Here is a 72089-nt window from a genome sequence, read left to right as displayed (position 1 = left end):
CCCAAAGTCCCTGGCATTCTGAAACACTGTACCTTAATAGGACACAATGGGAGTTTTTTCCCAAGGTAATGAGTTGCCATGGAGAGTACCCAAGCTCTGCACCCCAGCTGGAGCTGCGTGACTTCTGTGAGTCTTTGTCTCTCTAGCTGTCAGTACTGGTGTGAGGACTGGAGGCAATATAACTAAAACAATAAGTAGGGCATGATGGGCACCACGTAGTAGGTGGCGATGATGGCTATTACCTCCTCTCTGCCTCTCTGCCTTTTGGTATTTCCCTTCCAGAGAAATGCTTATGCTGGGACTTTTTTTTTTTTTTTTTTTTTTTTTTATGTCATTGCTCAATGAACTAGAAAAGGCAGCCCTGCTGATTAGGATGCTGGTTTGCAGGAAACAGAGTAGCGGTGTTGACATTTGCAGAAAGCTCTCTAGCTAAACTTTAAACACTGCAGATCTAATCCTGCTGGCATCGCCTGTTAGTGATATTTCTATGGCTATAATGGACAAGCCAGTTCAATCAAATCCCCAGGGAAAGGGCAGGATAATTGGTTTCCTTTAGGGTTCCAGCAAACTTTGGTGGACACCAAATCTCTTTTAGCATGGAGGAAACTAACACGTACTGAGCGTTACCTGTCTCCTGTACCTAGGAGGAGCTCAGTAAGTGCTGACAAACCGAACACTGTAGAAGAATGAATTCATTGCGTCGGCCAGGATGGACTCTGCATTTTTCTTCTGTACTAATTGTTTTGCTGTGGATAATTGGCTAATTTCAAATATCAATGTCTTTATTGAGCACAGTGGTATGTCAGGTCCCATGCTGGGTTCTGGGGACATAACTGTAAGCAAAACAGACAAGGTCTTTCTGCCTTCTGAGACCTCAGTGCAGAGAGCTAGACAGAGAGGAAACAGGGATATATCCTCCAGTGGGATGAGTCCCGTGGCAGTGAAAGCATGGAGGCCTCAGTAGCCTGCGGGGCCACAGGAATGGAGAAGCAGGAGAGGTGCTGTGGGAGCAGCAAGGCAGGTTGGCTCTAGAAGGTTAGCAGCAAGGCGGGTGGGAGAGCTGCCAGCTCTCAGAGGAACTGGAAACAGGTTAGCAGACCTGGTGCTAGGAAAGGAGAGGGGCACAGGAGAAGGGGGAGACCCCCACTGGCTTTGCCAACCTTGCCTCGTGATGTACAGGCAGGCTAGTGTACCCCAAGGCGAGAGCAAAACTCTTGCTGTTGTTAAAATGCTTAGCGGGGAACCACTACTGCTTTAATTTTAAATTATACCCATGCAGACGATGGAACTGTAAGTTCAGGGCTTTGTAAAGATCTCCTTAGAAACAACCAGAGCTACTGAAGCAAGCAGGTAGCAAACAAACAATCCAGCAGGCTTTCCCTGTCTCTGTCTCATCTGGCTCAAGGGGAAGCTGGTTCACTAAGTGCAAAGGCCAGCGGCTGTGGAGATGGACCTGCGGGGCAGCCTGTTCCCAGTTTTCCACCAGCCCCCGGAAGGACCGGTAAAGAGTTGGGTACTTGGTTCTCTCTGGGAGCCTGCTCCTGAGAGCCTGAGTCCAGGACCCTCCTCTCACTGGACTCTCCTCTAGGGAAGCCCAGGCAGGGCAGGGACAAGCACGGTGACCCTGAGGCCTGATCCCAAGGTAGCAGCCAGGACCTTGCAGGGGGGCACACTGGCCTGATCCTCTCCACTCTGTCCCCTCCAGTCTCATCTGTGCCAGGGCTGATTCTTCCATAGGCCTGTTGTGTAAAGCCTGCCTGGACTTGCAGAGCCTGGGGATTGCTGGGGCGGCACTGCTGTCCCTGCTGAGCTGGCAGTGCCTGTGCCCCACCCTCCTCCAGGCTCACCATTACACTTTCCCTTTACTCGCCTGGGAACCCCCAGCCCTCCACCACTCTGCACAGCACCCCCAGCCCTTAGGTTGTAGATACCCACTGGCTGGCACTCCCACGTGGAATCAGGCTTTCCCTATCCTCCTCAATAGACACCCTGAGCATCGCTGGTGGTCTATACCCAAGAGAGGTAGTAGCTCCTTCTTCAAGTGAGGTGCCTGCAGTCACCATGACTCAGTAAGTTGTACAACGCCTATCTTCTATCCTTCTTCCTTCCACATTCCCTGCCTGCCCCTCTTCTCTCTCATTTTTTTTCTTTTAATTTTTTCCTGGTTTATCACACAGAGAATATACAGATTCTTTTTCATTGTAAGAGGTTGAAATAATACATGAGATTGCAAAGCTAACTGTGAAAATTATATTACTACTCCTCACCCTCAATTCTACTTCCCTCTGCAGGGGTAAAACCACCTAGCAGTTGGGTTTAAATGTTCCTCACATTTGCACCAATGTGAATATACACATTTGGGTATACATAGTATGGGTGTATCACATATATGTATATATGGACATGTACATATAACTTTTTTGTATTTTCATTTAGTTGGGATGATACTACAAGTGTTTCTATTTTCATGTACTGACATGTCTTGGGGTGCTGTCAATAACATAGCATACACATCCTTTGCATTATAGCATATTCCAGACTGTGGATTTGTTGTGGTTTATAATGTCTGTTATTGACATTTCAGGTGTTTCTGATTTTTTTTTTTTTTTTTGCTATTAAAAGGAAGTGGTGACTATTGTATTAGTTATTTCTTGTTGCCCAACACATTACCCCCAAATCTAGAGGCTTAACACTATAATATTCATTATTGCTCACAATTATATTTTTTTCAGAAGTGGGGACTAAACCTAGGGCCTTGTGCATGCTAGACAAGTACTCTACCAGTCAGCTACATCCCCAGGCCTGATCACAAATTTTGCCAGCCAGGAATTTGAGATCTGTTGGCTGGGTGGTTTCTGGCTCAGCATTTTTCACTTGGTTGCAGTTGATGCTGATGGTCTATAGTCGCCGAGTTTGACAAGGGCAGAGGAGCCACTTCCTCACAGGGCTGGCCAGTGGGTGTTGGGTGTTTGCTGATGGTGGGAGGCCTCGTTTTCCCCCTGGGTCTTTCCATGAGGCTGATGGAGTGTCTCCACAACATGGTGGCTGGCTTCCCCCAGGGCAGTCATTCAAGAGAGCAAAGTAGAAACAGCAGTGCCTCTTATGACCCAGCCACAGAAGTCCATATTGTCACCTCTATCTCATCTATTCATTAGAAGCGAGTCCCTAAGTCCAGTCCTTTTGAGGGAGAAATGTCAAAGAGCTTTTGAACATGTCCAGTATAATCCTTCTACAGAATCTTTGTGTGCTTGTGTAAATATTTCCTCAGAATGAATTTCTAGAACTGTAATTGCTAGGTTAAGTGACATATATACTTTTAAGTTTTCATGGTTTTTGTTTATGTCAGAAATTATTCATTCCCCCTATCCCATATCCATTTACTCCCTTTTTAAAATAATGAATCTCCTGAGTTTTAGCTGGGCACAGGTTGAAAATGTGTCTTCCAACCTCCCTAACTGCTACATGGAGAATGAAAGGAAGTTTTAACCAATAGGAAGTAAAGTCGGTCCTCAGTATCCATGGAGTCTACATCCATGGATTCAACCAACAGCAGACAGAAAATATTCAGGGGAAAACTGCATCCATTCTAAGTATAGATTGTATTCCTTGTCATTATTTCCTAAACAATATAGTGTTACAACCACTTACTTAGTATTTATATTGTATCAGGTGTTATAAGCAATCTAGAGCAGATTTAAAATATATAGGAGGTTATATGCAAATATCATACCATTTCATATGAGGGACCTGCATATCCTCTGATTGGTATCTACAAGGGTCCGGAACCAGTCCTCTGCAGGTACTTGACTAGCTAGTGTGAAGCAGCCCTGAAGCCGTCTGCTCTCCTTCCTCTGTCCCTGTGGGGTAAGCTACTTGTGAACAGATGTGGTGGTGGGAGCCAGCTAATTCCAGGGGATGCTGGAAACACCCTTGATGATAGCGGAGCAGCAATTAGAAAAAAACTTTTATTCCTGGATAATTTTGTGGGACAGAACCATCCGTCTTTCTCGGACTTTCTCCCAGCTTAGACTTTTGTGTTAAAAATAAACAAAAATCTCCCCAAATCTATTTTGTTTAAGTCACTGTTATTTACTGATGACTTGCCTTCTAGAAAGACCTTACCAACAAAGTACAAATATCTATTTCCCCTCCTTGTCCACACTAGAGCTTATCAATCTTTACAAGTTTACTTATGACCCGCCCCCCCCCCCCCCCCCCCGCCCCCCCCGCTTTGGTACCAGGGATTGAACCCAGGGGCACTTAACCACTGAGCCACATCCACAGTTCCCCCATCCCTTTTAATTTCTTCTTTCTTTCTTTTATTGAGACAGGGTCTTAATGAGTTGCTGAGGCTGGCTGGTTTTGAACTTGTGATCCTCCTGCCTCAGCCTCCTGAGCTGCTGGGATTACAGGCATGCACCACTGTGCCTGGCCACTTATGAATTTATAATTTCCTTCATGTGCTATTCTACCCAACACTAGGGGCAGGCTAAAGGATAGTTTGATGAAATTTTTAAGAAAGAAAACCTATTATAATCTGTGTAAATAAAAAAATGCAGCAATCTATTCAGACTACTGCTTTGGGGAAATACACTGCCTTATCTGTGATCGTATACAAGCACCGAAAGGCTCCGCAGAGATGCGGGCTTGCACTCAAAGGCCTCCAGCCTCCCCAGTAGGCGGAAGGCCATAGTCGGTAAAGTAGTCGGCTGCCCAGTGGGTGGCGCTGACCCAGGGACCTGGAGAAGGCCGCTGGGGCGGAAGACAGGTTAGCCTCCCAAAGTCAGGGGTTCACAGATTTCTGAGGCTGTCCTGGTGAGAGGTAGGGAGAAGGGATGGCAAATGGCTGAGAGTGGGATGTCCCATGCCACCTCACTGTGCTGGTTTCTTCACCGAGTGTCCTCTGTGAGCCAGGCCACTGTGTAGGTCCCCAAGGACACCCACAGTCTGGGCCTCGGTTCCCTCGCCTGGAGTGTGACTCTATGGGCAGGAATGCAGTCCACTGTGAGCACAGAGGAAGCGGTGCCCGCCTGGCCTGGCTGGTGCCAGGTGCCCGGATCCAGCTGTGCTCGGTGAAGGCAGCTGTCATGATTCAAGAAAGCTTCCAAGGAGAGACCAACCCCCACGTTCTTTCTGGGCCTGCTGTCCCCTCAATGGAGACTCTCATAAACTTGTTCTAGTGCCATCCCACCCCTCGAAAGCATCCTGCTTTCATAAAGACCTTACCATTCCTTCTCACAGAGGTAGAGTGCAGATTATCATGCTGTGTTGGATGAAATGATAGGGACGAAAATCTAATTATGAAATTCCAGGCGTCCGCAGAGCCACGTGGAAAGCACGGAGGCCAGCTGGGGGTGCTTCGCCAGGCCATGGCGATCACAGTTCTGAGCGCGCAGCCCCAGCTCCTCCCGTCTCCCTCTTCCCTTTGCTCCTCTCTCTGCCCCTCTCCTTTCCCCTCTCCTGTTTCCTCTGTCTTTTCCTGGCCCAAACGGCCATCTGAGTCCCTGATGATTCAATTTGATTACGTTTCCATAGGCAGGTGTGTGTCTTGTTTAGTCACATTAAAAATAAATCACTTGGCCACACACAGTCGATACATCAATCTGTTACTTCCCTCTGCTTTCCAGGAACAGATTGCTCAAAACCCAAACGACTGCTGGATGAAATGCAAGCAGGGAGAGGAGCGAGATGGAGGGAGCCCTTCCAGCTCTCCCTGCAGGCTTCCATCCCTCATCAAGGGAGCCGGTCATGCGCACCGCATGCCAGTAGCAGAGGCCCGGCTGCATGCTTTGGACACAGGACGGTGAGCTGGGAGGAAGCTGGCTTGGAGGGGAGATGGGGCTTGTGTTCAGTTAACTCTTACTACACGCTGGGCCCTGTGCTTTCCTTTGCAACTTTCTTCTAAGGAGAACTTGAGATCCTGGCTGAGAAACTCTGGGCAATATCACCTTTCAGGATCTCAGTTTCTTTAGACTAAATAACATTAAATCAGTTCCTAATCACTCTTTTGGCACGTTGGAAAAGACTTGGGGTTAGACACATCTAGCTTCACCACTTTAGGCCAATTACTTGCCAGCCTGGGCAACTTAGACTGCAAAAAAAAAAAAAAAAAAAAAAATTAATTAATAATAGTAATAATAATAACAACAACAACAACATGGCAGTTAGAAAGGATGGCATTTAAGCCTCTTTCGTAACATACAAACACCTCCACTCTCTTAGGGGTTTTATACTTTTTGCAGGTGTGGTGCCAGCATTCTAGGAAGGGGTATGCGTGTCTTTTCCTCTTATTTTTGATGAAAAGTCTGAGGGAGAGGCAGTTTAAATTTTTTAGAAATCTCAGCATTAGGAAAAACCAGATTCCAACCTCCACGAACTTCTCCTGGGATTTAGTCAAGAGGTTACAAAGGTCCTAAGATGTCCATGGTAAACCAGACCTTGCTTTAACAGGTAAATGTGGCTAACACATTGGGACAGTTTTGGACTTAGACCTTAAGAAACCCTGACAACTTACACTTTTGTGTGTTTGGGATCCCTGAGCCAATATGTAAGAAGCTCGGGCCCTCTATACTGGAAAGACCCTGTAGAAAGGACGTGTGGAAGGGCAGACCTTGAGATCATTCAGATAGAGAGAGATGGAGACCCAGCCAGCCCAGCCTCCCAATTGAACCAGCCTTTCAGCCCCCACTAAGGCACCAGCCAGGTGAGTGGTCCATCCTGGATATCCCAGCCCAGCCCTGCCCCCACGTGACCTCAGTCCCAGCTGAACTCTCCCACAACAGAAATTTCTAGCAAGTCCCAATCCATCTGCACACTTGTATGAGATGATGCAACAGTTGTTTTAGCTCAGACTCCTGGTGAGTGCCTGTAGTCCCGGTTGCTTGGGAGGCTGAGGCCAGAGGATGACTCAAGTCTCATGAGTTGGAGGACAGCCTGGGCAATAGAAGGAGACCCCATGTCCAAACAAACAAAATAAAACAGAAAGGTTGCCTAAAGCCATTCTCATTTGGAGTTGTATATCATAGCAGTAGATCACTGGGCAGTCAGCTATCTGTTAAGCTTTCATCATGTACCAGATCATGAACTCTCACTAAGATGGACACAGGGGCCAGGCACAGTGGTGCATGCCTGGTATCCCAGAGGCTCAGGAGGCTGAGGCAGGAGGATTGCAAGTTCAAAGCCAGCCTTAGCAAAAGTGAGGCACTAAACAACTCAGTGAGACCCTATCTCTAAATAAAACTTGAAAAGGTCTGGGGAGGTGGCTCAGTGGTTAAGCACTCCTGGGTCCAGTCCCTGTTACCAATAAATAAATAAATAGGGACACAGGGGAACTACCCTCAGGAACTTAGTCCAGGCAGGGAGGTCAATCGAGGCAAGCATTAAGTTTCTAGACATTTATTAGATCACATAGCTGTGTGTGCTAGAAGCATGGTGCAGACTATTCTGGAGGTCATTGGCAGGAGGCAGGACACACTTCCCAGAGAAGAGTTTTGAGCTGGATTTTGAAGCAAAAGTTAGGTAGCATTTCAGAGACTGACTGTGCCGTGGGGAAGCATTGATAGCATCATAGCAAGAAAATGAGGAGCATGTGGAGAGGGAGCTGAGACACTTCGAGTATGATATTAGCTGGATGTAAAAACAGTGGGGCTCAAAGGGGAGCTTGCCATGCCAGGTTTTAGGTCTGCAGCCGAGACCTCAGGAAAGTCATTTCATTTCGAAGTTATTTCATAATCTTTACTTTCATTATCCCATCTGGTGGAAATATAACTTACTAACGGCAGACAACCCCTTCACAATCAAGTTCTAAATGTCCATGATTGTAGATCTTTGGGGGAACTCCTCTTTGGCGCCCACTGGCAGGCTCAGAAAGCTGCACACAACCTGTTTATAGAAAGCCCTTGTTTGTCTCCTCCAAGGACAGCTGGGGGATGAGGGGGGTGTCAGGGGCCCCTCCTTGTGGCTGATGAGGAGCAGAGACATAAAAGGCTGTGGAAGCAGCAGCCGAAATCAGAGCTAATTGGTTGGTAATTAGCAGGTTAATGGCTCACATCAGGGATAACACAAGGCTGCAGCCATATGGCAGCAAGTGACTTTCAAGTTTCCTCCTCTGTGCTTCTCTCCCCTCCTGGTATTTGGTGGGGCTTTGAAGCTCTCCTACTCGGGAAGACCAAGGCCAGAAGGTGATACTGAAACTAAGGAACATGAACTTGGAAAGAAAGGAGCATCTGGGCATTCCCTTGAGAAGCAGAGGTGAAGGGCAAGTTGAGTGGGCAGGGGCCAGGGGCCAGGGGCCCCAGCTCTAGCCAGAGAAAGTCTGAGGTCGGAGAGCCAGCTGGCTCATGACAGCATGGCTGCCACATTTTAGAGCAGGGCCTTAGTTTGTGGTTCTACTCAGCTTATTTCGCTTATAATCTCGGCAAACATCATTGAGTTTTTAGAGTTAGTGAGTTAGGAACATATTTAATTGTAACAGGACTCCCAACTAACAGGGACCGACGCAATGTAGACATTCCCTCTGTCCATAAAGAACTATTAAGTGGTGACCACGTGCCAGGGACTCTTTTAGGTGCTGTGGATACAACAGAGAGAAAAGCAAACTTCCTGCCCTCAGAGAGCAAGAAGACTGCACAGGTCTTCTGTGCCCTGGTCATAGGATGGCTCAGGATGGCTAGAGGTCTCAGTCAAGACAGGAAGGAGGTGGTCCCAGCCTCAACCGTTTCTTGCAGTAGGAGAGTCAGAGCCTTCCCAGGTGCCCCAGCACATCCTCCCTGACTTGCTGTTCCTGGGGAGAACTGGACACGTGGCTGCATTAGCATGTCTGTGATTAGTTGATCTGGTCACTGTTATCACCTGGGGCTACCCAGACCGAGTCAGAGTTCAGTTTGTAAGGGAGAAGGGGTGGAGATTGGGCAGGTGGTCAGCTGGACTTGCTGCCTCTGATTGTGGGGTGAGACACTTGCAAGAGGAAACGTTCCATGGGAAAATATGCCATTGGGAATATTAAATCAATAGTAAAACGATTTCTAAAAAGCGTTAGATACAGTCCCAGATGAGGCAAAAAGTACTTAGTGAAGCCAGGTGCAGTGGGGCACACCTGTGATCCCAGTGACTCGGGAGGCTGAGGCAGGAGGATCTCAAGTTGAAAGTCAGCCTTGGCAACTTAGAGAGGCCCTAAGCAACTTAGATCCTGTATCAAACTAGTAAAAAACAAAACAAAAAAAAAAGAAAGAAAAATGAAAACAGCTGGGGATGGTGAAGTGCCCCTGGGTTCAATCCCCAGTGGCCAAAAAATTCCTTAGTGAGTGCCTACTGTTTGCTAAGGTCTCTTCCGAGTGCTCTGTAAGGACCTATGAAGGGCATAGAAAGGATCCAGCCTCAGAGGATGCCTGGATGTGAATGTCTGAAGACTGACCAGAGAAAATGCATACCTGAGACACTCTGTGCCCAGGAGGCGGTGCAGAGGGATTTGGTGGAAACTGGTGTCAAATAAAGGCACCATCAAGGCAGTCAGTCATAGTGAGCACGTTCCCTGCCTTCCCTGCCCACAGCCCTCCTGGAGAACACGCTTAGCCCGTGGAGGTCAACTCTAGGCCCATCCCCCACTTGCCAGACATGCCCTTGCTCGAAAAGCTAAGTGGCTTCTCCACTGCTTCAGGTTGGAGTTAGAACTTCCCATGCCACATCTCCTTCCCAGCTGCCTCCTCACCTTGCCTCAGCACCTTGTACTTGCCGGGGCCTGTGCGGCTGACCTGGCCCTCCCCTGCTCTGCTTCCCAGTTGGAGAATCCCACTCCTCTAACCCCAAGGACATCTGGCCCTATCCTTGACTCCTGCTTCCTTCCCATGGGGCACTGCAAAGGCATCCACCTCGAGTATTAGCACCAGCATTGGCCCCGTTTTAGTTAGCATTTTTGCTGCTGTGACTAAAAGATCTGACCAGAATAATTTTAAAGGAAGAAAAGTTTATTTGAAGGCTCATGGTTTCAGAGGTCTTAGTCCACAGAAGGCTGACTCCACTCCTCAGGGCTCAAGGTGAGGCTGAACATCATGGCGGAAGAGTGTGGCGGAGGGAATCAGCTCACATGGTGATCAGAAAGCAGAGAGAGCCTCCACTTTACAGATACAGCTATGTACCCCACACCCATGCCTCCAATGAGCTACACCCCACCTGCCCACAGTTACCACTCAGTTAATCCCACCAGGAATTAATTCTCTGTTTAGGTTAAGGCTATAACCCAATCACTTCTCCTCCAAAACTTCTTGCATTGTCTTTTGGGGGGACACCTCACATCCAAACCATAACCAGTCCCTGTGTTTCTCTCTTGCTCTGGGGCAGATGCTGGGCTTCATTTGGAATCCTTGTCGCCTCCACCAATGTTTGTGGGGGCCTGGATGGGTGAGTGGCTCTCTAATGGCAAACCCGTGGCCGCAGCTGATTTGAGGGGGGATTGTGGGGGGAAAGGGGAGGGCAGTGTGGAGAGGGGCTTTCCTTCCTCCATGGGCCCTGGGGAGCAGGTGCTGTTAAGGCCCTCTGCTTCCTGCCCCTAAAGCCACCTCATCTCCTGCTCAAATCACTGCCTTGTCCTCATCAGCAGAGCTGAAATCCCTCAGGAACATTGCCTTGTTTTCCTCTTCTGGAGAAGAAGAGGCGAGCAAGAGAGCAGAGGGCCTGGAAGCATGGCTCGGATTTGATAAGCAGGCAGGAGGTTTCAGCAGCAATCAGGAGAGAGAAGAACGCACACTATGCCCAGAATTCACAATGCCATGCTAACGAGCTGGAGGGGCTGCTCCATCTCCTCCTGCCTCCTGCAGCCCAGGACCAGCCACACAGGGAGAGTGCAGTCGCTGGCCCTGGGGCCCTCCGCTTCCGGAGGCTGCCTTTGCTGACCCCACTGAGTCAGGTGGTTCTCCGGGGAGGGGAGAGCATTGGTGAAACCCCCAAATATGATTCAGTCACGGGGGGCTGTGGAGAGGGCCATGCAACATGGGGGCTCTATTGTGAGCTGAAAAGGAGTGAAGCATGAAAGTCCTAACACCTGGAAAATCCTCATCATCGAATTAACATTGATCAAGCATTGTGACAGGCAGGACTAGGCGGGGCTTTGACCCCACTTCCACGGCCCCCTCCCAGACCAAGAGGATGATCAGGATTTATTGACCCTTTCCTGTGCCCAGTTCTAGGTAGTTTACACTCATGCAGCTCCCCACATGCACCCAGACCCGTGCACTCACACCCAGTTCACACAGCCCCACCCCCACCCCTCCATGCACCAGAACTCATTCTTTGGGCTTGCTGCCACTCACTCCCAGGAGGCGGACCCTGGAGCACCCGACTTCTCTCCCTCTTCCCTCACTCTCTGGAATGCCATTGTTGTCCATGTGTTTACTTGGATTTTGCCCGGGGCCTTTGTGGAATGGGCTGAGGATGATGATGATGATGTCGATGGTTTTGAGAGCCCACGTTGATTGCAGCTTACTGCATGCCACGCATTACCTTCAGAGCTTCACATACACTACTTCACTCATCTTTCTTTACCCAATAGTGTCATTACTCTTATCAGCATCCCCATTTTACAGATGAGGAAACTGAGAGCGGGGACCTTCTGTTCACCCTAACACCTAGAACCCTGGAATCCAACAGCATAATGCTTGCAAATGCACAGTCCAGGGGACAAGAATCTTCCAGATGGTGGCTTTGCTGCACTGGGGAAATGCAGTGAGAAGCCACTTAAGAGGCTCTGCCCCCCTCTGTCCAGCCTGCTTGGCTCCATGCTTATTTTGCAAGGGCCTCCTCTAAGAAGGATTTGTGAATCACAAGAAATTAGATCTAGTTCTCACCCCAAGATGATTGTAATTATAATTTAATGAGCAGGGACATATCTTTACATAAAATTATAATAAAGTGAGGTTTAAAGTACATAATAAAAAAAACAAAAACAGGAAGAAAGCAATGACGTGCTGTAATAATTTGTCATTCATGGCTTAGAAAGCACTCGCTGGGCTGAGACCTGGGTTACAGGTCTGAGTGCATCTTGGGCCACCATCTGGTCAGATGAGGTGGTTCAGGAAGCAAAGGCTTGTGACAAACAGGTCCTAGGCTGAGTCCCTTCAGACCACATCTCTCTCCTTCTTTTGGCCTGGCTCGAGTGGGGCCTCCAGGGGTTCTGGCCTGTGGAGAAAGGCAGTCTGGCCTTTGGGCTACCTGTCCTCTTTTGGAGTCCCTCTGGCCTCCCTCCTCTGTGGTGGTTGGCAGAGGGCCCCAGGCTCCTGGATAGGTTGCTCACATGCAAACTACCCACAGATACCACATGCCACAGTCCTCACCTGCCCCAGAGCTCTGCCAGGTGATTGATGGGACCCGCTGTTGCTCCTGATCCCAGAGAGCTCCTTTGAATAATAACTTGGCACAATTTCTCTCTCTCTCTCTCTCTCTCTCTCTCTCTCTCTCTCTCTGCTTTCCCTATTTCTGATTCATTTGCTCTTTCTAAGTCATCCATTTCCTTTGAGTTAGAAAAAGAAAGAGGGAGAAGAACAAGGGAGTGGAGGAGGAGATGACACAGAGGGAGGAGGGGCCATGATACCCGCCTCCTTGTTTTTCAGGGAGGCAGCTGGAGAGAACTATCACCAGCCCTGTTTGTCTGGGTACTTTAAGGTGGAGTGCCAGTCAGATCTGCAAATTAGCCCTCATCTCTGGCTCTGGAGTGAGGAAAGCAAGTGTGGGCAGTCTCGGAGGTGGGAGGCGGGCTCTTTCTGGAACCCCTAAAGTTGCACCAGGTAAGGCAGCTGCCCTCGTTACCCTGTACTGCTGGGCCTGCCTGACACAGGGGTGATGGAATCTCTCACCCTTAAAGGGGAGCAGCAGAGAAGGTGGGGGTGGAAAGGGATGGAGGTTCAAAGCAGTCACACCAGTTCACCAACACTTTTGTTGACCCCCAGGCACTGGGGACACAAAGATGAACAAGATACCTGCCCTCAGGAACTTCACAGGCAAGTAAAGAAGTAAACAAAATTCCTTGCAATGCATGCCCTTGTAGAAGCAGGCACCCAGGACGGGACTTTGGGAGCAGGTGGTTTACTGGACAGTGAGAGAGATGGCAAGGGTGTCTTTACAGATGATGATGACATGTTGCAAAATCTCCATTGGTGGTGGGGAAGGGTGCTCCAGATGTCAGGTACTGCAGAGGCAAAGACTTGAGGGTGTGAGACTAGGAAGACACTCGGGGATGGTACTTAGAACAGGAAGAGCAAGATGGACTTTGGCAAGACATGAGAGGCAGGCAAGGGTCAGGTAACAGTACTGGTCATTTTGACAGTAGATCTTAATCAAATGCTTCATGAGGGAGGGTATGTGTGGCACACACAGGAACTGTATGACCACAGGAAGTGAGCCACCAACAGGACGATGTGTGATCAGACCCACCATAGTGTAGCAGAGATAAGAGCTGGAAGCAGCTGGAGACAGGGGCCCATCTGGTAGGCTGCAGCCACATTCCAAGCCAAAACCAGTTAAGGACCCACCAAGGCAGGAGCAAGCCAAGGTAGGACCAAGAGGGAGGGAATAGGTCTGCGGAGCACTTAGCACCCACATTGACAGGGCTTGGTGACTGACTGAAGGAGGAGGATCCGGGAGAAGAGAGGAGTCAGGGGTACCACTGGGGCCACCAGCTGAACCAGGACCCGATCAGTGGAGACACTGCAAGAACCTGGCAGGTGGTGGTGCAATTCTAGTCACTGGCGACAAAGACAAGGCATTCATTTCCTTCGAATGTTCTATATTTAAAGACAAGTTTAATCTATATTATCCAGCCACAGTCGGGTGATTCAGATAATTTTTTTTTTCTCCCCAAAGTGCACCGTTTCTCCCTGGTACAATAAAATTCGCCTTTCCTTCCCTCCCTCCCTCCCTCTCTCTTCCTTCTCCTTTCTCTAGCAGGCTATGCTCACCAACTAGATATTTAAAGATGGTGCTGTTTGTCCCTGGGTAGGATGGGGCAGCCCGGGTGAGTGCCTGCTGACTGGCTGGGAGGCTGGAAACTTCCCTGAGAATCAAGTCTCCTTTCAGTCATCTCTACTCTTCTTCTTGAGTATTTGCCCCCCTGGGATGGATTTTCACATAAAATAAATGTCTGAATTAATCTTATTTTCAAAAGGAGAGAGAGTCATCATATTGTAAAGACAGATCATAATCAATGTGTCAGGGAGGTTGGCTGGCGTGGGTATTTGTTTAGGGCAGGCCGAACCCCAGGGGTCTGGACCTGGTGAAGCCGGATGCCCTGGCCTCTTCCTCCCTCTGAAACAGCCTCAGGCCTTCATGGGGTCTTTTGTTTTCATACTTAGACCATTTAGGGCTGGCAGCTTTGCATAGTGAATAAGGGCACTGTGTCCAGGGACAGGCCCTCAGCTACAGGGACCGTCCCTTGGCAGATAACTGAAATGCTTCCACTTGAGATTTAACATTGGAGCTCGTAGATGACATTGCAGGCAAACTCTGCCTTTTGTTTTATTCTAATAAAAAACTACAAAACCCATACATGAGTACATAGGTAAAAAAAAAAAGTACAGTAACACATGAGTTATATATGAAGTGTCTGGTGTAAAAATTATACACTGGGAACATTATATGGGTAATATACAAATACGTGAGCCAGGTCGGGGGAACTTCACACACTCTCCACAGTTCCCACTGGGACTCTGCTGTGTCTTTCCAACACTCTTCCTGTGCATTTCTATTTATTCCCACATGATACACATACATTATTTATTTTTCATTGTATGAATAGGATCAGATCAAATTCTTGGTGCTTTTTTCTTTTATATGACATTCTATTTGGGGTTTCTTTTTAAAATATAAAACAATACACCCTTATCATAAATCCTCAAACTTTGTAGAGGGGTAAAGAGCAAAATAAAACAAAACGAAAATCAAAAACCAAGATCCTTTTCTTCCTGTCTCTCCATTCCTATGCCATAGAGCAAAGAGATAAACATATTTTTGTGTACCCTTTTAGAAATGACCATGCATGTACAAGCATTTAAACACATGTGTCCTTAATGTGTTCATTTCATAGATGAGAAAGTGAGAGCTCAGAGAGGCCAAATGATATATCCAAAGTCACACAGCAGCCTGTGGCAGAAGCAAATGTAGAAATTGGTGCCCTGACTTCCAGAAAGCCGTGACTTTTCCACTGTGCACATATAACCACACTGGACCTTGTCTACAAGGTTAGTGACACTTTGCAATATGGCCCGTGTCACCCTCCCCGCCCACGAATGCCCTGGGTTCTCAGTGTATTAATAGACTGCACTTGTGCTGGGCAGGGTGGGGCGGGCTCAGTTAATCATTTGTTTCTCTAAAACCTGCTGTCGCTGTCAGGGCTGTCGTCAGAGCAGAACAGCACTGGCAAAGTCATTCAGCCAGCTTGTGTTTGCACTTTTGTTCCCCAAATTACAATGACGCTTAGATGCAGAAAACAATCCCATTTCAGCCATCCCTTGCCCTGGTGGGAACTGACATCCAGTTCCAGCCATTCTTCCTCCCTAGTGCTAGATTTGGGGGCCACAGGCCCGACCTCGGGGAGCTCTGAGCTTGATGGAGGAGGTCAGGTGCACCCTGGGTAACTCTCCCTTTGTGGGCAGTTAGCTGATGCTCCCTCTCTCTTCTCTTGTCTTATCAGCCTTATCTGTCTTGGGCCCAGATGTGTCTACGGCATCGCCAACATCTGGCTGAAAGAAGAGAAGTCAGTCGGCTGTAAGGATGCATTTGTTTCTTGTTGACAACATCCCATCTGGACACCTGCGAAACATTCAGGTGGACACGCTCAGCATGCTGGCCACTTGTGTATTTGTTCTTGCCACCTAAGTTCACATGTCCGCTGAGGGCAGAGCCTGGACCTATGTACGAGCTGTCCGCAAGTCAGACCTGTTCAACTCCACTCAACCTTGCAGATGGACCTTCTGTTGGGAGGAGAAAAGAGGGAAGCACGGAACTGGACCTTGGGAACAGGAGGAGGTGGGTGGTGGGGGTGAGGGAGGCAGGGGCAGAGTGAGGTGCCAGCAGTGGCAGAAACTGATCTTGAAAATGAACCTCTGCTGACTTCACTGTGCTGCCTGGGACTGAGCTGGAAGCGTTGTCTCCAGAGGGGAGCTTCGCAGTGGGGTGGGGTCCTTCCTGTTCCTTCCTGTGGTTCCCTCACCCGCAGGAACCAGGCTCGCTTTCCTGTGCAACAGGCCCTCACCACAGATCTCCGGTTCTGCAGCGCCCTCTCGCGGGCAACTGGAGTCTGGCTGGAGAGAATACAGGACTCGGGCACACGGTCAGGGCTGAGTTTAGAATCTTGTTTAAGATCCTCCATCTTCTCCCACCACTGCCTTAAAAATTTTTTTTTGAAATCTACTCAAACAGCTGGCTGTGTGCATCTATGTGTTTGTGCCAGGTGGAAATTTGCTCTAAGAGAGCAAATCACTGAGAACTACAGCTCAAGTGTGTTCTGAGACAGGACAAAGTGTAAAACGGTGATGTGTGTGTGTGTGTATGTGTGTGTGTGTGTGAAATCCTGTGCTAGAGTGACGCTGCCAAGATTTCAAATGATTTTGGTACATCCTCTACACACTCCAGTCCCAAGTCAGGCCGCCCTCCTTCAAAGGCTTCTGAGCCCCAGAGAGGGACAGGGTTTCCTTCCAGCCTTCCCAGGCCTGATGCAGAAGGCTGGAGCGGACTGTGCAGAAGGAAGTGGGTTCCAAGCGTGTGTGGCCTCAGGATGGCAGAGCCTAGGTCTGCGATTGGTCCATCAGTCGGGTGCCTGCCCGAGCTTGCTCGTGATCCAGCATGACCTGGCGAAAAGGCCCCAGCAAAGGTCTCCAGCCAGGCTCACTCCCAGTCCACCTTCACCCTCAACAAAACTGTGACCTGGAGATGTCATCAGCTCATTTTACAGAGGAAGAAACAGACATGGAGCGGTTGCCAGGGCCACAGAGCTGGGATGGCTCCGCTTCATTCCCAGGCACACGGCCCCTCGTGATCCCACAGACATACAAGAAGATGTCTCCATCTTCCCTCTGTACTGATCAGTGGTCCGAGAGAAGAGAGGGGCTGGCACGTGCAGCAAGGAGAGGCCCTGAGGCACACACCAGGAGAGGGAGGAGGGGAGAGGGAGTGAGGGGCGAGACAAAGATTCAGAGAGGTAGGGAAATACTCCATCCAACTCTCCCCGTGGGACTGGATTCTAGGGAAGAGACACGTTCCAGGTTTCATTCCCAGACCTTCCAGATCAGAACTTCTGGGAGAGGGACCAAGGAATCTACATCTTAAGTTTCTTTGAGTGACGAAGTATGTCAATATCTGTATCTTACTTTGAAATGCATCAATGAAAGGAGATGCATTGGTGGATGGGTAAAGGGAGAGACTGATGGGTCAGACATGGTAAAGAAAACGCAGCAAAATGGTAACCAAGGAGTCAGAAGGTGGGTCACACTGTCCACTGCACAGTCCTTTTAACTTTCTGTAGTCTGAAAATTGCATCATAGGATGTGAGGGGAAGATCTCCCAAGTGAGAGGGCTGAGTAGATAGGCTGGGGACCACTATGGGAGGCAGAAGTCTCCCTCAGAAGACTTTTGGAGGAGCAGTTGCCCTGGAGGCCCCTCCCTTCCTCATCACTCCAGCCTCCAGCCTCATCTCCTCAGCCTCATGCAATCCCAGAATGCACAGCAGACTTGGGTGCTGCAGTCTGCCCCTTTGGGTCCTCCTCTGTGTTGACCAGGATGCAGTGGTCCCTGGGCTTTGTCCTGTTGGACCGGTGGTCTGAGGCTGGCCCACATGAGGGCAGCCCATGTCACCCATGTGACAAAGCCAGTCGCAGAGTGGATGAGGGGCAGAGCGCAGAGAGCTGTAGCTAGAAGTTCTCTTGGAAGAACCTGAAGCCAAACTGCTCACAGTGGCACTTCAGAACCTTGGCCAGAGCTGGGGAACCGCAGAAGAAGACCTGCACCTTGCCCTTCTTTGCAGCGGCCACTTTCTGGAACACCTGGAGTCAGAGGGTCGAAGAGAACAGAAGGAGGGGTGCTGCACCCACCTGGAGACAGCAAGGAGCAGCCCGTTCTACACAGAAGGTTGAGGAACTCCCTGGCACAGCGGCTGGGCTTCAGGGTGGGGCCCAGCACTCGGCCATTCACTCAGGATTCAACTTGTAACATGGCCCAGAAACCCAGGCAGGGGCAGGGGCTAGAATCAAGTAAGACCCAGGCCCTCCGCTCAAGAACCCACTTCTGTGGGAGGAACACGCTAAAAGTGATGCATAGTTGGCACACAATGAGACGCTGTGCCCGCTGCTGCAGGAGCCCCTGGGCACACTGAACCCTGTGCTGGCCGTGTGCCATGATCTAGATGCCTCTTTCTTGAAGTCAGTTATTTTCCCACAGTAAGGACCCTTTTGCACCCAAAATTCTGTTTATAAACTGCCTTTTGAAGAAAGTCCCCTCTGACACCCCCTCTCACGTACTGCCCCTCAGCCCTCATGACCTGGTGCAAGTCTACAGAAGGTTTAGAAGCCGTACTGTGTGGACCACCACCTGCAAAGACTGTGCCCCAATTTTTCAGGGAAAAAAATAATTATTAAATATACTAACATGTAACATTATAACAATAATAATAAAACCAGTCTGAGAAGTAAAGTGAAAAGATCACGAACTACTTCTCATCTATGGGCCTCAGTTTCCCCCATTTATGACAGGATAGGATAAGACTTAATACTTCCCCAGGACTCTGACCTCTTGGTTGTTCTGGCTTTGGTTCATAGGACTTAAGACCCGAGAAGCCTTGGAGGGCAGGCAGACCAACTTCCTCTTAACCAGATGGGGAGACAGGCTAAGAATGGCACAAAGCAAACTAGGGATGGAGCAGAACGAGGGTCGCCTGGCTACCCTTCCCGCCCCGAGACCTCATCTGAACTCTGGATGCTAACCTCATACTTTGCCCCGGCAGCTTAACCCTGATCCCCCTTCTGCTGTCTCAGACTCTCAGCCTCACTGGCCCCTGCAGGCGGTGGGGTTCCAGCTAGCCTTTACCTGGCTCCAGTCGGGCCGCCCAGGCTGGGTACGTGTCTGGAGACCCATAATAGAGTCCTTGTTCTCCTTCTTGGCTAGGAGGTCGAGGGCCATCTGCAGGCCAATGGCCTTCATGTCATTCTTGCCCAGCACAGAAGTCATGTACATGTGCAGCTCCAGGAAGCGGTCTGCGGGTGAGAGAAGAGGCTGGGGCCCAAGGGCTAGCACCCATGTTGGGGACAGGATGCTGGCCACGACTTCACCCTGGGGCTTGAGGAACACCAAGAGGTGTGGGAATTCACACCTTCAGCCAACCATGTTTGCCCAGGATTCGCCTCGTGAGTGATGCTGTAGAGAGAAAAGACGGCCCACTACTGGAGCTGGGCCTGTACACGCACGGCGAACACAGTTAATTTATGTCCAAGGCCTCGTGTGAGCCTCACAACCACCCTAAGGACTAGACCTTACATTTATAGGAGGGAAATGACTCCCAGAACGGTCCTTGGGCTCCAGAGCTCACGTGGTCGCACCGCTCACCGTCTGCCCTCAGTCTGCCTGGGGACACAAGTCATGCCCACATGAAAAGGTGACTTAGGCCAAAGGATCAAGGGTCGAGTGAACAGCTCAGATGGAAAGTGCTACTCGTGTCCAGGGAAGGACTGGGCTGACGGAGCTGCTCCGGGGAGGGGCACCACTGGTTAGGTCTTGGGAGAGGGGCGAGGCTCAGAAGGGAGGTAAAAGGAAGTCGTCCTAAGGGGACTTGCATGAGCAAAGAACGAGGGGCTGGAGCAAACGTGAAATTTGGGGGACAAGTGGGACTGGCTGGCTGGAGCAGAGGAGGTGGGACCAGAGACGCAGAGGCCAGAGGGTGAAGGGTCTTGAATGCTCCGCTGGGAACTGGCGGAAGCTCGAGGGCACCTGAGCGGAGCGCCACCTGGTGAAACAGCTCTCTGGCAGTGGTGTCGGGGGACTGAAGGGGAGTGGACTGGCATCGGGAGGCCCATTAGACCAGCACAGCCGCTCTGCTGTGCTGAAGGGTCCAGGGCACGGAGACGTGGTTTGCTGGGGCCTCGGGCAACTGGAGCTCCCAGGTGGGCACCTCTGCGTTCAAGCAGCTTCTCGTTTACTGGGTTGTGACACAATGTTACCGTTTTCTCTGCGTGTGCCATCATGAGGAAAAGATGGTGAGCACTGCTAGAGCTGTGCCTCATTCAGGCCAGGGTGACGGGGCCCCGAGAGCTGATAGTCACCCCATCCGTCCCCTCCCCACCCTATGCCTCCACTGAAGAGTCCTACCATACCAACTCGCTCTGTTGTTCCATGTGCCACCATGAGCCCAGCTTTCAAATGCTTAAGGTCTCTGTCGCTGTCAAAATGGAAGCAGGCCTAGGAGGCATGACACGTTTGTGTCACATGTCACTTGACTCTGAGTAGTGCTGGGTGGCCTTCAAGGGAGGGAGATGCATTCTAAGGGGTGGCCCACTGAGAGGACCCTGGCCCTTCCTACACTGGCCTCAGAGTCACTGTGCCCCAGGGGGGGAGAGTGGAGAGGAGACTTCATGGCCTAAAGGGAAAAGGAGCTGTGGGGGTGCCCTGGGGGCTCGCGTCCCTCCAAGCAGCTGTGTTTGTCTTCCCGCTTCCTAATAAATCACCTAAAGGAAGGAAAAAACCTATGTGCACAAATCCATTCATTTTAGATTTATTTATGAGAGTGGAGAATTAGGAATAAGTGAAAGGTTTAGTAACAGGAGCTTGGTCAAATTATTTATGGCATAACCGCTAATTGCATCGTTCATTATTTAGCCATGAAAGACTTCTGATTTTTTTGAGGTAGTGATTGAACTCAGGGGCATTTCCCACTGAGCTACATCCCCATCCTTTTTCCTCCCCTTTTCCAATTTTATTTTAAAGTTTTAAAATGACAACGACAGCAATTTTTTTCCTGGGTCAAATAACACTTGTTTTAAAAAAAGGCAGGGAGATATGCAAATGTGTGAAGTTCTATTTCATTAAAAATAAGAAAAAAACTTTACTGTTCTTATCTCCCAGCTCCTGGTGTGAAACGTTAAGGACTGGCCCTAGACAGGCACACATCCACACACACACAAGCACACAGGCCTAGCTCTCCAAACTGCTTAGCAGACTCCAGACGTGCTGCAGCATGTCTTACGGTCTTCTTCCTCCCCGTCTACCACTCCTCAAAAAAGACTCAGCAGTAAAGAGAGGTCGGGAGGTTTTTAAGTGACTCACGGTGGGGCTGGAGCCCCACAGACCAAGCAAAGCATGTCTTGTACAGAAAGAAAAACAACAAAAAGTCCTCTTAGGATACAATTTATCGATTATGTGGAAAAACCCAAATGAGGCACCTGGCTGACCAACTCCCCACCCTTCCCCTAGTTTCCAGTTTACAGGAGACTTGGCTGAAGTCACAAAGACACCCCCAGCAGCTAGTTCCTAGCTGACAGGAGAAGCTTCGGTTTCTTCCAACCAGCTGTCACTTGGATGCACTCCCCTTCCCTAAGACAACAGAGAGACCACAGGGCAGACCAAGGAAGTGAGAGGAGACGGGCCTAGACCACCACTACTCCCCATCGGGAGGTCAGCCCGGGACGGTTTTGCTCTCTCCTGCTGCTGCTGCTCGCAGCTGCCTCCCTTTCCCACCGCCAAAGGTTCTGAACCTCTCAAACGGGGCCCATGACTGAAGGACACTCCTACCACCCTCACAGTTCCCGGGCTGCCCCTCATCTAGCCAGGACAAACAGCCTTGCCTGTTCTTCTTCACAGCAAACGAACCACCCGACAGACACCAGCCCACCCAAATCCCTGGCCCCGTGTAAGATCACCAGCAAATCAACAAAACAAAATACGATCACACCCTCGTCATTACACAGATGAGATCGCTGTCGCTGTCCCTGCACAACAGGTTAAGGAAACGGAATCATCCCACGGTTTCCAAGGAATCCAAATTCTGTCTCATATCAAGTCCCAATAGATGGGGCAAAGAGTTGCAGATAAAGATGGAGAAAGAAGAAAGGAGAAAAGTATTTTTAGCAAATGAAGAGGAAGGCATGTCCACAGGAAAAGGCTTCATTGTCACCTTTTGGCACTCTTGTCTTGGCTGGCCCTCTTGGCACCAGAGTTGGCTTTAGGATTCACTGATTTGGCTTTCTTGGACTTGGATGCCCTGACTGGTATGGCTTTGAACCCTGGGCTTTCTGGCTTCTTGGTGTGGCAGCTGGCTTCCTCTTGGCCTTCATGACGTGGGTGACTTTGGGCTTCTTGCTTGGGGCTTGGGACACAGCCTCCTCGGGTCTGAATGCCTTCTTTGGTGTGGCCACCTTCTTGACTTCCTTCTTGGTCTTCCTGAAGGTCACTGACCTCTGGGGTCATCGCTTTTGGCCAAATAGAAGGAACCTGAGGCACCCACCCCTTTGGTGTGCTTGAGGACTCTGGAGGTCACCAGGCGCTTGCTGGGCAACTTGGTCTGGGAGTCAGAGTTCTCATCTACCTTGTAGTGGCTCTTGATATACCTCTGGATGGACAGATTGGCACCAGGAGCCAGAGTGGTTCTTCTTGGCTTGGACGGCGGCCACACTGTGTCTGAGCATGTGGGGTGGTCTGTGGACTTCAGGAGGCCTGGCCCACTTGGGTTTGGCTGCAGGAATGGTTGTGGAGTTCTCAGACATGGTGGCCCCCTGGGCCTGCTGTTGAAGGTGCCTCCCAAAGGACCAGCCCTTGTCAGGCTGAGCAAAGCCTGCCTTGGGTCTGCTCTCAGGCCCTGATTAGCAGGCCAGACTAGAGTTTGACTGCTGGGGCTGAATGTGAGGAGTCACTCTCTGCCTCTCCCCCCGGCATGGGTCACAAGAGGGCTTGCCAGGCCCCCTGCATGGGTCTGTGCTCAGCTTTTTTGCCTGGCTCTGGCTCCAGCTCTGGCTCTGCCTACACTCTTCTGCCTTCTTTTTCCCAGCTCTGCATCTCCCCAGCCCTTTTTAATTTTTTATTTTGAGACAGGGTCTTGGTAGGTTGCTGAAGCTGGCCTCAAACTTCTTGTCTCAGCCCAAGTTGCTGGGATTACAGATGTGTATCACTACGCTTGGCTGATTCTACTACTATTATTGAGCATCTATAATTACTGAGGTGGATGACCAGGGAGAGAAAGAGACCTTTAGTAGAGGAAGACCTAATCTATGAGCATGAACAGCCATGCTTGTCTCTTTAGATGAACAAAACCTCCAGCATATACTTATACCAGATCAATCATAATGAAAACATAATCGATTTAAATATGACCAGATTCAAAGACCTACATTGATTTATGACTACACTGCTTAACCAGGAAGAAACATTCTGAACCACAAATATCAAATGATGAACATGAGATTTGACTTTCACAACGAAGCCTTGCCTGCACACCTGCACTTTTCTTCCGTCATATAGAGAAAGTCCTATATATAGTGAGAGAGCCCAGCCCAGGGTACATCACCGTCTTCTCTTTTCTGAGAAGTAAAGGTTATCTGCACCCTGGCTTTGGGGTGTGTATACCTTTGTTTTGCTGTCTTTTAATAAATATTTGTTTGTGCCTTGCTTTTGACAATGGTGAAGGTCAACGACCCACTCAGCCCTAGTTGAGATTCTACTGCTCCCTTGGAGGGACTTCCTTGGATCCCTTTCTGGTGACATTCTTTTAGTGACTGTAAAGGGACTATAAATCAAGGCACTAACTTTCCTTTCCTTTCCTTTTAGTTTTTGCCTTTTGGTTGCATGGCATTCTCTGCAAACCTAAATTCCCTTTGACCAAAAACAAATTGGGATATTCTCTGGAGGATTGAAGACGGTAGATTAGAGGAAGACTGCATTTCCAGCTGCTTCATGGCTCAGGATTCAAGAAAACAGGTGTGTACCTTCTCAGCACCCTGAGGGAAAAATGGAAAGGCCAATGGGGCAGACGGAGTGTCTGTCCATCCTCATTGACAGTTTTGACCACCTTAGTGGAGACCCTTCTTTTGTTTTTCATTAAGAATCTTTTTTTCCCTTTTGGGGGGAGGGGGTGTTCTTACTGTGCTGATTGGTTTGTGAATAGACATACAAATACATATTTTTTTCTCATTTTTAGCATTTTTAATGATTTTTAGCTACTTTTCCTTGTCTTTTGAGGGTTAGGGGATTTTGTTTGTTTATTTTGGTTTTCTTTTGTTTGCTTGTTTCTTTTCGTTCTCTTCCTCTCCTTCTACCAAATTCTCTTGCTCCCTATCTTCACTGTTTTTTCTATTTTTTTCTCCTTTTTTTAAAATCTTTTATAAGGGATTTTATTAAAGATTACTAAACCATATCTAAAGTAATATGCTACATTAATACATACCCATTTGGATTACTACACTGGAATTTGTATATTAATAATTCTGTTCTTATGTTTAAATTTTTTTAAGTGGTACTTTATTTTATTTATTTATTTTTTTCTTCCTTCTTTGTAGTCATTACTTGCTGCACCTCTTTTGCGTTCCCTGTTCACATTCTGAACATTCTAAACTTTCTTTTACCTTCCTATCCTATTTTACTTTTTCTTAACAAATTTCATTTTACCACCTTTTAGAACTATTTGCTTTATGTAACCCTTGTTCTACCATTGTTTTTGTTTGCAGCTACTAGTACTGTGTATGAATTGTTGACATTGTTTACTTTAATGCAAGATCTAGTTCATGGCTCTTTATTATTTTTGTTGTTGGCAATTGCTTCCCATCATTTTCTACTTTTGTGAAAATTAGTGTTGTAGAGGTCACAATAGGTACCAGGTATTTATTTTAATGCTGTATATTGTTTGATTCAGTTGTTACTGTTGATTGTTTCCCCCCTTTTCTGTGATGTGCTTGTAATTTACAGGGACACTACAAATTCACAGGGTATAGATTCTGCTGCTGAACAGTCAAGAGAGAATTCACCTTGCTCCACACACAAATTAATCACAATCAAATTTCTTTTCTTTGATTACAAAGAAGAGGCCACTTCACAGAAGAAGATATACAGGTGTTTAACAAATATATGAAAAAGTGCTCATCATCTCTAATAATCAGAGAAATGCAAATTAAAACCACCTAAGATTTCATATAATTCTAATTAGAATGGCTATTAACAAGAAAATAAGCAATAAGAAGTGTTGGTGTGGATGTGGGGAAAAAGGCACACTCATACATTGCTGGTGGAGTTGCAAATTGGTGCAGCCACTCTGGAAAGTAGTATGGAGCAGTATGGAGATAAACACATAAAACAATAGCTAGATTGTGAACCCAACCAAGATGCCCTTCAAATAATGAATGGATAAAGAAACCGTGGAATATACACAATGGAATATTACTCAGCCATAAAGAAGATTTAAAATTATGGCATTTGCTGGAAAATGGATGAAGTTGGAAAATATCATGCTAAGTGAAATAGGCCAAGCCCAAAAAACCAAAGGCCAAATGTTTTCTCTGATAAATGCATGACAATATATAACAAGAGGGGTGGTGGACGGAAGAGAAAAATGAAGGAATGTTGGATGGTGTAGAGGAAAATGGGGTGGGAGGGGGTTGGGGAAGGAAAGATAGTAGAATGAGAGAGACAGTATTACCCTATGTATATATATGATTACAAGAATGATGTGAATCTACATTGTGTACAACCATAGAAATGAAAAGTTGTACCCCATTTGTGTACAATGAATCAAAATGCAGTCTGTAAAAATAAAAAAAATGTAAATAAAAAAGACTTACTTCCCTAAGTAATAAAACCTAACAGATATAAGAAAATTATCTTGATAGATAAGAGATCAATGTTTCAGACTTTAATTCATATCAGTACATTAAAATTTAAATAAATTTTTAAAAAAGATGATATAAAGTTAAACAATATGAATTTTAAAAACCAAAAAAAAAAAAAAAAAAAAAAAGAAGAGGCAAAACACAAAGTAAGAACCAGACTCTATGTAGAAATGACTACATGGTGGTGGGTGGCAAGGCCTCAGGTCCCACTCATGGACATCTACTCCTGAAGCAAAAATAGAGAGAATTGACACAAAAGGTGTGGCTATCATACCTAATCTAGATTACTCTGGGACACTTGGGCAAGGGAAAGCAGTGCCCTATAAAGGCCCACACATGAGCTTGGGACAGAAATCCATATCAACAGATGCATAAAGCCCAACACAGGAAAACAAGAAATACGAAAAAAATTAAGGTAACAAAAAGCCTCCTAAAGTTCATAATTTGCTAGCAACTTACTCCAGATATTGAGGTGAATGAAATATCAGATAAATAATTCAAACAATGATTATAAAACTGTTTAATGAATTCCAACAGAACACAGAAAAAAAAGAATGAATTAAGGAAGTCAGTATAGGATATGAAGGAGAAATTCAATAAGTAGCTAGAGATTAAGAACAAAAATTTTGGAAATGAAAGCCACAATAAATTAAATAAAATGTTCAGTTGAAATCTTTCTAATAGGGTAGACAGAATCTCAGAGCTGGAAGACAAACTGATCAACCTTGAACATTCAAACAGTATTAAAGAGAACAAATAAGTTACCATGACCAAAATATACAAGAAAACTTGGACAACACCAAGTGAACAATTTAAGAATCACTGGAATTGAAGAGGATTGTTAGAGGCTAATTGCAAGGATAATCCATTCATGAAAATAACAACAGAAAAGTTTCCAAAATTTGAAAATGAGGTGAATATCCTGATACAGGAAGCATTCAGAACCCCAAATAGACAAGATCAAAAAAGAACCTCTCCATGACACATTATAATTAAAATGCCTAAGGTAAAGAATAAGGATAAAATTTTAAAAGCCTCAAGAGAAAGACATCAGGTCACATTTAGAGGCAAGTCAATCAGAATTATATCTGATTTCTCAGCACAAACTCTAAAATACAAATAGGCTTAGAATTATGTATTCCAATCCCTGAAAGAAAATAACTGACAACCAATATTCCTTATCCAGAAAAGCTATCCTTCAGAATAAAAAGAGAAATAAAAACTTTGCAATTTAAGCAGAAACTTAAAGAATTCATGACTATTAAGCCAGCACTACAGAAAATACTTAAAAGAAATACTTCACACAGAAGAAGCAAAAACAAACTCCAGAGCTGACAAGACAACAAATTTCACTTGAAGAGTAGCTAAGCAAATGAGAAACAGAACCAAATGAGAACAGGAGTTCAGAATGTACATAATTAAAATGATCAGGGAAGCAAACGATGAGATGAAAGAGCAAATGCAGGTATTGAATGATGAGATGAAAGAGCAAATGCAGGCATTGAATGATTGCACCAATCAACAGTTAAAAGAGCAAATACAGGAAGCAAAATATCATTTCAATAAAGAGTTAGAGATATTGAAAAAACAAACAAACAGAAATCCTTGAAATGAAGGAAACAATAAACCAAATTAAGAACTCCATAGAAAGCATAACCAATAGGATAGAACACCTGGAAGACAGAACCTCAGATATTGAAGACAAAATATTTAACCTTGAAAACAAAGTTGAACAAACAGAGAAGATGGTAAGAAATCATGAACAGAATCTCCAAGAACTATGGGATATCAGGAAAAGGCCAAATTTAAGAATTACTGGGATTGAGGAAGGCTTAGAGACACAAACCAAAGGAATGAACAACCTATTTAATGAAATAATATCAGAAAATTTCCCAAATCTGAAGAATGAAATGGAAAATCAAGTTCAAGAGGCTTATAGGACTCCAAAAACAAAATTACAACAGACCCACACCAAGGCACATTATAATGAAAATACCTAACATACAAAATAAAGACAGAATTGTAAAGGCTGTGAGAGAAAAGAACCAAATTACATTCGGGGGAAACCAATACGGATATCAGCAGATTTTTCAATCCAGACCCTAAAAGCTAGAAGGGCCTGGAACAACATTTTTCAAGCCCTGAAAGAAAATGAATGCCAACCAAGAATCTTATACCCAGCAAAACTTACCTTTGAATTTGACGATGAAATAAATTCCTTCCATGATAAACAAAAGCTAAAAGAATGTACAAAAAGAAAGCCAGCATTACAGAACATTCTCAGCAAAATATTCCATGAGGAAGAGATGAAAAACAAAGAAGCAAATCAGCAAAGGGAGGAATTATCCTAAAAGAATTGTCAAACAAAGGAGGAACCAAGTTGTGTCAATAAATAAATAAATAAATAAAATAAAATAAATGAACCAAATGACTGGGAATACAAATCATATCTCAATAATAACCCTGAATGTTAATGGCCTGAATTCATCAATCAAAAGACATAGACTGGCAGATCGGATTAAAAAGAAAGATCCAACAATAAGTTGCCTGCAAGAGATTCACCTCACAGAAAGAGATATCCAGACTAAAGGTGAAAGGATGGGGAAAAACATACCATGCACATGGACTCAGCAAAAAAGCTGGGGTATCCATCCTCATTTCAGATAATGTGGACTTCAAGCCAAAGTTAGTCAGAAGGGATAAAGGACATTTCATACTGCTTAAGGGAAGCATAAATCAGCAAGACATAACAATCATAAACATCTATGCCCCAAACAGTGGCTCATCCATGTATGTTAAACAAATCCTTCTCAATTTCAGAAACCAAATAGACCATAACACAATAATACTAGGTGATTTTAACACGCCTCTCTCACCACTGGACAGATCTTCCAAACAAAAATTGAACAAAGAAACCATAGATCTCAATAACACAATCAATAATTTAGACTTAACAGATTTATAGAATATACCATCCAACCAAGAGCGAATACACTTTCTTCTCAGCAGCACATGGATCCTTCTCTAAAATAGACCATATATTATGCCACAAAGCTAATGTTAGCAAATACAAGAAGATAGAGATACTACCTTGTATTCTATCAGATCATAATGGATTGAAATTAGAAATAAATGAAAGAGTAAAAAACAGAAACTACTCCAACACCTGGAGATTAATCAATATGCTATTATATGATGAATGGATAACAGAAGATATTAGGAAGGAAATTAAAAAATTCTTAGAGGTAAATGAGAACAAAGAAACATCATATCAAAATCTCTGGGACACTATGAAAGCAGTACTTAGAGGAAAATTTATTTCATGGAGCGCATTCAATAAAAGAAATAAAACTCAAAAAATAAATGACCTAACACTACAGCTCAAAGCCCTAGAAAAAGAAGAACAGACCAGCACCAAAAGTAGTGGAAGACAGGAAATAGTTAAACTCAGAGCTGAAATCAATGAAATTGAAACAAAAGAAACAATACAAAAAATTGACAAAATAAATAGTTGGTTCTTCGAAAAAAATAAACAAAATTGAAAAACCTTTAGCCACACTAACAAAGAGAAGACGAGAGAAAACCCAAATCACTAAAATTCGGAATGAACAAGGAAATATCACAACAGACACGATTGAAATACAAAACATAATTAGAAGCTATTTTGAAAATCTATACTCCAACAAAATAGAAAATTTCGAAGACATCAACAGGTTTCTAGAGACATATGAATTGCCTAAACTGAACGAGGAGGACATACACCATTTAAATAGACCAATTTCAAGTAATGAAATAGAAGAAGTCATCAAAAGCCTACCAACAAAGAAAAGTCCAGGACCAGATGGGTTCTCAGCCGAGTTCTACAAAACCTTTAAAGAAGAGCTCATTCCAATACTTCTCAAAGTATTCCATAAAATAGAAGAGGAGGGAACCCTCCCAAGCTCATTCTATGAAGCCAATATCACCCTGATACCTAAACCAGACAGAGACACATCAAGGAAAGAAAATTTCAGACCAATATCCTTAATGAACATGGACGCAAAAATTCTCAACAAAATTTTAGCAAATCGCATACAAAAACATATTAAAAAGATAGTGCACCATGATCAAGTGGGTTTCATCCCAGGGATGCAAGGTTGGTTCAACATCAGGAAATCAATAAATGTAATTCACCATATCAATAGACTTAAAGTCAAGAATCACATGATTATTTCAATAGATGCAGAAAAAGCATTTGATAAAATACAGCACCCCTTCATGCTCAAAACACTAGAAAAAATAGGGATAGTGGGAACATTCCTTAACATTGTAAAGGCCATCTATGCTAAGCCCATGGCTAATATCATTCTAAATGGTGAAAAACTGAAAGCATTCCCCCTAAAAACTGGAACAAGGCAGGGATGCCCTCTTTCACCACTTCTATTCAATATTGTCCTTGAAACTCTAGCCAGAGCAATTAGACAAACCAAAGAAATTAAAGGGATACGAATAGGAAAAGAAGAACTCAAACTATCCCTATTTGCTGATGATATGATTATATACTTAGAGGAACCAGGAAATTCCACCAGAAAACTTTTAGAACTCATAAGTGAATTCAGTAAGGTAGCGGGATATAAGATCAATGCACATAAATCTAATGCATTTTTATACATCAGTGATGAATCTTTGGAAAGAATAATTAGGAAAACTACCCCATTCACAATAGCCTCAAAAAAAATAAAATACTTGGGAATCAATCTCACAAAAGAGGTGAAAGACCTCTACAATGAGAACTACAGAACACTAAAGAAAGAAATTAAAGAAAACCTTAGAAGATGGAAAGATCCCCCATGTTCTTGGATAGGAAGAATTAATATTGTCAAAATGGCCATACTACCAAAAGTGCTATACAGATTCAATGCAATTCCAATTAAAATCCCAATGACGTACCTTACAGAAATGAGCAAGCAATTATGAAATTCATCTGGAAGAATAAGAAACCCAGAATAGCTAAAGCAATCCTCAGCAGAAAGAGCGAAGCAGGGGGTATCGCAATACCAGATCTTCAACTCTACTACACAGCAATAGTAACAAAAACGGCATGGTATTGGTACCAAAATAGAAAGGTAGATCAGTGGTACAGAATAGAGGACACGGACACAGACCCAAATAAATACAATTTTCTCATACTAGACAAAGGTGCCAAAAATATGCAATGGAGAAAAGATAGCCTCTTCAACAAATGGTGCTGGGAGAATTGGAAATCCATATGCAACAGAATGAAACTAAACCCCTATCTCTCACCCTGCACAAAACTCAACTCAGAATGGATTAAGGGCCTCGGAATCAGACCAGAGACCCTTCAGATTATAGAAGAAAAAGTAGGTCCAGATCTTCAACATGTCTGCTTAGGACCAGACTTCCTCAACAGGACTCCCATAGCACAAGAAGTAAAAGCAAGAATCAATAACTGGGATAGATTCAAACTAAAAAGCTTTCTCTCAGCAAAGGAAACTATCAGCAATGCAAAGAGAGAGCCTACAGAGTGGGAGAAAATCTTTGCCAATCATACTTCAGATAGAGCACTAATCTCCAGAATCTATAAAGAACTCAAAAAACTCTACACCAAGAATGCAAATAACCCAATCAACAAATGGGCTAAGGAAATGAACGGACACTTCACAGAAGAAGATGTACAAGCAATCAACAGATATATGAAAAAATGTTCAACATCTGTAGTAATAAGAGAAATGCAAATCAAAACCACCCTAAGATTTCATCTCACCCCAATTAGAATGGCGATCATCAAGAATACAAGCAACAACAGGTGTTGGCGAGGATGTGGGGAGAAAGGTACACTCATACATTGCTAGTGGGGCTGCAAATTAGTGCAGCCACTCGGGAAAGCAGTGTGGAGATTCCTTAGAAAACTTGGAATGGACCCGCCATTTGACCCAGCTATCCCACTCCTTGGCCTATACCCAAAGGACTTAAAATCAGCATACTACAGAGATACAGCCACATCAATGTTCATAGCTGCTCAATTCACAATAGCCAGATTGTGGAACCAAACTAGATGCCCTTCAATTGATGAATGGATAAAGAAACCGTGGTATATATATGCAATGGAATATTACTCAGCCATAAAGAATGATAATTATGGCATTTGCAGGCAAATGGATGAAATTGGAGAATATCATGCTAAGTGAGATAAGCCAATCTCAAAAAACCAAAGGACGAATGATCTCGCTGATAAGTGGATGATGACACATAATGGGGGGTGGGAGGGGTTAGTGTTAGGGTTAGAGTTAGGGTTAGGGAGGCGGGCAGGAATGGAGGAAGGAAGCACTGTACAGAGGGAAAAGAGGGGTGAGAGGGGTGGGGGGGAAGGGAAAAAATAACAGAATGAGTCAAAAAACATTACCCTATGTAAATTTATGATTACACAAATGATATGCCTTTACTCCATGTACAAACAGAGAAACAACATGTATCCCATTTGTTTACAATAAAAAATGAAAATGAAAATGAAAATGAAAAAAAAAAAGAGGAAGTAGGCCAAAAGAAGACTTAAGCAAAGGAAAAATGAAGAAAAATGCAAATAAAATAATACTCCATGATAATAGGAAGAAAAAAAAAAAACTACACCAAGATTTCATCTCACTCCAGTTAAAATGGCAGTTGAGAATGAAAACAATAATAAATGCTGGAGAGGATATGGGGAAAAAGAACGCTCACACACTGATGTGGAATTGTAAATTAGTACAACCACCATGAAACTCAGTACAGAGGTTCTTCTAAAGACTTGGCGTGGAACCACCATATGATCCTGCTTTATCACTCCTTGGTAATTTTTCTAAAACATTAAAGTCAACATACGTCAATGACACATTCATGTTCATGTTTATAGCAACACAGTTTACAATAGCCAAACTATAGAACCAGTCTAGGTGTCCATTAATGGATAAATGAATAAAGAAAGTGTGGGATATACACACAATGGAGTTTATTCAGAAACAAAGGATGAAGTTATATTATTTGCAGAAAAAATGGATGGAATCTGAAAACGTTATGTTAAGCAAAGAAGCCAAATTTAGAAAGTCAAGGGTTGTATGTTTCCTCTCATGAGGGAAGAAAAAGGGAAAGAAAGGTGGGGTGGAACCACATGAAATCAAAGGTAGATCAGTAGAGCAGAGGAAAGGGACCAAGGGGAGCAGGAGGGGAAGCCAAGGGGAAACACTGGGGAGTGATATTGCTCAAATTATATTGTTATATTGTGTTCAGGTATGAATATGTAACAGTGAATCCCACCATTATGTACAACTGCAGTGCACCAATAGAAACATGGGACAAAACCAAATTGGACAAAGGTGTCAGGGGAATGCCCCAAAGACATGCATCAGCCACACAGGGAACTGTCCCATCCTGGGTCAGATGGGACTGAGGAGGCTGTTGGGGAGAGGAGGGACATCAATATAAGGCCTGATCCACTGATGTTCTAAGCCATTTTCCTTGTTTCCTTAGAAGAAAATTCCTGAGACCCTGTCAGAGTGAGCGGATTCTGGACCAACTCGTCAGAAAAGCGAACTCTATACAGTTGCACATTTTGGATTCAAAGCACACAACGGCCCCTCCTCTGGCTCACTTACTTTGACGTTCTTTCCCCTATAACCTGGATGAGTTGTTTCTAACCTCTTGCCTTTTCCTCCTCCCTCTTCCTTCTGTTTGCAGTGCGAACTCATATTTAACCCTCCCTGTAAGCCTTCGCAAATGGATCTTACTTTCTTAATAGAGACGCCTTCTCAGTTTTCCACTTGGATCACCCACCCAGACCCTTCTCTGCACTTTTCTCTTAGAACAGCACCTGGAATATGAAGCTATGAAGATTTTTAGTCCCTTACAGATACAGCTTTAAATGGAAATGGTCCCCTTGTCTAGTGTCTGATTATTTCTGGGAAAGTTTTCTGTTGGCATCATTTAATTGATTAAGTCACTGCCCCTCTTCTTAAATCAGCAACAGCTCTTCTCAGACATATTTTGTTTTGTTCATTACACCCACATACTCTGAAAAAACTTTTTACAAGGATTTTGTGTCATTTCTGTTCTTTGTGTGAGTGTGTGCGTGTGCGTGTGCGTGTGTGTGTGCATGTGTGTGTGTGTTACTGTTGAGGGGAATTGAACCCAGAGCTTCATGCATGCTGTGCAAGTGTTCCACCACTAAGCTACATCCCCAACCCACTCATTTCTATTTTTAGGGAAATTAGTTACCTTTCATAAAAATCTGAAGACTCAATTGCTGTGTTATCTAACTTCGCCTTTCATAATTATTATAAAGAGACGCAGCTCTCCCTGTGTGCTCTTGGTAATGAGACAGTATTTTCTGTGTACTCATGGGTCTTCAGGATTGCCTGAAGAGAAGTTGCCTCCAGGAGATATGGATGCCCTCTACCCTGCAGATGGCCACAGCAGATAAACTAGCAGGAAACCCAAAGTGTTTTAAGTATAGCGGAGTCTTTTCTTTATTTCTTTCTCTTTTCCTTTAGATTTACACCAGAAGATTTTAAGTATTAAAAAATACTTAGGATATGTTATAATATGGGTAATTCAACATCTATCCCTATAAATTCACCTTTGGGTTATAAATTAATAATTGGCATTATCAGACTCAAAGTGCATATCTTAAAAGACACCACCATATGATTCCTTGTTTAATAGAAGGCATGAGAAAGCACATGAGTAAACCAATAAATTGTGATAAAATCCAGGAAGTTACTCAGGAAAAGGGTAAGAATCCTGCCTTGCTCTTAAATAGGCTTGCCGAGACCTTGAAAAAGTACACCAATATTGATCCAAATTCTCATGAGGAACAGATTGTCCTGAGGGCTTATTTTATTATCCAGTCTGCTCCAAACAATGGAAGAAAATTTAAAAAGCAGACTATGAACCCTCAGAACCCTATCAACCAACTTTTAAATTTGGCCTTCGGGGTTTTCATAACAGGGAAAAAATGAAAGAGACGAAAAAGTCTTGGAGGGAACAACAGGTAAGGGAACAAACCCAATTACTTGCCTTAGTATTGGGCAACAGTCTGCCCCTTACATGCCCAAAGGCTCCATGTAAAAGAAGGAAAAATAACTCAAGACCTAGAGGCTGCTACCATTGCAAAGGGCCTGGGCAGTACAGCCAGACCTTCCCCAGGTGAGGTCCACCCCTCTATAAAGAGGGAAATTACTGGAGACCAGATTGTCCTCACCTCTGAAGGGAGGGGAGGCCATCTGCTCCCATTACGGCTGCGTGGGGTACTGAGGATGCCTGAGTCTCTCAAAACCCCTTTGATTAGCTAGTCATCATTTCAGAAGAGACTTGATGACTCTTGACATGGCAGGTAAATGTATGAACTCCCTTTTGGATGAAAGAGCTCAATTCTCTGCCTTTCTCAAACTTTCTGGGCCTCTTTCTAATCAGACTTGTGTTGTGGCTAGTGTTGATGAGATCCCTAAGGTCAAATAATTTTACAAGACTCTTGACTTAAGAAATTTAAAAGCTTAATTTTCCACTCAAGATTTTCTGATTCTAAAAAAGATTCCTCACTGGATCACCTCCTTACAAATGAAAGAACTCTTTTCAGGTTCTTTTAAGCACCCTCATAGCAGTTAGATTATAGGGACATTAAATTATAGGGACACACTTTTCAGAATTAAACCTGGTCCTGTTGAGACCCTACAGGATTTGCCTTTATCTGAAAATAGCCCTTCAGACCCATTCAGAAGATGTCTCCTTCACTTGTGAGTCACTAGAAAACCTCCAAATCTTATTCAAGAGGAAAAAGAGCTACTCAAGACACGTCTCTTGTATATGATATGCCTAGCTTCCTGTCCACACAGCTCTCTTATTAGTGATAGGCACCAGATTATATTCAATTTGGCCTTTGTGTTTTTAACCTTCTTGTAAATTTCATATCTTCTAGGATGACTCAGTTTCACTTAAAGATGATGAACACTCTATGGGTCCCAGTCTGTCTCCTCTGCTAAACCATAATCTCTCCCCTTGCCCCCACAACATCGGACAAGCAGAGACTTTTAATCCCTGATGAGGTAGGAGACAAAGGCCTTCTCCAGCTTAAAGAAGCTATAGAAGATGGATCTTCCCCCTTCTGGAAGGGATCCAAGGGATCAAGGGATCCAAGTTGGAGATGGGGAATGAGCATGACCAGACATGCTTGTCTCTGTAGTTAGATGAAGAAAACCTCCAGCATATGCTTAGATCAATTAGAATGAAAACATAATTGATCTAAATTCCATCAGATTCAAAGACCTGTACTGATTTATGACTAGACTGCCTAACCAAGAAGAAACATTCTGAACCACAATATCAAAGGATGAACATGGGATTTGATTTTCACAAAAGCTTGCCTATAAATCTGTCTTTTCTTCTGTTACATGGGAAAGTCCTATAGAGAGATACTCAGACCTGGGCACAGTACTGTCTTCTCTGAGAGGCCAGAGGTGCCCACACTCTGCCTCTGGGGTGTGTATACTTTGATTTGATGTCTTTCAATAAATCTTTGCTGTTGCTTGCTTTTACGTGTTCTGAAATTCTTTTCAGTGATTTAAGTCAAGAACCTACTCAGGCCAACTTGTGATCTCATTGCTCCCTTGGAGGGACCTCCTCAGACGCTGGTCAGGGACATTACCAATGCTTCTACTAGTACTAAATTTATTGAGTATCTATTAAGTTCCAGTTACTGTTCTAAGGGCTCTATGGGTGACATGTCACTTGATCCTCATGACAATCCTATGAGCGGGTACTAATAGTATCCTTATTTTCCACATGAGGAAACTGAGGCAAAGCAGTTAAGGATATGCCCAAAGTTCTAAAATCATCAAGGAAAAAGACTCAGAGTGAATAATGCTTAAGCTATAGAAGTTCAAAATGATAAACCACAATTTCTTTCATTCAGACTTTGACATATAACTAAAAATTAGAAGCCACAAATTTCAGCAATTAATAGCAATTAATGAGAAATCTTGAAAGATATTTGATGTAATAAAGTCGTTGACTCAAGTGGTTTTGAGGATGCAAAACTTCAGTTTACCCTTTGTTTACACAGATCAGGGAGAAGCAAACAGCAAATATTTATGTACCAGTAACTAGAAGATTTATATTAAATCCAAATCTTTCCTCTAGCTTGTCATCACAAAATTGAGTTTGTACTGAATTAATGTATGTAAAAACATTGAGGATGAAGTCAATGCTCTATAAATATTTGCTGTAATTGTTATTTACAAGAAAGGGCAAGGAACCTTCCTGCAATATTCCAAGGTTTAACAGTTATCTCCCAGAGACTGCTGACGTGAACTTTAAAGCTTTGAATGTTTGTTATAGTAAGCTACATCTGTTTGACTGTTCCTTGTAGAAAACTGTGTTTGTTTACTTGAACTTTTAAACTGTGCCTATCAAAGGAATTTGAATTCACTCATGACAACTTGTGATAATTAAAAAGCCACATGAGATCCAGTTCCCAGGAACTCAACTACTCTAAAAACTCACACCAATTCTCTTAAAGTTAGAAACATATCTAAAGATATTCATCTTTCTATGCTGTTACGCAAGAAAAACAAAACAGCAAATAATGAATCTAGAAGATTTACTTTAGAACACAGGACAAAACGTCTGTGTTTCACAAAGCACCATGGAGACAGTATTATGACCTAGAGAAACATTTTTTCATAGTTAGAAATGATGACAGTAAACACTTAGTAAAAATTGTAGGATACAACACTTGGAGACCAGAGCAGGTAAGGGCAGGGGGAGGATATTCAAACATTTGTTTCTGATAAAAATATAAAAGGGACCAAACTGTTAAAGACCCCCTGCATTGCCTTGGAACTCCACATTCTGCCTGCCACCTCACCAGGAAAGAAGCTAAGCCCCCGTCCTCAATAAACATATGTGTTAATTTACTTTGGCCTTGACTAATGGATCATGTACGCTGAAAGTTTGTGTTGGAGTAAAAAGATCCATATTTACCCTCCCACCTTGTATAGTTAGGGATATGTACAAAATATATGAGGCAATGGTTTCCAGCCAATGACAGATATTTGTCAGTGCCAGGAAACAAATGAAACAAGTCCTACATTGCCTGGCACTAGTCTTAGTGAAGAGACAGAAATTGGAGTGCAGGGAGACCAAGTCAGCTAGAATTTGCTAGAGACCATACTGGAAAAGGGAACTGTAGAAAAGAAGAGGGGAAAGAAAGAAAGAAAGGAGAGACTTTGGAAGGGAGGGATGGAGAGAAGGAAGGAGAAGATAAGGGAAGGAAAAGGGACCCTGGAAAAAAAGAAAGAAGGCAGGACGCAGCACACTCACTGGAAATCTGCATAAAGTTTCCTCTGAGTCTTTGAGTGCTAATCTGTACATGTGTGAAAGAAAATTACCAGAAAACACGAGGAAGAATAACACCTAGTATTCAAGCAGAGCTGGGAATTTGTGTTCCCACCAAGAAAGAGTGGAGAGATCTTTGCAATATACAGAGCACAAGGTAGAGTCCTCAGAAGTGTATCATCTTAGTTCTAGGACTAAATATACAAAATCCTGCTCTGGACCCACTCTAACAAAAGCTAAGAGAGAGTCTTAAAAGAGTCCTACATGGGGCTTGGATTGTGGTTCAGTGGTCCTGCACTCACCTAGCATGAGCGAGGCCTTGGGTTCAATCCTCAGCGCCACATAAAAATGAAATAAAGGTATTATGTCCACCTACAGCTAAAAAATATATAGAAAATAAAGGTCCATTGACAACTAAAATAAAATAAAAAAAGAGTACTACATTATTCAACTGTGCACTAGAACAAAGTACTGTACTATTAAAAGAAATGTCACAAAATCTAAAAAAAAAAAATTTTAAATTCACAATGCTTGATATCCAATAAAAAAAAAAATAAGCATACATACAAAGGAGAAGAAAAAAATGGGATAAAATTAGGAATTAGAAATGGGTCCAGAGATAACAGACATGATGAAATTAGTACACAAAGATGTTGAAAAAATATTATAAATATGCTTAAAAATATCAAAACAAAATAAACAGAACAAATATGATGGGGAAAGAAATGGAAGACATAAAATGGAACTTCTACTGAAGAAAAACATAGTAACAGAAATGAAAATACATTGAACAGAATTAACATCTATTCTAAATCCTCTGATTTTACACATACATTTCAGAAGCAGCTTGACACCAACATCTAATTTTCAAAAACCTGATCAAATTTTGATTGAAATAGAAATAACAGAAAAGGCACTACAGAAGAAAAGACCTATGAACTTAGAGGCATAGCAATATGAAGACATAGCAATAAAAACTATCCAAAACGAAAAGAAAGTGGGGGTGGGGGCAGGGAAAGAAATACACTCTCTCAGTCACCTGTAGGATAATATCAAATGGTCTAATAGATGAGTAATTGAAGTGACAAGAATGGGAAAGAGAAACAGAAAGAAAAAAAACACAAAGAAAAAATGCCTGACAAATTTCAAAATTTGATGAAAACTGTAGATCCCAGAAGTTCAACAGCCTCTGAGAACAAGAAACATAAACAAAAACACAGAGTCATGTAATAAAATTGCTGAAAACCAGTAATAAAGGGGGAAAGCATCTTATGTGGTAAAAGGAAGAAAAAATTACTAAAGAGGAACAAAGATAAGGACAACAGTTACCTTGTCAGAAACTATGCAAGCCAGAAGACAATGGAAAGCATCTTTAAAGAAACAAAAGAAAAAAAATTTAACTGGTGACAATATTGTTCAAAAATCAAGGTGAGACCAAGCACAGTCGTGCCCACTCATAATCCCAGCAGCCTGGGAGCTGAGGCAGAAGGATCAGAGGTTCAAAGTCAGCTTCAGCAATTTAGCAAGGTTCTCAGCAACTTAGTGAGACCCTATCTCAAAATAAAAAATACAAAGGGCTAGGGATGTGGCTCAGTGGTAAAGCACTCCTGGGTTCAATCCTCCAGTACAAAAACAAACAAACAAACAAAACAAAAGGTAAGAAAAAGACTTCTGTAGAAAAAAAAAAGCTAAAGGAATTATCATCTGTGTTTTTTTAGATCTGCAATACAAGAAATAATAAAGGGAGTTTTTCAAGCAGAAGGAAAATTATACCAGATGGAAAATTGGAACTATGCACAAAAATGAAATGAACCAGAAAAGGTAAGTAAGTGTATAAGTGTAAAAGAGGTGTTTTTTTTTTTATTTTAAATTTCTTTTTGAAAGATAATTGACTATTTAAAGCAAATTAATAAAACAAGGTATTGTAGGATTTATAACAAATGTAGTAGTAAAATGTATGACAACAAAGCACAAAGGACAAGAAAGGAGAAAATAGAAAATTATATTATGGTAAGGATTATACTATACAGTAAGTAGTGTAATGGTTTTTGAAAAAGATAGATTATAATAAATTAAAAATGTATATTTAAAGCCACAGACATCATTACCCTATGTACATATATGATTACATGAATGGTAAGAATCCACATCATGCACAACCATAGAAACAAAATGACATACTCCATTTGTGTATGATGAATCAAAATGCAGTCTGTAAAAATAAAAACAAAAACAAAAACAAAAAACCCAATAGCGACCACAAAAATAATAAAATGAAGCAAAATGGTTAGTAATCAAATAACAGAGATAAATGGTATTACAAAGACATAAATTAATCCTAAAATAAAATACACAGAAAAAGAAGAGAAAAGGAAAAAAGAAGAGCAGGAACAAACAGAAATCAAAACCAGGATGGTAGATTTGAATATAATCATATCAATAATTATGTTAAATATTAATGGGCTAGAAACTCTAATTAAAAGGCAAAGATTATTAAATTGCATTTTTAAAAACAAGAGTTATAGGTTGTCCATAAGGAACTCACTTTAAATGTAAGAATGCAGACTGGCTAAAAGAATAGAAAAAGAAATATTGTAGCATAACTAAAATTTTTAAAATACTAGAATGGCTCTGTTGATATCAGAAAAAAATAGACTTTGGAACAAGGTATATTATCAGAGATGAAGGATATTATGTAATGAGAAGGTGGTCAATTTTTAAGAAGACATAAAGATCCTTAATATGTATCCACCTTTGTTGTGCAATGAAGACTCTGGCCTTTGTCTCTGGTTCTTGGGAGTGAGACCCAAAATCCTTGGAATTTCCAAAGTAATAGGGATGCCTTTGATATTCATGAGTCCCTTAGATCCCACCTAAGTTTCTTAAGAGATGAGATGACTTAGGTTGAAGACTGGTCACCAGAAAGACCAACGATGTGATTAGAGGGTTGTTTTTTGAATTAGCCCAATCTTTTGTGCAGGTAGGGGGCCTAAAGATTGAGTTCCTAGTCATTGAGCTGATGAGTCAATCAATCATGTTTACATGATGGAACATCATAAAAACTCTGAATCCTGAAGCTCAATGGAGCTTGCTGGTTGGTGAACACATGGGTATGCTAGGAGGCTGATATACCCTGGTTCCATGTGAAGAGGACATGAAAGCTCTCTGTTCAGGAATCTCCCAGACCTCTCCCTATGAGTTTTTCATTTGGCTGGTTCTGATTTGGATTCTTTATAATAAACCTTATAAGCAAAAGCATGGTATGTTTCTGAATTTCATGGGCCATTCTAAGCAAGTGATCTACCACTGAGCTATATCTCCAAACTCTGTAGGCCATTCTGATGAGTTACTGAACCTGAGGTGGTTATGAGAACCCCCAGATTGTAGCCAGTGGGTCAGAAGTACAAGTGTTCTGTGGGCCCCTGAAGTGTCACTGGCCTCTGCAGTGAGGGCTGTCATGGAGAACTGAGCACTGAACTTGGGTCTGTACTGACTCGGGGGCAGGGGTTAGTGCTAGAATCATATTACATTGCTGTATACAAGTTGATGTTAGAGTAATAATATATAAAGAAGAGCTTTAAGTAAATAAAGGAAACAATTATTAAGCCCCATAATTATAATCAGAAATTTAAGTACTTCTCTTTTGGTAATTTATAGAACAGATAAAGTCAGTAAGGATATAGAAGATTCAAACAACATTTTCGACCAGCTTGACCTACTTGACAATTGTAGAACATTTTCTAAAACAGTGGAATACAAATTCCCCGCATTTGCAGAAGGAACAATTACCAACAAAGACCATGTTTTTGGCCATAAAACAAGTCTTCATACAAGTTTTTAAAAAGTACGTTTTCACATGTGCACCCCCCCCCCCACACACACACAAAGAATCCGATCTCTATTCACAACACAATTAAATTAGAAATCATTAACAGAAAGATACCTGGAAAATTCAAGTGTTTGGAAATTAAACATACTTCTACTTGGCCGACAAATCAAATTAGGCTTACAAAGGAATTCAGAAAATATTTTGAACTGAAGGATCATGAAAATGCAGCATAACAAAAAACTTGTGTTAGCTACACTATTGCTAAAAAATGTATAATATTAAATGTTTATATTATAAAAGAGAGGTTTTAAATCTTAGGAAACTAGACAAATTGGATATTCATAAGTAAAAATTAACTTCTACCCTTAACTCTCATCGTATTCAAAATAGATTTTGAATGGATAATTATTTATCTAAATCAGTGCTTCTGAAAAGAAGATAAGTTTGCCTTCACAGACATCTGACAATATCTGGAGGTGTTTTATATTGTCATGACAGGGATGGGATACTACTGGCTCCTAGTGAATGGAGGTTGGAAAGTCGTCCAGATCCTAAGATGCACAGGAATCATGCATATAATAAGAAATTATTTGGCCCCAAATATCAATAGTGCTAAGACTGAGAAATTCTAATTTAAATGAAGAACAGACCTAAAAAACATGTAGTAGAAAACACTGGAGAAAATTCTCATGACCTTGAGTGACATAAGGATTTTAAACATAACACAAAAAGAAGAGGAATAAAAGAAAAGATTCATAAATTGGGCACCATTAAAAAGTAAAACACTTGTTCTTCAAAAGACAGTTTAAGACAATGTTTTGCAAAACATCCAGCTGATAATGGATTTGTTTCCAGAATATGTAAAGAACTCTGACAATTAAGTAAAAAGAAGACAAACATCTGGATTTAAAACTGTGCAAAATATGTGAACAGATACCTTGCAAAGAGCATGCAACAGCTAGAGAAAAAAGAGGAATAAAAACAGGAATTCACAAAAATAGAAAGGAAACCTGTAGAGTAGAAGAGAATTAAGGGGAGGGAGGAGGGAAAGAAAAAGGGGGGTACTGGGAAATGAAGTAGGTCAAAGACATCTGTATATGTACAAACATGTCACAGAGAATACCACTTTTATGTGTAATTATAACACACCAATCAAGAAAACACTCATAATAATAAGTCCATAGAAGATGCTCAACATCATTAGTCACTAGGGAAATGCAAATTAAAAGCACATTAGGATACCACTCACATCTACCAGAATGGCTAAAACTAAAAAGGTCTGTGAAGATGTGGAACACCTGGAACTCTTATACACTTCTGATGAAAATGTAAAATGGTATAGTTGCTTTGGAAAAGTAGTTCAGTGATTTTTATACAATTAACTTCATACTTACTATAATACTCAACAAACCCACTCCTAAATATTTGCCTGACAGAAATGTGAATAAAGGTCCATACAAAAACTTGTATTCGGGCTGGGGAGATAGCTCAGTCGGTAGAGTGCTTGCCTTGCAAGCACAAGGCCCTGGGTTCGATTCCCAGCACTGCAAAACAACAACAAAAACCTCATATTCATGTAAATACTCAGTATCTTCAGTCAAAATAACCAAAAAGTGGAAATAACTCTAATGTTCATCAAAAAATGAATGGAAAACTAAATTGTAGTGTATTTGTAAAATGGAATACTATTCAGCAATAAAAAGGAACTTAACTGTTTATGGATAAATGCAACAGTGGGGATAATTCCCAAGGTGCTGTGATAAATAAAAGAAGTATATTCTCCTAATGAAGCACAGTTATTCCTACTTTGATTTGTATTTGGAAATACAGTTATTTAAGTTCATTTTAATTTGATGATTTTGGGGGGGTTTTGTTTGTTTGTTTGTTTGTTTGTTTTATTTTGTTTTGGGTACTGGGTATTGAGCTTAGGGGCACTCAATCACTGAGCCACATTCCCAGTCCTATTTTGTATTTTATTTACAGACAGGATCTCGCTGAGTTGCTTAGTACCTTGCCATTGCTGAAGCTGGCTTTGAACTCAAGATCCTCCTGTCTCAGCCTCCCAGGTCACTGGGAGAACAGGCATGTTACCACCATGCCCAGCTCAATTTCCTTTTTTAAAAGTTTTACAAAATGTTACATTTTAGTGAACCCTCCCTATCTTTGATAGAAATGGAACAACACCTTTTTAAAAGATACTGAGTTCATGTTAAAACGGTTCATTTTAAGGTATGTGAACTTTACCTCAATAAGTTATTTTTAAAAAAGAGACCTTGACTCCCCTGTATCTCCCGCAGCCTGCAGGCCCCATCCCTCTCCTACTATCTTGTGCCTCCTGGGCCTGGTCCATCTCCAGTTTGGTCAGCAGGCTCACAAACCACTCAAAAGACCTCTGGTCTCGGTTGATCCAGATCAAGTCCACCGAGAGAGAGGGGTTTTGGTTCAGAGGAGGGTGTCCCTCATTCCCAGCATGCTCATATCTGTGGTCCCCTGGGCCCAAAGGACTCCCCTGGTGTCTACACATGACCAGAGGGGAAGACAGAACACACAGAGGTAAAGAGACTTGCCCAGTTTACAGAGCAGCATGACCAGGACCCAGGTTCCTGATTCAAAGCTAGAATTTTCTCTTTCCAAGCAGTGTTCTGAGATTAGCTTGGGAAAGACAGATATGCAAAATTATTTTTTAGTTCCCTGTGCACAATAATGAATGTCCAAAAGGCAAACGTGTTTTTAATCTTTGAAACCACCATTGGGTCATGGATGGTAAACACGAGGCTTGGAGCTGGGTCCAGATTGCCTAGCTTTCCTACTGTGCAGCCATCATGAGGTGCTTATCTTCAGGGCCCAGAGGTCTCTCAGAAGTGACAGGGATTTGATGGCAGAGGCCTGGACATTTAGGAGGAATCAAGAGAGCTGGTATATTGGAGGGAAAGAGAGAGAGAGAGAGCAGCTTGGAAGGAGCAAGGGGGTCCCAGCAGAAGAGAGGTCAGGTGTCCCTCCCTGCCTCTGCATGGGGGTGCTGGCTCCTGTTGCAGGAGGTGTTGGGGAGAAGGTGGCACCTAATGGATGTGGAGAATAAGAAATTCCCAAAATAATGAGGCCTGAGAAAAAGAAAAGGGAGTAAAAATAAAGGCCGTGCACTGACAGCTTCCATCTCCCAAGACGATGTTCTCCAGGTGCTGGCTGCAGGCAGAAGGCGTTCTATCGTCCTCAGAAGAGACGGTCTCTAGGAGGCGCTGTCTCCTCCACAGTCAGTCCTCTTCAGACCCTTCCTCAGACCTTGACCACAAGAGCTCACATTCCTGAGTGTCCAAGCAAACTGACATATGTCCACTAGACCGCCCCTCAAAATAACCTACACAAACCCAGACCCTTTCTTTGTTCAGTGGCTCATCTTCCTCCAGGAGAGTGGGTCCATGGGCGCCATTTCATCCCTGTGAATCAAGAGCTGAGAAGACGCGTGAGGTTTGCGTCCTGCCCGTTCTCTTTTGCTAACAGCACCCACCTTGTGCAGTTTCATGTCATGGTCCTGGACGCCATCCATCCAGGAGTGCTGGCAGCTGGGGCAAACATGCTTTCTCCTTTGGTGCCTGAGGAGAAGCAGGAGGAGAGGGGTTTGAATTGGGCGGGGGTGGGATGAGACTTTTCAGGACCCCAGAGAACAGTGTAGAAGACAGGGAGGGAGGATGGGGTGGCAGAGCCCACCTTATGAGGAAGGAGGGGGATGAGACACAAAATAAGACAGAGGACGGGGAGGAGAGGGAAGAGAAAGGGGGAGGGGGAGAGAGGAGAGAGGAGACTTCTGGGGCAGGAAGGGGAGCATCGAGGGGGCCTCTGTCAGGACAGCCCTGGATGTGGGCAGGGCCACGCTCTGTGTACCCACCTGTGCGTGATGCTCTGCAGGATGGAGGCAAAGGGGGTGATGCCGATACCTGCCCCAATGAGCACGGCGTGCTCTGAGGCGAAGATCCTGCGGGTAGAGGTGCCTGCTGCAAGGGCCATCGATGTAGCACTGCACAGGGGAGCAAGAGGAAAGAGGACTGAGGGGAGAGCAGCACCCCCACTCCCAAGGAAGGTCCCCAGGGCGACAGCACCCTTTTAGACACAGGCAGGCAGTCATCTCCTGGGCTGGAGCCCAGGTCTAAGCGGCTCCTACTCTAGCACTCTTTCCACAAGCTGAGCTGCAGCACGTCTGGAGAGAGCCCTAGAATAGTAGGAGGCAGAGCTGGTGACGAGGAGCATCCCTGGTGTGCACCTGCCACTGCAGCTATGTGCTGCGGGTGCCAGGGAGGCAGGGAGAGAGTGCACCGGAGCTCCACACACACCACCCCTGATCCTGGAGAAGAAACAGGCAGAGGACAAGGCAGGGCACCTGTGGGTATAAGGAGCAGGAGGAGGGTTTGGCCAAATGGTCTGGATACCTGGAAGTCAGCCCTTGGGGATCAGAGGAATTGAGGTAGAAAGAGCCACAATAACCTGCCCCCAAAGGCAAAGACTATTTCCTCAGGAGCGGGCAGGATTTCTCCATCGTGGCCACTTCTTGGAGCTTCTTACCTTGTTGTTGCAGAATTGGTAGTTCTCAGAGGATACCTTGGAGATCTGCAGGGAGCAGAGCAGAGGTTGAGGTTGAGTCTGGGAATGGACAGAGTTGGGCATTTCTAAGAAGCTTCTCAGCCCTTGCCAGTCTGAGCAACTGTATTGAAAAGGAATTGCTTTTTCTGTTCAAGTCATTTCATGATCATGGAGCCCTTTGAGGAAGAATATCAACAGTGTGCTGGTACTAGTTCCTCAGGGGAAAATCTCAGTCGCCCTGAGGATTAGCATATGTTCTTTTTTGTGGCCTAAATACAATTGGCCGTCTGCATCCACAGGTTCTACATACACAGGGCCAGTCAGCTATCGATTCAAAATATTTGAGGGAAAATTGTGCCCAAGGTAAACATGTACAGAATTTTTTCTTGTCATTATTCCCTAAACAATACAGTATAGAAATTATTGACATATGTAAATGCTCATTTAAATTATAGAGGAGGATGGGTGGAGGTTGCAAAGATCACATCATTTCACTTAAGGTCTTGAACAGATTTTGGTACCTGGGAGGGTCCTGGAACCAATTCCCCTTGGACACTGAGGGACAACTGTACTGCCCTCATGGCTCCTGCCATGTGACCATGTTTAATCATTAGCTCACAAAATTGAGAATTTAACAATCAATGCGTAGGGTTCAGTACGAGTCAGGGTGAGACCAGAAGACTCATCTCGATTCCCACCTTCACCCGCATCTCCAGCCCCTCCCAGCTTTCGGGTCTCTAGCCGCACCTCCTGGGCTGAAATGCTCTTTTTCCTCTGCCTTTTTGCTCTTTCCCAGTTGGCAAATCGCTGTGCCTCCTTCCATGTCCAGCTCGTTTTAAGCCACATCTCCTCTTTGAGGCTTTGCCCTGCTGCCTCAGGAAGGAAAGTCGTGCCTTTTCTACTCAGGCCCAGGGGCCCTCTAGGTGGGGTTGGGTTCTGCCCGCAGAGCCTGACTACTCCAGGCCTGAGCACAGGGAGCCGGCCAGACACACATTCAGGTCAACACCCTTGCTTCCGGAAGGTGAAGGAAGCAGAGGGCAGAACGGGCTGCAGGAGCCTATGGTGTGTCCCTCAGAGGAGCTGAGACTGAGGGCAAGGAAAGGCCCTGCCCAGGTCCCACAGAGCTGCACATGGAGCCTGGGTCTCCTGTGACCCACGCAGTGTCATGTCGCACCATGTTGCTTTTTCATTTTGCTGCAGATACTTAGTGTTGGGTGCAAACTGCTTGACGGGGGTTAGGAAATCCCTGGGAGAGGGCTGCTCCCCTTTCAATTTTCTGTAATTCTTCTGATGGCAAAGAGAAAGACTTGATTCTGCCTAACACATCTTTAACAGCATCTGAAGACTAACGTCTTAGAGAGTGCTGGGTTCTCCCTCTCTCTCTCTCTCTCTCTCTCTCTCTCTCTCTCTCTCTCTCTTTTCTTTTAACAAAGTGCGGGGGGAGGGAGTGAAAGTGAGAGAGGGAGTGTGTGCATGCAGGGAGCAGGCCAGTGGACAGTGGCCACTGCCTCAGGCTTGAAGCCTCAACAGGCAGAAACATCTAGAAGAATTTAATACCACGTTTTCATTTTTAGAGTCAGTCTGTTGATGGCACACAATACTGATTTTTCCATTAAAGACAGCAAACAAAAGAGTCTTCTTAAACACAGTTTAGAATACTGTGGAGATGTAAGAGAAATATTAAGTAGAAAATATTGCCAATGAACTGCAAGTGTGGTGACAGTCACCAGGGTGGAGGCAGATGGTTGGCTGCAGAAACCCCACTCCATGTGGGTCCTACCTGAATGTGGGCTTGCCCTGAGCCAAGGCTTCCCAGGCCAAGACCCAGCATCCCTGGGCAGACAAGTCAGCTGCAATTTCCTCTGTCTTACCAGGTCCCCGCCCTGGGAAGAGGCTCCTCACCTCTGGGGTCCCTTCTTCCATCCTTGTGGGCTCCGAACCTTTGTCCCCCTTCCACTGTGGTCCCTCGGACCTGTAGGACATCAGCTCCACAGTGACATCCTTGTTGGAGGCCACAGCTCCTGTGCTGAGTCACAGGAATGAGTGGGCTGTGGCTGCAAACCCTGTTTTGTTTCAAAACAGAAATTGCTTTAATATCACAGAGTCGATTCACATTAGTTCTAAAAACATCACATATTACAGAAATAATTAAACAAGGGGAAAGGATGACAGCTACTATAAACATTTTCTCTTTGCTCTTGAGACACTTTTTTTCTAATACGCATGCATGTATGTACACATGCACAAAGACAGGCGCATGCGCGCACGCGCACACACACACACACACACACACACGCTTATTTTATATCAATGGAGCAATCTGCTTTGCAACCTGTCTTTCCCACTTCTACATCTTGACTAGCTTTCCATGCTAATAAGTTGACATTTCCATAATCTTTCTTAGGCAACTTACTATTCCATTATGAGGGTGATCCGTAATTTCTCTGGCTGCCTTCTGCCGTTGGTTGAGCCTTCTGACTATCCATTTTCTCATTATCATGAGCGACCATCCGATGTGGAATAGCACCTTTCCTGTCACTATCCCCGCACCCTCATTTATTTTTCTGCATAGCATTTGTTGTCTCCTGACAAGTTACATGTGCATTTTGTCTGTTCATTGTTGGCCTGCCTGCCAGAAGGTAAGCAGTGCTGTCTCTTTTGCCTACAGACACATCTCTAGCATCTAGAACAGAACCTGGAAAGCAGTAGGTGCTGCACTCGGTAAATATTTGCTCAAGAAGTGAAGGAACACGACTTTTTGTGCACCTGTCCAATTAGCTTTTTAGCCTCAATCTCTAACAATGGTATTGCTGGGCCAGTGGGTGTGCATATTTAAACTGCTGACACATATGGCCAGACTGTCTGCCAGAAAGACTGTGCCAATTTATTCTGTGGCAGCAGGGTCCAAGGACCCAGGGAAACAACTTTCAGTGTGTCTTCCCGCTGGTTCCCAGTGTGCCATGGCTCATCTGGTTTTGCAAGTCAGCTCTTCCTTCTAATTACTGGAAGAGAACTTTGCTTGTTTCTACCTTTTCCTCCCAGAGCTTTACCATTGGCACCGTTCTGAAACGAGCCTCTCCTCTGGCCAGGCAGGATCCCACCTGGTGCCCCTACTTCCGCAGCACCCATGTTAAATTCCCCAAGGGCAAGGCAGGGTTGGGACCTGGGGGCCAGTGACTTCCTTTAGGAGTCCATTTGACCTTCAGCAGGGTTCTCACATATTAACAAGTGTCCAGGCCAAGAGGGAGGGAGAGTCTCGTGTCCAGCGACCCTCAGCCTCCCTGGTCTATCCTGATTTCTTTAGGAGCTGCTCTGATCCCTCCCTGTCCCCTCATTGCTTTTTTCTTCAGTGCCAGGAATCAAACCCCAAACCCCGGAGGCACTCTATTATTGAACGACATCCCCAGGTCATTTTACTTTTTATCTTGAGACAGGGTCTTGCCCAGGTGGCCTTGAATCTGCCATCCTCCTGCCTCAGGCTCCGAGTCTCTGGGAATACAGGTGCGTGGGCCGCTCTTCACAGATGTCTCTCCGAACCTCCTTGGCACGAGCAACTCGTCAGCTTTATGGGCTTCATCAAGGCTCCAAAGATGACAATGCTGATGACGACCAAGGGGCCCACCTGGCCCGTGCTGCCCATTCCCCTCAATACTCCCTCTGCAATCTTTGGGTCCGTCTTTAATGGAATCAGGTGAGAAAGGTGAGCCTTGGAGGGAAACTGTCTCCATTTCAAAGAAAAACAAGCAGACCCAGTGAGGTTAACAGACAAGCCAAAGGCCATGCAGTTAGAAAGCACTGTCCCAGAGACTTGGAGGTCAGGGTCTTTCTGATCTGTCCCCACTCCTTCCATTGCCTCCCCTTTCTAATGCAGGAAATCAGGATGGAAGGATCTGGGGTGGTCGGGCTTCGAGAAGGCTCTGGGACCACACAGTCAGCCATTGCGTATGCTTATCTGCCACTTATGCTGCCATCCAGCCTGTGTGCACAACAGCTGCTCCCACTGACCAGGAAGAAAGTGACTTGGTCCCCAAGGAGTCTGCCACCACGGTGGACCCTTCCTCCCTGCAGCCACCTACCTGGCCCCTCCTCTGACTCCTTCTCATCCTCAAGCTCCTCGACAGCTTCTTGGAATCACAGCCTACTGGGTCCGACACCTTGAAGGACTCATACAGCCCATTTGTCCACTGGCCTTGGGACCGGATGTGGAGCCTGATGGTGTCTGAGAGAGACAAGGAGAGAAGGGAGGGGTCCATGCTGGCCTCCAGATGGGAGTAAGTCTCATCTCACTGGAAGCATTGCCACTGGGCCTCATTGACTTGAGTCCCAGTTTGAATGTCCTTCCTCAGGACCAAACTAGCAGCCATAGCATTGAACTTGGACCTTTGATGTCTCCAGGGCAGCCTTTGATCCTTCTTAAAGCAGTCACCCCAAGCTTAATTAGGGCTCTGTCTTCTCTAATAAGGGACAGGTGAGAGTGCCCCCAGCAACTCCCTAAGAGTAGGGCTTCCACCTCATTCATCCAGTCAGGGTCTTGCCAATATGGGAATATCCCCCCACCATTACTGTACACAGTAGGTGCTCAGTTCATAGTAGAAGCAACTGCTTTCACCAGGCCTGAGGTGTAGCAGGTGCTTACTAAGGTGCTCTGTTGAGTGAACAACTGTGAATGACTGGTGGGAAGGTGGTATGGGGTGGCATAGCCCCTCTGCTGCGGGGGCCAAAAAGAGCCTACCACATCAGGGTAAGGAGGACCCAAGAGACCTGCTCTGATCTTACCCTGTTGCCTTTTATTTTTTACTTTTTTTTTTTTTTTTTAAACTATAGACTCTTTTAGAAGTCTCTGAAGGCAGTGGATAGCTTCCTTCTTTTAACAAGATTTTTAAATACATAAGATAACATGCATAGAAATTATAGATGAAAACAATTATAATAAGACAGTTACCAAAAACAATTGTGATTTAAGAATGGCTGTGCTCTTAGTTAAAACACGACGGGGCATCTACCAGGAACTACTGACCACTGAAGTGATGAGGAGCTAAATGACATCCTGAGGTAGCAGCAACTGTATTTGATAGAGAAAATCTGGCTTTTATTTTGAAAAAGTTACGAGTATTGTTCGTGTGACTCTGCCTGCTGGTGTAACTGTAGAAAATGCTACAGTTCCTTTTGCTCGCACACTGGTCCCTCTGCTCCTCCCACACCTCCTCTCCTGTCTAGTAAACTCCTACTCACCTTTTCAGATCCAACAGAAATGCCACTGAGTCTGAGAAGCCTCCCCACCACCTCCCCACAACCTTCCGGGGCAGCTGTGACAGCCCTTGCCACCCCATTCGGACAGAGTTTGCACAACTGCCCCATTTCTGAGGGAGCCATTTGAAGACAACTCTGTGTCTCTGGTCCTGTTTGGCACCACATTCCAAGCCCCCAGCCTGCACTAGGTCGGCGGCAGGCCCTCGGCGAGTGCGTGGTGAGTGGGGGGTGCTGCCGTACCTTTCTACTCGGGTGCACTGCTGATGGTGAAGGGGTGCCACTCAGAGCGAGCCATGGAGGGGATGTTCAAGTACAAGTAGTCCCCAGCCTTATAGTGGAAGAGAGGGGGCCTCTTGATGAGGAGATGAGTGACCTGAGAGAGAAGGAGGAGGCCGGGTCATCCTCGGCCCCAGAGCTGCCAGGGGCATTGGAGCAGATGGCAAAGCCTGGGCCGCCCCCTCCTCCAGTGGTGACAAGGTCTCTGCTTTTGAGTGGGGCTCACCCTGCAGTCAGCCTGCCAGCCTGGAAGTGGGTGACGGTCAGTCAGGGGACAGTGGGGCTGTGCTGAAGGGCTGCTCGCAGTTTTACCCCACTTCCTCCTCCCTCGTGAAACCTCCTGGGCTGCTCCACCCCTCTCTTGGGACTTCCATAGCACTTCCTGTCAGCATTTGGCTGGCATCCCAGCTGCAATGGGCCTCTCTCCTTGAGCAACAGCATGGCCCTGGACACTAGCTCTAGTTTACTGGGCACTTGCTATGTACCAGAGCTTGAGGAGCACGGTGAGCATGAACTTGAGTCCTCACAGCGACCTGATAATACAAATCCTGGTTTCCCCCACTTTAGGGACAAGAAGCTGAGGCTCAAAGAGGTTAAATAACTTGCCCAGGGCCACCAGGCAGGGGACTGTGGGATATAACCAGAGGTTGTCTGACTCCAGAGCCTGGTCACCAATGGTGACCTCATCATTTAGCTTCCTGTATTCTCAAACTCAAGCTGTCCAGAGATGACCCACGCAGCACTGCCTCTGTCAAGGGCGCCACTCAGACACCTGGGAGACAGCCTAGGCTCCTTCCTCACTCACCCCAAAATGCAGTGCTACCTCGTGAGTTTTCTGTGGTAGGTGCCCTGCCATCCCATGGCCACTGCCTCAGGGTCAAGGCCTCACAAGCTACAGGTTTCATATTTGCTAGTGCTTCCCAAAGGATCTTCTCCAAGACTTTCCAGGAGAAACTGAAGAAATCTAGCTAGAATAGGAATTGTCTGAATTTGCCCCAGCAGACACACATCTCCTCCTAACAGGTGCAGGGGTTTCCTGTGGCCTGCAGGGGGCGCTCCAAGCCAAGGAAGTCTTTCATGGCCATGCTCTGCCCACCTCTCCAGCTTCTCCCTTGACTTGAGCTAGGTTAAATTGCTAGAGGTCCCTCAGGCACAGCGTGTCCACTCACCTGTGTCTTTTCTGTGCTATTCTTTCTCCTACGAATACCCTTTCCTATCTTGCATATCTAGCAAATTCCTATGCATCCCTCAAAACCCTGAGGTGGCATCACCTCCTTTATTTTATTTTTTTCTGAAGGCTTCTCTGACCTCCCAAAGATGGGGGTTTAATACTTCCTGACACTTCCCTCCTTCTCTCTCCACAGTGAAAGGGTTAGCTCCCTAGAGGGCAGGGAAGTACTTGAGCTGTCCTGTGTCTGTGTGACCTATCGCAGTGCCTAGAACCTTGCAGGTACTTAACATATGCTTACTGAGCTGAATTGGGAATGTTCTCCCTGAACCTGGCCTTTCCCTGTCTACCCCACCATTCCTCTTCCTGTAGCGTCATTCCTGAAAGGATGGACCAGGTCTTGCATCTTATGTGTCTCCTCCAGCAACTGGGCTGCAGTCATACCACCACATAATTCCTTGGGGTCTAACAAGTTTCCTAGTGCTCCACCCTACCACCTGCCACTCAGAGTTAAAGGGCCCCCCTTGCACCTTGGAGGGGAGGAGATTGACTTCCACAACGTGTAGGGGTGCCATGCGGGACCAGGCCAGCCCCACGGCCTTCTCTAGGAAGAACAAGATGCCCGGGACCAGAAGCCACTTCCAGAAGTTGGGCCCGTGCATCATGAGCAGGAGGCACAGGGGCAGGTAGGACAGGTGGGTCCAGTAGAAGACCTGTGGGGGTACAGGGTGGTCAATGCCAAGTTTGAGGCCTCGGGGTGGCACAGAGCCAGGACTCAGGGCCATCCTCAAAGCCCAGAGCCTTGACCCTCTCCTGGGAACAGGGACAGGTAAGAGGCTGAGGTAACAGAGGTTCATTGCTTCTTTGTTCTGGGGCTTGACCAAGGGAGTCTGCAGGGGAAGATTCTGATTCAGAGGCAAACATCTGAAATCTGCCTGGCAAAGTTCTGGGCAGAGCAGAGTGACCACAAGGGGATCATGAGCACCAGTGTCCCTGTTCACTGTCCCATACTCTGAGGGAGAGGGGGAAAAACAGGAATGGTTTCTGGGTGAGGAGAAGAACAAAGACAGCTTACTACCTGCTCTGCTGCTAGTCTGGGGACCCTGAGAAAGTTCATGACATTTCTGAGCCCCAGTGTCCTCATCAGTCAAGAAGGATGTGGGTTCCTGTTTCAAAACCTGCTGCTGCCACAGTGGGGTTCGTTGGCATCTATTTCTGATGTGACCAGTTCAGTCCAGGACACAGTTACAGTCTCCAAACCGGGTTGGCCATGACCTCCTGCATCCTGAGCAGGCTGGAGGCAGGAAGTGAAGAGGGACCTGACATTTTCAGAGCACTGTGTGCCAAGCAAGAGGACAGAAGTGTCACATATACTATGTCATGTAATTCCTAAAATAATGTCAAAGGTAAAGAATCAAACCTCATTTTACTGATGAGGAAACAGGCTCAGAGAGGTTGAGTGGGTAGTGATAATGGGGTGGGGATTTGAACCCTGGCAAGCCTATGTTTCTTTTCCCCTGCACCATTTTGAGCCCAACTTATACCAATTGGGGGAAGTGGGTAAGATGGCAAAAAGGCAGAATCTGCCATCTTCAGGTGGCAGATGTGAACTTGGCCCAATGGCAGAGCCCAGATCACACACAAATAGCACGCAGACCAGTCTGGGGCCTTCCAGAGTTCTGGTGTAAGTCATTAGATGGAGACACAGCAAATAAGGAAAGTGGGAGCCCCGCCTGGGGGGAGGCAAAGGAGCTGGGGCTGGGGCACCTGGAAGTGACCACTCTTGCGGACACAGGGGCTGGAGCAGACGACCATGAGCAGCAACAGCAGCAGCAGCACAACACCCGTCGGGGAGGCCAAGCCATACACCCAGGCGATGCCAGGCCTGGTCGTGAGCAGCAGCTCCCAGAACTGAAAGGGGCTGGCCCCTGACTGAGCCAGGAGTGCTGCAGACAAGCACAAGACCACTCTTCCCACTCCGCCTTGCTTCTGGGGCCCCTTCCCCTTCCCATCAGATAGGCCCAGATGGGGACTTTGGTTCAGAGTGCTGGTCTACGATGGGCCCCTCTGCTCCCCCTCCTCAGGCAGGCAGGACACACAGGGGCTGCACCCATGTTTGGAGCAGGGGGCTCTGTATTTCAGGGGTTTGTGAGAGGCCCTGGTATCCCCAGCCCTTCCCCAGACCACTCACCGAAGTTCACAACGTGGGCCACAGTGTGCACGAGGGAGAGCCCCACCACCGTGTAGCCCATGAGCTGGTGGAACTGGACAGCGTAATCCAGTGGCAGGACCTGAGCCAGCCATGTGGCCCGTAGCCACGTGAGGCAGCGCCTGAGCATCAGCACCTGCAGGTACAGTGGCAAGAGCCCCGCCCTGCAGCTCCCACCTGTCCTTTCCCCAGCTGGTTGTGCCTGCATCCTCCTGAGCTTCCTGGGCTCCCTCACTTTGCCCCCCAGCCTTTGCTGCTCCCTGAGGTCCACAGTTGGGGTCTCTAAAGGAGGGTCTCCAGAATCAGTGTGGGAAGAAAATGCTAGAGCGCCTACTTGTGTTGTTTTCTATCTAAATGATGAGAAACACAGAAACTTTGGCTAATGTGAACGTCTGCATGGAGATGGTGCCTCTTTAGCGCAGATGTCAGATGGGCACTTGGCATGTGCCATTCTCAAGGTGTCCTGGGAGAAGGAAGACCCCGCTTTCCAAAACGCACAGCAATTGGCGGAGGCTTCTCACTTTATCATTGGCCGTTGGTGGATCTGTGTGTGCTCAGATAAGTGACCCCACAGACTACAGTGTCTGCTTTAACTAAATTATGCTAACTACCTTCACAGGAAGGGCGAACAGCTTAAAAGGATTCCCTGCAGGGAAGCTGCAGCTTGGAAGTAGTGTTAATAACTCAAGAGTGACAGATCAAGAGATTGAGTCACGTGCCCTGAATTCCTGGTATGAAGTCTGTCAGTTGGTTATGGGGTTGAAAAAAAGCCCACTCTGACAAGGAGCTGATATTACCAGGAAGCCCGTTTAAAATAGAGATGTGCATCCCTGACTGTTAAGGGGAAGTCTGGCCTTACGGAGATATTGTGCCATAGCTCTGTTAGCTAATGAGAAGAGCTCACACATGTAAGTAAAGGTGCACATGAGTTTTTGTTTTGTTTTAACTGTAGGCATGGAGATCCAAAATGCTTGCAGACCTACTCCATGGTGCAGAGGATCACAGTGGGACTTAAATTAGAGGCGTCCTGAAGTTTTTTCTCTCTGAATGGAGCCCTGCAGTGGCTTTGCCATAGGGTTGTTGTGAGGATCAGATGAAACTTACTCATCACCAATCCTGATACGTAGGAAGTGCACCAAAATGTCAGTTATGTTATTCCTAAGTGGCTGTGTGACTAGACAAGTCACTGTCCCTCTCTGGGCCTCAGCCTCCACCTCTAGGTCTGGGCCAGCTGATTTCTAAGATGCCAGCCTGCCCTGCTATTTCTAGGTGTCAGTATGTTGTGCTGTGCCCATAAGGAACCCACATTCTCCCCGCCTGCTTCCCTGCCACGTGCCAGTGGAGCCCTACTGCAATGAAGCTGCAGTTAAAGTTGAGGCATTGGCCACAGCCTTTGGCCACCATGATGCTGGTACCAAGGGGCTGGTGTGCACTGGCTGCCAGTGCAAAGAGCAGCACTTGGAGGCCACTGTAGGTGGCCAGGCAGAGCAGCTGGTTGCAGTGGTTGTGCCAGTAGGCAGATGTCAGTGGGCGCGGCCTGTGCGGATGAGGGCGGTTGGCAGGTGGTGTCAGCCAGCAGGCAGCACTGCAGGAGAGGGGACTTTGCTCAGACAGATGCAGTGGGGGCAGGGAAGGGGAAGAATCTGTGCAGGAAGAAGGGTCGTGGGAGTCTGAACCTAGAGACCTCCCTCTGCTGTGATCCACCAACTCCTTCTAGCCTTGTGGCAAGTAAGCCAGCTTCCTTGCACACTAAGAAACAGAAAGTCAAGTGACTTGGTCACTGTCACACAGGTGGAAGTGGGATAGAACTCTGGTGTGTTGGATGCCACAACCACAGCTACTTTTTATTACCTCTGTTTACTTCCCCCATTTTAAAAAAAATGGCAATCAAAAAGGAGAGAAGAATCTGCTTTGGCAAGTAACCCACAAGAAAGCTAAAACACAAAAAGAATGGATCTCAAAGTCGGCACTGTTCAGACAGACAGGTCTGTGGTCACACTCCACTGATTTTCTCCACAGGATTGACTAATCGTGTACTTTTCTAGTTTATTTGTTTACTAGTATGAATTACATGTCTCTGGATTGTCTCCCAGCAGTCCCTGCCATGGTATTGCCATTTTTTTAGAACGGTGCTTGACAGGTAGGAGCTATTTGGTCAATATTTATTGAATAAATGTCTGTGCTAATTATTTGTGTGATCCTAAGCAAGTTATTCAGAAGTATTTTTAATTTCCTTTTGAAAAAAAGGGGTACAGGTTATAAAATGCACTGTGAAAGTGCCTCCTGGACGTAGGAGGTGCTTAAAACTGTGAATTGATTCTGAAGAGAGTGCAGAAAAAATGGAGGTAAAGGAGTAGCTGCCTGCAGGACCGACCGGTACTCCCTGGAGGAAGGGCATGCGGTGCTGGGCTGGGAGGGGCGCCCGCCCGGCTCCCGACCTGGGCTAGCCAGAGGCGAGCAGTGCCAGCGCCCGAGCTGCCCAGCTGTACCTGATGGTCAGGTTCTCCATGACTCAGGGGAACTGCTGCAGCTCCTCATGGAGTTCGTCGAAGGTGATGGCCCCGCTGCAGTCCTTGTCCTCGGCCGGCCGCCTGGAAGAGCGCCAGCGTCAGCTGGTACAGCTTCTCCTCGGGCAGCGAGATGGCGCTCGCGCGCAGGCACGACTGCAGCACCAGGCGCAGCTCGTCCACGTCCACCGAGTCGCTGCCTGTCGGGTGAGGACCGAGGGAGTGGAGGGTCTGCGGCAGGCCCGCGGGAGCCCGGCGGACGCCCCCTGCCCTGCACGCACATTGTATGGGGTAGTGGGTGTTTTCTCTTCACCCACCTTCAGCCTTCTGCCAACCAGTTCCCCTTAGGTACAAAGACAAGACAATCAAATGACCAAATGTCACATTCGCGCAGCTCAGAAACCTTCCGTGACTCCCTACTGCCTAGCTCAACAGAAATGAGGGCCTCCTCCAGTCTGGAGAATCTTTGACCTCCGTGGATGCCTTTCTCCAGAATCTGCAATATGCTAAGTACCACTCAACTTCCAAGACCATCTGCCTAGAAAAAAATACTTGCTTAATCTATAAGGAACTGTCCACCAGCCTTGTTATCCATGAGGCAGACTGTATATGGGGTGGTGTTGAGGGAAAGGGCCCTGTTGCTCTCCAACTTACAGCACAATGTTTATTATGTTGTCCTAGAGAGGCCTCAGCTGAGCACTCCAGCCCAGCTTTATGTGAACATGAGTGATTAAAAGTGTGGTGGACAGCCCAGCACACTGGCACACGCCTGTAGTCCCAGCTACTTTCAGAAACTGATGCAGGAAGATCGCAAGTTCAAGGTCAGTCTGATCAATTTAGTGAGGCCCTGTCTCCAAATAAAAAGTAAAAGGACTGTATCTCAATAAATAAATTAATTAATTAATTTAAAAAAGGAAAAGGTAAAAAAAGAGTGATGGGTAAGAGAAGTCAAAACAGCTAGGATAAGATTTGGAATATTTTGTTCTGTGATTTCGTTTGTTCTTCCTAAGCATCAGGGTGGGACTGGGGTGAATGGGTGCTTGGACTGCTTTGGGTGCAGACAATGCCAAGGTGGTATCCTGCTTCTGCCCCTTGAAATGTGATGGTGGCTATAAGTCTTTAGAGTACAGACCTTCTCTTTGCCCATGTATCGAACAGGGATAATAATTCCTCCCTTCCAGATTTGGTTCAGGGATAATGGACAATTGTGAAGCATCTAACTCAGCGTCTGGAAGAAATTGCATATCCGTGGGAATTCTTATCAGTGTAATGATCACTATTTGGGCCCAAGTCAAAGTCCACAATCACATTGGTGTAGAGTCTAACAGACCACTCTCTGACCACAAAACCACAAAACCACAAGCTTTCTTTCTTCCACCTCTGTCTTTCTCCCACCTTTGTGCACATTTCTTCTTCCACCTGTTATAGACCAACCTCTGCTTAACAGATCATTGATGACCCCAGGTGTGAGCAAAGTTTGGCATTCAGGAAGCAGTCAGTGATGAGGGGCCCACGGAGACTGGAGAGGGGGCTGTGGAAGATGTTCATGAAGTAGGCATGTGTCGGGTCTTAAGCCCCCCCTGCCCTTCTCGACCAGTGGCAAGGGAAGGGGACACTCCCCAACAAGGTCAGACCAGGATAGGTAGGACCGGCTGACCGCCCGCTCCCAGCCCTCCAGGCAGAGGACAATCAGACACATCAGGGAGACCAGTCACTGCAGGAACTCGGTTATTGAGGAAATCACACAGCTTTTATGTAGGGTGGAGGCTAGGCGGGAACCAATAAGCTTAAAGGTCAGCAAGGCATGGGAGGTTCACGCAGGCAAGAGTCCCATAGGACTATATGGCAAGCACGAGCTGATCATGTTCACGGAACTGTTGTTAACCAAGCCCTGACCGTGGTCTGATTCGTCACCAACCCTTGAAACCACCTTTGAGGCCCTGATCCTGCTCACCCACCAGGAAGTAAGGAGTCAGCCTGAGTTCGTTAACATGTCATTAGTCCCAACAGACATGGTCAACAACTCTGTTTGGGGGGTTCTCTAACTCCCATTTCCACCTCACCCAATCTATCTAGACCTCATTCCTGGAACCTGCACCCCAATTGTATGGGCTGTTGACCATGCCTGTTTCCTGAGCATCGAGATTTAAATTTTTGGAATGCAGATCCAGTCATGTGACTCCCCTGCTCAACACTTTTGGATGGCTCCCCATTGCTCATTGAATTGAGACTCCAAACCATGGCCTTTGCACTTATTAAAGGCACAAATGGGAAGAAGGCGCTTAAAAGGCAAATGACCCTTCCTCTCAGTCTCTTCCACAGCCCCTCCTCTCTTCCAGCTCCTCCTTTCCATCTTCACATTGGCAAATGATGGTACTGCCTTTTTTTTTTTTTTTAATAGAAATCAAAGCAGAATAAATCAGCATCCACACTCCTCTGAAGAAAAAGCCCGCACCCCAAGTGACTGGCTCTGGCCCCAGAAAGTCTAGATGTGTGAGCTGGGAAAGGTGCATGTTGCAGAGCAGGGAATTTATTTAGAGGAATGCCAGAGACTGAGGAAGGGGCTGTGGTGGGTCCCCAGTGCTGTGAAGATTGGCCTCCCTCCCTGCAGTCAAGCCAGAGCCAGCTGAGCTGAGGCCACGCCCGCAATAGGAAGCTGCTGGGCTGGGCGTCCTAACTCACTGTGCTTATTTATCTTTTGTTGCTCTTCAAATATCATTTTTTAAATCTTCTGCCTGAATATGTAGCATAAGCCTTTCTAGGAATTTATACTTAGGAAATAATCAAATAAGTCTTCAAAGATGTACAAATCAGGATGTTCATTGAAATGCTGTTTATAATGCCAAGAGGAGGGGAGGTATAATGTAATTATCCATTTAGGTAAAGAAGTTTAAGTAAACAGTACTTATACTGATAATAATAGTTTAATAGCTGATCCCTACAATATATCCTGTGCTTAAGCACTGTTCTGGGTTTACATAAATTAACTAATTTAATCCTCCTCTCATCCTGAATATATACTATTGTTATTATCTCTATCCTCATTTAATTACTGAAGAAATCGAGATAAACAAAATACCTCAATAAGTAACTTGCTAAAACATTAAGACATGAAACAGATTTGAACCTACGTAGCCTAGCCTCAGAGTCTGAGCTCTTAACCACTAAGCTATGCTGCATGGCATACATGGGCACCATGAAGCTGCACTAAAAGACAGCGTAATGACCTCTGTGAGTTCCCACTCTTCCCCATTAGGATAGTTACTATTAAAAAATGAAAAGTAGCAAGTATTAGAAAGGATGTGGAGAACTTGGAACAATTGTTCATTGCTGGAGGAACATAAAACTCTGCAGCCTTTGTAGAAAGCAAGGCAATTCCTTGAAAGATTAAACACAGAATTATGGTGTGATCTAGCAATTCTACTTCTGGGTATATATCCAAAAGAATTGAAAACAGGGACACAAAGGTATTTGTATACAAATGTCTATAGCAGCGTTATTCACAATCACCAAATGCTAGAAACATAACAAGTGTCTATTAACAGAAGAATGAATACACAAAATGTAGTGTGTGTGTGTGTGTGTGTGTGTGTGTGTGTGTGTGTGTGTGTGGTATATGGAGTATTATTCAAACTTAAAAAGAGAGGGAATCCTGTCACATGCTACAACATTGGTGAAACTTGAGGACATTATATTAAATGAAATAAACAAGACATGAAAGGGTAAAAATTGTATGATCCCACTTACACGAGGTATCTAGAGTGTTCAACTTCTCAGAGACAGAAAGTGGAAGGACAGTTGCCAGGGACTGGGGGAAGGCGAAGGGGGAATTAGTGTTTAATAGGTATAGAGTTTCAATTTGGGAAGATGGAAAGTTCTGGAGGTGGATGGTAGCAATGGTGGCACCACACTGAATGCAGTTAATGCAACTGAACTGCACCCTTAAAAATGGCAGATGTTATCTATATATTTCACCATGATAAAAAGGATGCTGTATGGGTTGGGGAGATAGCTCAGTTGGTAGAGTGCTTGCCTTGCAAGCACAAGGCCCTGGATTCAATCCCCAGCACCACCAAGAAAAAGAAAAAAGAAAGAATGATGCTGTAAAGCAATGTATTCTTACATGAAAAATATTGATATTGTTTAAAGAAAAAAAAAAAAAGGCAGTATGTATATAGAGTCCCATCTTTTAAAAAGGTGTGTGGAGTGTGTGTGACCGTAGAAAGAAGTTTGGTAAGATGTCCTGGGTGATGTTGGCTTTCTGCTTTACATCCTTCTGAACTGTCTGACATGTTCACGGTGAGCTTCTATCATTGTGATGGTGAGGAAAAAGCAACAAAGACATTTCTTTTTTCATCCACAGAAAAGAACAGAAGAAAACTTCTGGCATGGGTCTCCTGCCCCAGAGGGAGGCAGGGATCAGACACAGAGCGGGGGGACTGCAGGAGATCTAGGGAGCCAAGGGCCAGCCTCTCCTGAGCCGGGCCCAGGCTGGGTCTGTAGGGCCTCCTTGCACTTCGCTGAGATGGCTGGCTTCTTTCGGGGACCCCTGCACTCTCCCCACTCCAGCCCCAGCCCTGGAAGAGCCCTCACCATCCACATCGTACACCTGGAAGAGGAATTTGAGTTTGTCCATGGGGTTGCCGCGGGTGAGAGGGCGAGCGCCTCCTGCAGCTCCTGCAGGGTGATGGTGCCCGTCTGTCCAAGTTGAAGAGGGTAAAGAAACGCTCCGCAAAGAAGGACTGAGGAGAGGAGGGTGGGAGTGGTGTGGCTGCAGGCTAGACCGTCAGCCTCACAGTCCGGGTCTCTGGGTGGCCGAAGTGGGAAAAGGGCAGAGGGTCCCCCTGCAGGTCCTCCTAGGCTTTGCCTCATCCCACCCTTGGGTAACCACGAGGGAGAAGTGAATTTGACAGGGACATATAATAGATCGAATTGACTCTGTGCTTTTCTTGTCTGCAGCCTACCTTACGGCTTGTTCTTAAGCACTGACTCAGTCACTCAACGGTCACGTACTGTGCAACGCCTGCTTTCCAGGCCTGACACACACAGGAATTAAGGCCAGCAGGGCTTAGAGGCCTGGGTGCCTCCCTGGGGATAGAGAGGAGCTTCCTTAGTGTGAGGTGTGGACAGACAGCCATGTCTTGGCTTCCTTCTTCTTCCCCTGGGTTCGTTGGGTAATGCCTTTATCTGTCTATCACCGCAAGTGACCTTTATCTTGACATGGTCACAGCCTCCTGTTTTGAAGGGACTGAATCATTACACTGAGGGGGCCATTTGTTCCTTCCTCAGGTTTGCTGTGGAAGGACTTGTGGCTTTAGAGTTCTGAGCATGCTTCTGATCCACAGGGATACTCAAATGCTCACTGGCCAACCCCGGCCACCATTCCATGTCAGCTCAGAGGACAGCTCCTCTCATCTCTACTGATGTGTGCACTGTTTGCCAGGCGTGGGGGCTGTGCTGGGGTGGGTGGGGCAGCTTCACAACACCAACTATTCAGAAATGTTTTTCTGGAAAGAGGCTTAAGTCAGAGCATTCGCTCTGCCCACAAGGCTAGTGGAAACTGAGATGTCAACACTGTTTCTCGAGACTTCTACTGACTTCCTACTTTGTAGGGTTTCTTTTCTTCTTCCTATTTTTTTTTTTTTTTTTCTCTGTTTCTGTTTTGTACTGGGGATTGAACCCTGGGGCACACGGAGCTACATCCCCAGTTCTTTTTTATTTTAAGACAGGGTCTCATAAATTGCCGAGTCTGGCTATGAACTTGTGATCCTCCTGCCTCAGCCTCCTGAATCACTGAGATGTTTGGCATGTGTTGCCACACGCAGCTCGTGTGTTTTTGAAAACCCCAGACGGCCATGGCTACTCAGAGCGCCGGGAGGGCCCCAGCAACATCTTGCCAGCGCTGCTTAGCTGTGGGGTGCAAGCCCTGGAACCCTAGGGAGCTCCCCGGCACGCCTTGCAAGACCTCTCTCAGAACCAGCTTGCTCTTCCTCTGTAAAATATAAAGGCAGGGCCCCTGCTTCGGGTTGTCACTTGCCTCTTTCACATTCAGTGCTCTTTTGAATTCTTTTAGGTTGATCTCCCAGTCTTCTCTGGCAATGTTCTCAAACTGCTGTGTCACCCACTGAAGCCACTTGGTGTCCTTCTCTGCACTTGTGGTGCTGGGAGAAAAGGAGACAAATTTCTGGGTTTGGGGTGACCAAGGGCTGCAGAGGCTTCCCAGTGGTGCCAGGACCTCTGCCACACTCTAACTCAGGCTCCGGGTCCGCAATACACTCAGCTTTGGCTGCAGGTCGGAGCCTCCACAGTCAGGCCTCTTCCTCTCTCAGCCTCCAGCCCTGCCTCCCTGCTATGGGGACTGGCCGAGACTTGCATTTCTGTAGGCTTTGAAAAGTGAGCCTACAGAAATCTCCAGTGAGGTGGACCCCAAGGTAGGGATCAGGCCAGAGAGCGGCGTGCTCCAGGAGTGCTGTCACACCATGGTGACAATGGCTTTTCCACCTCACATTCCGCAGCTCATCCCTGGTTCCCCATACTTCCCACCACCCCTGCTTCATTGGGTCTCTGGTGGGCCATGTCACTTTGCAGAGCAGTTAAGGTACTTTAGACACAGACAGAGCTCAAATTCAAGTCTGCTCTTTCATGCGAGTATGCCCCAGGGCCTCTGGCCCTGCTCCAACACGTCTAGAATGATCCTGGCCCAGGCAGGATCCAGACCCAGGGTGTAGTCTATGCTGTCACACAGCATCAGCCATCTCTCCCCCCAGACCCTCTGAGCAGAGTTTAGTGAGGAAATTAGAACACCCCTTTCTGTGGAACAGTCACAGGGCTCTAGCAGTACGAGAGGGCCTATGGGGTGCTGGTGCGGGATTGCTTGGAGAAGGAGGGGAGAGGTAGCCTCCGCCTAGCGTGCATCCTAGCAAAACTGTAATTCCCCAATGGAGGGCCACTTTCCAGCTCACTCCACCCTTGCCAGCTGCTCTCTGCCGCCTGCCAGGTCATGCCAGGGTCTCCGACCTGCCTTCCAGCCCCGCTGCCTACCCATTCTGTGTGACCCTCGGCATCCTGGGGCTTCGCTCCTTCTCAGCCTCCTCTGCCCCATCTTCTATTCATCACTCTTCCCTGACACTCCCACTCCTGAGCACTCAGGCACCTCCAAGAGCAGGCGCCCAGGTCAGGACCCTCACCCAGGAGCTGAAGGGCAAGCCCCTGAGCAGCAGACCTTGAGAGCCAGAGGTGCTGAGCCCTGGGGCCTTGGACGGTGCATTCCAAAGAAGCACCAGAGCTGCTGGTTTAACCCTCAGCCAGAACTTCCAAACCCTCAGGGAGGGCTTGCTAAGGAACCCTTGCTTGCTCGGGACTGTGCAAATTATATGACTTTTCTGTTTCTCTATGTTTGACCTCTTTATAAACTTGCGTTTTGTGTTATGTATGTGTGATAGGTACATATGTGTGTGTATGTGTATACATATTTAAACACACACATACATACACTTTAGCGTATTGTGTATGTATATGTGTATATGTTTGTTTATATGTGTGTGCTACACAAATGTATACATAATACAAGTTTGCATGTATGTGTGTGTATGTAAATAATGTATGCCTAACTCCACCTTCCAAGTAAGCAAGTCTGGTATTTCCTAGGTGGACACAGAGAGATTCCTCCCAGGGACCCGGAAGTGACTCTGGGCAGAACTGGGACTAGGTCTCTTCTCTGTACAGACCCCCTAACCAGGTGCTTGTTCCCTCCTCATCTGTGAACCCATGGCTCTAGTGAGCCACTAGACCTGTGGACCAAGCAGAGGTTCTCCAGGCAGCCTCTTCCAGGGGCCAGATCAAAGCCCCCAGGGCCCACCTCACTCTGGAGCAGGAAGAGAGGCAGGGAGTTGGGAAAACCTACAGCCTTAGGTGGCAGGGGCTGTGTCAAGGCCCATGCCCAGCCTCCTGCCAACACAGGCCAGCTTCTGCATCCTCAGCAAGGCAGAGGCCTCAGGCCTTCAGTGTGCCAGGCACTTCATTCCTCAGTATATTGGTCCCTAGTCCATTGTCCCTTTGACCTTTAGGGTAGTCAAATGGGTAGGTATTATTATTATCATTCCTGTTGGGCCATCACAGAAAAAGGCCACAATAAAAGAGGAAGGGAACTTTCAATCAGACCTTTTCATCTCCCGGGGCCTCAACATCAGCCTCCTTAAGATTCGGCTTCTCTGAGCTTTCTAGGTGGTTCCACACCAGCCCCAGCTCTACCCACTTCCCCTCCCAAGCAAAAACTCAGCTTACACCTCACTGATAGGTGCTCCCTACCTCTGGAGCCACCAAGTCGGCGCAGGTGCCCTTGAGTCCTGGAGCTTTACAAGTGGTCGACTTCCCACCACCGTGCCCCAGGACCATCGGTCTCGCTCAGCAGTTTCAAGGCAGTCCTCCACAGCCCCAGCGCCATCCTCCTGAGGAGCAGGCTTCACCCGCTGCTAAACCTGCCTGTCTGAAGCAGGGGAGTTTGTGAAAATGCATAGTCTGACACACCGACTCCAGTGTGAACCGGGCACCTGCACATTTAACCTGCACCTGGGATGCTTGCGACCCACGCAAGCTGGCCGAGGCCCACAATCGGAGAAATACTGCCCCGAATCAGGTTGAGCAGACCTGCTTGCTTCGCCTCTCAGGACCCCTCCTCAGTAAGTCCCTCCACAGAGCAGCGAGAACTCTGGAACACAGACTGTAAATGCTAGCCTGGGCAGGCAGGGACAGAATATCTGGGTGTGCACCTTCCACTTCTCAGAGATGAGATCAGTGTGGCCAGCCTGCAGAATGGGAGTGAACAGAACTCTGGAAAGGGGCGAGAGGAGACTGGGACAGTTAGTGACAAGATAAGAGCAGAACTCAGATCTCCTGACTTCTGCCCAAGGCAGACCAGCCACCTTTCTAGATCTCCCACAGGCACAGAACCCCACCTTTTCCTTGTCATGGAAAGCTGGCCAAATGAGCCACTCACCCCCTGCAGCCTTCAGGGACTGGTCCCGCTGCTTCTCCAGGCATGCTCGTCCTTTCTCTGTCTTCCAGACCACAGATCCCAGAAAGGCTGCTGTGTGTGCTGCAGCCACACACCCAGATGCTCCTCCCTGACTTCCCTGAAGACCTGCTCACAGCCACAGCCCCTCAGAGGGAGGCCATGTGCAGGTTGGCGCCTCACTTGGTCCAGAGAAATTTTAACTGGGAGGCCTGGAGCAGGGGCGGAGCCAGGGTTTTGTAGGGAAGGATGTTATCTTCCATCCAATCCAGGGTCTTTCACTGTCCCTTCCTCAAGAGACTCCTGTGCAGTGAGGGGGTCATGGAAGAATCACCAACAGCCTATGTCAGGCCCTGCTTGGTGCCACTTTGTCAGTATCAATAGTATTGAGTCTCACAAAAATGTTTGAGCACTTGTCTGAGCTGTGACTGTGCTAAGAACTTGCCATGTATGGTCACTTTAATACATCACATGGCCTGGCTTGGTGGCACCACCAGCATCGTTCTAAAGGGAAGCTTGGAGAGGCGAAGCAGCATGTGTAGGTGGCTTAGCACGAATTCTACCCGGGCTGATTCTGGTGACTACTGTGCCTTTAACTACGCATGGAGCTAAATTCCTCCCCAACATAATGTGTAAAAATATACTGGAATAGTCCTATGCAGAGATTCCCAGCTCAAAGGGCCTGGGGTAAAGAAGGGGGTCTGCAAGCTCTTTTTTTTTTTTTTTTTTAAAGCCTCAGGGAAATGTATACTTCCCCAGATAAAGTCACCACACCACTAAAATTCAAAGTGTTTTTTACTTTTCCTCCTGCCTGGCAAGAGATCAACTCCAAATGATAACTCTGGCCATCTGGTGCAGATTAGGACCACCTAGTGGTGATTTTAGATGTGTCTGATTGTGATATGATGATGATACATATTTTCATCCATAATTCCTGGCTTATAACTCTTTTTCGAGGGTGGGCCTTAGAAACTAAAATTTCTCTTCCCCAAGGGAGGCTATGGAAACTCTATCTTCCCTCAACTTCCTGTCCTGGAATGGGCCATAAAGAAATTCTCTGACCTACCTTGTCTCATAGATGATCAGACCCCCATATCTCAGGAGTCCTGCTCCGTACCCTGGAAGAAGGTGTGCTGCAGAGAGAGGCTGAGGAGGACCTACACAGACGGGCCTCACTGGGTTTCCCACTCAGTCCATTACATGTAAATCATAACTTCTTTCGTTTTCTCTCTCTCTTGCTCTCTTTTCTGTGCTGGGGGTTGAACCAAGAGCCTCACACATTCTGAGCACATGCTCTACCACTGAGCTATATCCCTAGCTCAGATCATAACCAGATCACGTCCCATGGCATTTTTACATGATTGTACGCGCTTCAATCATGCCTACACAACAAAGTCTCTGGAAAAGCCCCAAAGGCCAATGTTCAGAGAGCTTCCAGTTGTCTGGACTCATGACAGTTCCTTGAGGCCATCATGCCCCTTTGCTTATACCTTGCCCCATGCGTCTCTTCACCTGTACTTTTGTAATATCCTTTATACTAAATCAGTATTCATGTGCGTTAGTCACCTTTTCATCTCTGTGACCAAAGTAACCTAACAAGAACGACTTAGAGAAGGAAAAGTTTATTCTGGGCTCATGGCTTCAGAGGCTCAGTCCGTGGTCGGCTGGTCCATTGCTCTCTGCCTCAGTGAGGCAGAGCATCATGGCAGGAGGGCACAGTGGAAGAGTACGCTCATGTCATGGCAGCCAGGAATCAGAGAGAGGGCAAGCAAGGTGCCAGGTGAATACAAACCCCAAAGTCACATCCCTGTGACCCACCCCCTCCAGCCGTGGCCCACCTGCTACAGTTATCTTCCAGTACAAAAGTCTTTTCAAATTATTGATCCATCAAATTGATTAATCCACGATTAGTTTATAGTTCCCATAGTCTAATCATTTCACCTCCTGTATTAACACAGGAGCTTTTAGGGGACATCTCATATCCAAACCATAACAATGTGTTTCCCTGAGTTCTGTGAGCAACTTCAGAAAATTAATTGGACCCAAGGAGGGGGTTGTGGGAACCCTGGTTTATAGCCAGCCTATCAGAAGCACAGGCAAAACACCCTGGAGGTTGAGATTGGCATCAGGAGTTGGAGGGCATTCTTAGGGACTGGGCCCTAGATCTGTGGGATCTGATTTTGTCTCCAGGTAGATCGTGTCAGAATGAATTGAATCGGAAGACACTGCAGAATTCCTTGTTTGCTTGCTGCTGGGGAGAAGTCCCCACACATTTGGGATCACAGACGTGATCTGCATTGTGAGCATGGAGTAGAGGAACTGAGTTTATTTTTTCTATTCAATGGTTTACTTGTAAAATCAGGGAAATCTTAAGAATAATTACTGCTTTGCTAGTTTCATTTTTTGTTGGTGGGGGGGTTGGTACCAGGGATTGAACTCAGGGACACTCCACCACTGAGCCACATCCCCAGCCCTGTTCTATTTAGAGACAGGGTCTCACTGAGTTGCTTAGTGCCTCGCCATTGCTGAGGCTGGCTTTGAACCTGAGATCCTCCTGCCTCAGCCTCCTGAGCCACTGGGATTACAGGTATATGCAGCTGCTTTGTTTCATTTTGAAGAGTGGTAGAAGCAAATTCCATTCCTCCATCTTAAAGAGCTCCCAGAGTAGTCACCGCCTCAGGACTTCTGAGCCAGCAGGGCTCACTGGAAGCCCCTTCTGTGCCTCTCATATTTCTCTGCCCACAGGCTCAGCAGGTTCTCATTTGGGCCAGTACCAGTGCAAGATAAGGTCTGCAAGACAGGGACAAGCTTATGGAAATGCTCCTGGTTCTGACCTGGCCAGGAAGCAAATCCACTGGGCCCAGATAATTTAAGACAGAATATAGCAGGGGTTACAGAAAATTCTTCCTTCAAGAGGGTACTGTTCCAGGCTTTGGGCTGTGATGACAGCTTCTCAGAAGTCCCAGTTTTGTGATCTTGAGGCTTGACTTGTTTTCCTTAGAGTCAGAGGTGGAAGGACCTTCAAGGTCATCCAGTTCAGCCAGTCTTTTCCAACTCCAGTTCCTTCTCCGCCTTCCCCAGAGCACCAGATGGTCCCCTGGCGGGGCTTGCACACTTCCAGTCATGGGTGCACACTTTCTTGGGCAACAGCAGTTTGGGAGAACTACTTGTACTATTCAAATTGTCCTTTTCATACTAGAATGGAGAGAGAAGTAGAAAATCATTCCATTAAGTTATTTCAGAAACAATGTGTCGGAAATGAAAGATTCTTTTGAGGAAGTAAGCCAAGCAGTAAATAGAATTAAATTTTCAAACTATGACCAGTTAAAGGGGAAAGCGAGAATGAGAAATGGTGAGAAGCAGCTGCCTAGGTCCAACTGTCATTGTCCTTACCTGTATGAACCTTGTGTACCACTGGACTGTGAACTAGGACATGCAAGGTCTGTGCCTCACCGGCTTTGAATCCCAGGAAAGTCACACGTACCCAGCCTGACACCTTGCACATCACGGCACTCCTGTGTACATTTGTGGAATGAAGATATTTGATGTCATTCAACAAATATTGACAAAATACTCACCATGCACCAGGCACTATCTAGGTCTATGGGGGTGAGTAAAATAATCCAGCACAATGCATGCAGGTATCGGAATGTGTTGCCAGAGAGCACCAAGAATGGAACATCAGGAGGACTTGATTTGAGGTGGGCTGAGGAGCATGAATCAGTTTGCCAGGTAGAAAAGGAAATCGTCCCGACAGCGGGAAGATCATAAGCAAAGGAGTAAAGGTGAGTTTGGAGAGCCAGTCGCAGCTCTGGTGCAACTACTCAATGACCAGGGGAGGAGCAAGTTTGGAAGCAGAGCTGGAGCAGGGACAGGGGTCAAGGCAGGTAGGCTCTGCCATGAGGAAAGCTAAAAGTCAAGACTGTCCTGAGAACCAGGGAGCCAGGAAAGCAAGTCAAGCAGAGGCTCACCAAGGCTCCGACAAAAAGTCTAGCTCATATCCTACATTGGGATAAAATGCTTTTAAAAGGAAAATGATAAACATTGGGAAAATGTATTTTTCATATCTTCCCTTTTCATTTGTTCTTTTTAGTTATATGTGACAGTAGAGTATATTATGGCATATTATTTAGACATGGAGTATAACTTATTCTAATTAGGATCCTGTTCTTTGGTTGTGCATGATGCGGAGTTACCCTGGTCATGTATTCAAATACAAGGCTAGGAAAGTTATGTCCAATTCATGCTACTGTCCTTCTATTCCCTCTCTCCTCTCTTCCCTCCAATTCCTTTTGTCGAATCCAATGAACCTCTATTCTTCCCCTCCCAACTCTCCCTTGTTGTGGGTTAGTACCCACCTATCAGAGAGAACATTCGGCCTTTGGATTTTTGGGATTGGCTTACTTCACTCAGCATGATGTTCTCCAGTTCCATCCATTTACCAGCAAATGCCATAATTTCATTCTTCCTTATGGCTGAGTAATATTCCATTGTGTGTGTATACCATATTTTCTTTATCCATTCATCTGTTAAAGGACACCTAGTTTGTTTCCACAGCTTAGCTATTGTGAGTTGAGCTGCTGTGAACATTGATGTAGCTGCGTCACTGTAGTATGCTGATTTTTAAGTCCTTTGGTATATGCCAACGAGTGCGATAACTGGGTCAAACATCTTCCTTCTAACAATCCCATTGGAAGGGCAGACACCCTTCCCATAACCTTTTTTTGAATAACAAAAGTTAAAAACACTAATTACAGAAAATTAGAAAAAGACCTAGAAGTACAAAAAAAGAGTTGAAAAGTGCTGTAATCCACTCCTGAAATTGTTCCTTCACAGGCAAACGCAGAAGGCAGCCCAGCATGGTGCTCAGGGTGGGGTTGTGGCTGATGAGCTCATTCACATGAGCTGGACTGTCCCGAGCGAAAGGGGCCACTGGGGAAGAGTTGGCATGGAGGGCCTGGGGTATACCTGGGAGAGGGGAGGAGAGCATGGGTCTGTTCCCCAGCTCTGCCTTGACCTCCAGTTTGAGCTCTTTGAAGAAAGAAGGGGATGCTCTCCCTAAAACTCGGGGAA

The 72089-nt window shown here is 45.9% G+C and overlaps 1 protein-coding gene and 1 pseudogene across 2 annotated transcripts; both read right to left on the bottom strand.

The window, feature by feature from the left end:
- Positions 1 to 17888: 17888 nt before the first annotated feature.
- NOX5 (NADPH oxidase 5) lies at positions 17889 to 67163 on the bottom strand (the record flags this gene model as incomplete). The annotated part of the gene is given in 24 exon segments (XM_079129700.1): positions 17889 to 18020; positions 19060 to 19226; positions 44347 to 44446; positions 45530 to 45614; positions 45908 to 46018; positions 46020 to 46036; positions 46579 to 46623; positions 48499 to 48617; positions 50134 to 50272; positions 50673 to 50815; positions 52087 to 52090; positions 52094 to 52219; positions 53821 to 54003; positions 55058 to 55236; positions 55482 to 55635; positions 56850 to 57084; positions 57989 to 58011; positions 58015 to 58083; positions 58085 to 58206; positions 62600 to 62662; positions 62665 to 62703; positions 62706 to 62748; positions 64044 to 64167; positions 67002 to 67163. Coding segments are annotated over 24 exon segments (2466 nt in total). The 5' UTR covers positions 67046 to 67163.
- LOC306653703 (histone H1.0-like) lies at positions 22132 to 22724 on the bottom strand (annotated as a pseudogene). Its single transcript has one exon. The product of its transcript is annotated as a histone H1.0-like (transcript).
- Positions 67164 to 72089: the final 4926 nt, after the last annotated feature.

Source organism: Sciurus vulgaris (genome assembly GCF_902686455.1).
Source record: "Sciurus vulgaris genome assembly, chromosome: 2".
Classification (NCBI taxonomy): domain Eukaryota; kingdom Metazoa; phylum Chordata; class Mammalia; order Rodentia; family Sciuridae; genus Sciurus; species Sciurus vulgaris.
Note: the sequence above shows the minus strand (reverse complement) of the source record. Positions and strands in the feature narration are given on the sequence as shown.